At 31.5% G+C, this 67,770-nt stretch overlaps 4 protein-coding genes across 5 annotated transcripts; all 4 read left to right on the plus strand.

Annotated features, from left to right (window-relative positions):
- On the plus strand, positions 9,314–14,834 carry LOC109332191 (plant UBX domain-containing protein 8-like). 2 transcript variants are annotated; one of them, XM_019567081.1, is made up of 11 exons: positions 9,314–9,469; positions 11,136–11,206; positions 11,338–11,914; positions 11,994–12,077; positions 12,247–12,359; positions 12,483–12,711; positions 12,812–13,009; positions 13,099–13,230; positions 13,793–13,936; positions 14,021–14,077; positions 14,453–14,834. In XM_019567081.1, the coding sequence occupies exons 1-11, from the start codon at positions 9,383–9,385 to the stop codon at positions 14,558–14,560; spliced, it is 1,800 nt and encodes a 599-aa protein (XP_019422626.1). In that variant the 5' UTR covers positions 9,314–9,382; the 3' UTR covers positions 14,561–14,834. The 2 variants fall into 2 exon arrangements, with proteins under 2 accessions (XP_019422626.1, XP_019422627.1); XM_019567082.1 differs by having other exon boundaries at positions 12,504–12,711.
- Positions 16,316–23,397, plus strand: LOC109333178 (scarecrow-like protein 28). The gene is made up of 2 exons (XM_019568504.1): positions 16,316–16,408; positions 21,055–23,397. Exon 2 carries the CDS (start codon positions 21,089–21,091, stop codon positions 23,159–23,161), a length of 2,073 nt encoding a protein of 690 aa, XP_019424049.1. The 5' UTR covers positions 16,316–16,408; positions 21,055–21,088; the 3' UTR covers positions 23,162–23,397.
- On the plus strand, positions 16,405–18,699 carry LOC109333179 (scarecrow-like protein 28). The gene has a single exon (XM_019568505.1). The coding sequence runs from the start codon at positions 16,434–16,436 to the stop codon at positions 18,498–18,500; it is 2,067 nt and encodes a 688-aa protein (XP_019424050.1). The 5' UTR covers positions 16,405–16,433; the 3' UTR covers positions 18,501–18,699.
- LOC109332183 (F-box protein PP2-A12-like) lies at positions 42,050–45,941 on the plus strand. Its single transcript, XM_019567068.1, has 3 exons — positions 42,050–42,590; positions 42,888–43,006; positions 45,124–45,941. Exons 1-3 carry the CDS (start codon positions 42,267–42,269, stop codon positions 45,551–45,553), a joined length of 873 nt encoding a protein of 290 aa, XP_019422613.1. The 5' UTR covers positions 42,050–42,266; the 3' UTR covers positions 45,554–45,941.

Raw genomic sequence — 67,770 nt, forward strand, 5'->3', positions numbered from 1 at the left:
AGTAAGCTACCTTTCTTCAAGGCTAAGTAACCAAATTAAGCACATAGCATGCCCTAGTATAACTTGATTACTTTTAGCAATTCATTTTCAGCTTTTGTCTTGAATTTTGGCTTAAATTCTTATCCTTATTTGAATTTATTCTTTACTATTCAATTTCCTACAAAACTCAAAGAAAACTTGGACAAGAATTAATAAAGAACTAATTTATTCAATCATGCAAAATTCACCTAAAAAGTGTTAATTTAAGTTGGTTTTCTACAATTTGCATAGGATATGTGTCATAAAATGATGGTGAAAAGTGTATACTTTTTGCACTTATCACACACGATTGATGTGTACTACAAAAAGCATGGATTTCCTCCAAGCTACTCAACAAGTTCAAGCAATATCAACTGTTATTCAAGAACGGTTCCATCTGTCAATGAACCAGAAGACATTGTGTAGACAGATTTCAAGGAGGATAAAATTGAATCAGGGTCAATTTTCACACCTGCTCAACAGAATGCCTTAAAGAACCTGATTCTAGAATCATTAAACCAAGGCGCACAATACTTTACTTTTTCAATTTAATATACCAACTTGTTTTGAGAATTATTATGTTTCTTATGCTACACACTTAATCAATAGACAACCTACTATATTCTTGTCTAACAAATCTCCTTTTGAAGAATTGTATCACACATTGCCTGATATTAGCAATTTGAAGATTTTTGGTAATTTATGTTATGCATCCACTTTAGTGTCTCATAGGACAAAATTTGCCCCTAGATCCAAATAATGCATCTTCTTAGGTTATAGACAATGGACTAAAGGCTTCATTCTCTTATATCTTAAAACAAATGAAGTATTCATATCTAGAAATGTGTCCTTCTTTGAACACATATTTCCCTTTTATAACAACATTGCAACTGACTCAGATGCTAGTAACAACTCTGGACCTATACTTCTTGTCACCCAATCAGACATATTTTCTTATTACATACCTGAGATCATAGAATCACCACTTAACCATAACATTCATCCTGAGTCCAGCCAAACCATGACTTCATCACCAATTTTTCGACTAAGACAATCTCAAAGGACCAGAAACCCACCTACCTATTTGAAAAAAATATCATTGCTCTCTACTGCACCAAACCAATCAATTAGACTCTAAGACAAAATACCCTATTAGTAACTCCCTCTCATATGAGCATCTCTCTTCAAACTATAAACACTTTTCACTATCCATAACCATGACTCAAAATCCAACTAGTTAGTTTGAGGCCATCCAATATGAGTGTTGGAAATAGGCAATCAACACTAAACTACATGCCTTAGCCAAAAATAGCGCTTGGATTTTGACATGTCTGCCACCTAACAAGAAAGCCATATGGTGCAAGTGGATATTTAAAATCAAACATAATGCAGATGGCTCGATAGAGAGATACAAAGTAAGGCTAGTTGCTAAAGGCTTCACTCAAACTGAAGAAGTGGATTACATGGACACTTTCAGTCCTGTAGTGAAAATGACCACCATAAGGGTCATTCTATGCCTTGCTACTTTGAACAATTGGCATCTACAACAACTGGACATCAACACAACATTCCTTCATGGATATTTAAATGAAGTGGTCTACATGAAACCACCACTAGGGCTTAATAGTTCAGATCCAAGTCTTGTTTGCAAACTTCAAAAATCTATCTATGGATTGAAGCAAGCCAGTAGGAAATGGCATGACAAACTCACCAACATTCTAATCCAAATTGGTTTTTCTAAATCCTTCTCTAATTACTCACTTTTCATTAAGAACACTAACATTGGCTCTACAACCATATTGGTTTATGTTGATGACTTGATTTTAACAGGTAATAACCTAGATCAAATTACTCATACTAAATCTGTCTTGCACAACAAGTTCAACATAAAGGATCTTGGAGACTTAAAGTTATTCCTAGGAATGGAAGTGGAAAGATCAAAGCAAGTCATAGCTCTTTATCAGAGGAAATACACTCTGGAACTTCTTCAACAAACTGGATTTCTTGCAGCTAAGCCAACTTCCACACCAATGACTTACAACACAACCATTCATTCTCATACGGGAACCCCTCTCCAAGACATTACTTCATACAGAAGGCCGATGGGCAAGTTACTATATCTAACTCACACTCGACCAGGCATCTCATTCTCAATTTGTTGTCTAAACCAATTTTTGGCATCCCCAACTGATCATCACTACAAAGCTGCAACACACATTCTTTGATATCTCAAGTCAATTCCATGCCCAGTGCATTTTATTACCAAGCAACAACACCACAACTCTTCAAGGATACTCAAATTCAGATTAGACAACATGTTTGGATACAAGAAAGTCAGTAACTGGTTGGTGCTTCTTTCTAGGGATTGCCCTCATTTCATGGAAGAGCAAGAAACAAACCATTGTCTCTCATTCATCATTAGAAGCCGAATATATGGCCATGGACATGGCTGCATGCGGAGCATAGTGGCTGTTATTTCTGTTCCGAGACGTAGGCATTCCTCATCCCAAACCAGTAACCATTTTCTGTGACAACAATTCAACTTTACATATAGCTCAAATCCCATTTTTCCGAAAGAACCAAGCACATCGATGTTGACTGTCATGTGGTTCCAAAAGGTTAACAAACAAGACAATTCTTCTTCTTCCCATCCACACTTCACTCCAATTGGCTGACATCTTCACTAAATCCTTTGCACCTTCACCCTTTTGGCATATTGTCTCTAAACATGGCATTCTTGATATTCGCATGCCAAGTTTGAGGGAGTATATTGAGAATATTAAAGGCCTACATCAAAGCCCAAAAAACACAAATGATCCTACAAATTGTTCTACCAAGTGATTCTTGAATATTTCCTTTTTTAGAAGTTTTTCAAAATTCAGTTTTCTATTAAGTTTGTTTATTCTTTTTTTAGCATTCTTTGTTTTTCTTCTCTTCTTGGTTCTGTTATGCCAAGATTAGTTAGCTTAAATATTAGGTTCCTTATGTAATCATTTCATCCAATTAACAAAGAAAATCACAAGAGGTTATACATTGAAACTCAAGTTTTTTTCTTCATTCTTTTATGCAATTCATTGATACTGTTTGCACAACATTCCAATCTCTGGCCATGGTTCAACAATTTCATCACAACATGAATGTTGAAACCAAACATGATGAGGTCGTATAAATAGAGACATGTGATAGTACAAAATACAATTTTGTCACATTTGTAATTAATGTATTTGTCACTTTTATTCACAGTGAACTCATTCAAGACAACTAAATTATCAACTTTTTCATATCATAACTTAGGTGCTTGCTCATGTACATTTCTTCTTCCAATTCAATATTTAAAAAAAAGAAATTTTAACATCCATTTGGTGTAATACTAAATCATGTACGATAACAAGAGAAATCAATACCCTAATCAATGTTATTTTGGTGACTAGTGAAAAGGAGTAAAAAAAATCTACATTCTTTTTTTTTTTTGCATGAAACATGTTGATATAAGGCGGGCCTTATATTTATTAACTGATCCACCATGTTCCAATTTTATTTTCAAAATCCATTTATAACAAATAGGTTTGAAACTAGGAGATAAGTCTACTAAATATCAGGTCTTGTTAGATTCTATAGATTACATCTCATCATTTATGACTTATTACCATAATTCAGCATCCAATGATATCATTGCTTCTTAAAGGTTTGTTAAATTATCCTCTAATGTATAAGCCACATAATCAGACTCATACTCTTTAGTAGTTCTTGCTCTCTTACTTCTTATAGACTCTATTTCTATGTTTTCATTGTAATCACTATTTTTGATCATAAGAATGTGACTCGTTGAAGATAAAGCTAGAAAAGGAATCTGTTTTCATAAAAGTCAATATCATTAGACTCTATGATAAATTTTATTTCCAAGCCATAAAGCCTATACACTTTGTTGTTAACAATGTACCCAATGAATATACATTCATAGACTTTGCTTGTGAGTTTAACTCTTTTATGGTTTGAGATTCGAACACGGGTCACACATTCTCAAGTTTGCAAATAAGACAAATTTGGTTGTCTATTCTTCAATATCTCATATAAGGATGTTTTGCTCTTTGCTCTAGGAGCTCTATTTAGCACTTAACATATTATTAATAATATTTCATCCCCACCAAATATATGTAACACCATAACTTAACATATTAATAATATTTCATCCCACCAAGTATATGCAACATTATAACTTAACATATCATTATGATTCTTTGTACCTTATAAAATTCATTGAATTGACTAGAATAATACAAAGTGCCTCTGCCACTTCAGAGTTTCTTATTCTTTTTGTTAAATTGATTTTCAATTTTAGTCACATATATTTTAAGCATATCAAGTAATTCATTTCTATTTTTTAAAAGATAAACACATGTATAATAAAATAAACTATCAACAAATGTAATAAACTACGATTTTTATTTTTGGTCAACGTTCCTTGTAGTTCACATATGTCAAAGCATATAAAATTCAATGTCTCAGATTCTCTAATTACTGATTTATGATATTTCTTGGTAATTTTAGTTTGTCTATAAAAAAACATATTTTTCAAAATCATTCGTAGATAACTTTGAAATTAATCCTAAACTACTCATGTTGGTAACCATACAATTATTTATATGACATAGTCTAGTATGTTAAATATCAAAATCATACGACATGTAAAAAGAGATAAATTTTATTAATATAAATGTTTAATTTGAACATGACATCAATGATGTACTCTTTCCCTACCAATATCTCATTCCTAACAAGAGTATACAAGTCTTTTTATATAATCTGGGTGAACCCAACCTTGCTTAAAATAAAGCCATAAACTATATTCTTCCTCATATCTCGAGTGTGTATAACATTTTTAGAATCAAAGTTTTCCCAGAAATAAACTTCAACTCCACATCTGAAGTTCCAACAACATCAGTGACATGGGAGTCACCTTTATCTTCAAATGTTGTGTATGTTTTAAATATAGTACAATCATAATAGACATGACAGGATGTGCCAATGTCTACCTAACACCCTCACGATCCTCCAACATATTGACCTCAAATATCATAATCACGAATGACTCTTTAGGCATGTTGGCTTGTGAAGGAGCACTTCTCGGTTTGTTCATACATTTGCATGTCATATGACCTAACTTGTCACATTTATAATAGATGAATGGTTCACCAAGGATATTTCTCATAAGTGGTTGTTGTCTTATAGTATAGACCTTTGAGATTCCAATTCTTATTGCGGTTGGCGAAGTTTATAGTCGTATTACAGTTCTAGTTCTTGGAGTTTTTGTCATATGACTTCAGAACTACATCTGCAAATTTCTTTTTTAGTGTTGTTGTTTGATATAACCAACACTCAATGTCTCTCGTCGTTGTGTTTCTTCCTCGATGCTCAAACGTGTTATCAGATTTTCTAGAGATAATCCTTTAGACTTGAGAGTGAGAATGTTTTTAAAGTCCTTCAGAAAGGGGCAACTTGTCAATGATGATATGTACTTGAAATTGCTCATCCAAATACATTTCTTCAGATATTATTTCATGAACAATTTTCTTAGCTCGTGGGGTTAAACCTATACATACTTATTATCAATCATCTAATACTTATGGTAGTAGTTCATAACATATTTTTTATTACCAACTCCGTCACTATCATATTTCTTCTTGAGTGTATCTCATACTTCTTTAACAGTCTTACAAGCACTATAATCATCATAAAAATCGGCACAAAGACCATTCAAAATGAATATTTTGTACCAAAAAAAAAACATATTCCTTCTAAAGGGCTAATTCTATCCTTCACTTATTTCTTAGCTTCCTCATGCACCACAAGGATATCAATATGTAGAATATTGACTAATTTTTTCATAGTAATGAAAAAGATCATTTTCTCTTGTCAACGCTTGAAATGATATCCTTTAAATCGAAAAGGTTTGTTAATATTAAAAATGGTAGAACTAGAACCAATAATTTCTTCGATAGACATGCGAGAACAAAACATCTTAAAATTGTTACAAATGAATTAAAAAAGTTATGATACCAGAAAATTAATTGGTTGGATCGTAGGCTAAGTCGTTCTCTTTAAAATGTTTCATTGTATTATCAAAAATTGTGCAAGTTGACTATCAATCATGATATCCCAAGGGTAAAACAACACAAGTCATTATATCAGACATTCATTGCATCATGGTAACTATTCTAGAATTACATTAATAAATATAACGAATGCAACTCTATATGGCTACTATCATTCTACAGTATCACAATAAGAAAGAGGAAGAAAAATGTCGTAAATGCTTCGTCAAGAAATAGATAGAAAGAAAAGTCGAGGAACCATGTCTCCACTGGTGCAATTTGGTAAGAGCTCGAATGCTCTATATATAGGCTTGAAAAATCCAAACGACCATAAAAACAACAATCTACATCACTAAAGATACAAGCATGTATGAATGAGTAAGATTGTGTATGCAAGCATGTATCACATATATTTTGATGAAGATAAATGTTGATGAAAAACAGAGTTTAATAAGGACAAAGATTGACAACAAAGATTAATGATCAAAGAACAAGCTTGAAGGGATGAGCAAATCAACAAAACAACAAAGTCAAGACTCAAGTTCATACAAGGCAAAACATTCAATAAGATCTAGAGTCTAAGTATTTTATATCTTTATTAGGTCTTAAGATGTTTGCTTAGTAAGAGTCTAGGCTAGGATGAACCCCAATGAAAATCTCACAAACTAAAATCAATCATAACTAAAATGAGAGTTACATGCATACATATATGATCATATGTTTCGAATGCATTTAAAAAGAGTTTTTAAATCATATATCATTCAAATGCATGCATCATTCTTTTATAAATCATGTAAGAGGTTCATACATCATTGAAATATCATTTTGGAAAACCATTACTCGATTAAGAGATATTTTAATCAATTAAGTATTGAATTCTTGGGAACCCGTTAATCGATTAATTATGAGTTTAATTGATTAAGGTTTGTTATTGTTTCTATTTTATGGTATTTTCAAGAACCCATTAATCGTTTAAGGTTAAGATATAATCGATTAACTGCAGTTAAAAACAGAATGATATATTAACCCAAGTTTTTCATATTGCTCAAAAAGGATACATGAACATTGACTCATAGAGTTAAAACACAAATAGGAAAAACAAATTACACATTGTTCAAAAAATCTTAAGCTCTTTCACTTTCATATATTTAGAGAGATTTTCAAAAGTGTTCTTTTGAAAAAGAGAAACTGGTGAATCTTTACAAAGATACTCATTGAGCTTATGTTAAATCTTTTGCTAAAAAGAAACCTTGCATCTCACGTTTTATGTTATGTAATTGTGAGATCTTTAGAATGGGTCTTAGATTCTAAGAAGAATGGCTAAATCTGCACATTGAGGTGCACACATAACTTGAAAGAATTGTTAGACAAGGCCACACCATGTTCTCTTGGTGTGATTGTTATCGCTATTGATAAAGAATATGTTTGGGGAAAATCCTAGCTGTTGTTAGGTGTGTCTTCACGAGAAGCAAGATGTCTTGGTATTGAGCGATACCTAGCTGTGGACTAATCGCGAAAATATAGGAGATCTTAGCAAGCGAGAGAGAGAGGTCAAACTGAGGTTGTCAAGTTCATAGAGATCAAGCCGAGGTTGTCAAGTTCATAGAGATCAAGAAAGTAGCATCTCGAGTCTTGTATTGAAAGCTTGTTTGTAAGAATACATAAGATTCCATAGTGAAGAAAAATCTCCCAAGATCAGAAGGGGATGCCTCGATGTAGTTTGCAGTGGACCACAAATGAACCAAGATAAAAAGTCGTGTCTCATTCTTCTTATCCCTTATATTTTTATATTTTCGTATTACTTGATTTACTTAACTTGATATGCATATAATTATGTGCTAATTGCATATTCTATATTGTGCATTTAATGTTCTTAATCTTCTCTAATAAGTGCATATAAGTTTAGTTGAACCTTGATAATCTTGGAGATCGAAAGAAAACTATTTTCATTGAACAATAACTAAATAATCGACTAATGTGTTTAGTTAATCGATTAATAGTAGAACGAGTTCATCGATTATAGATGTGTTTAATCGATTAAATAGTGTATAATTTTGTGTATTCTGGTTGTTTATCGAGTAACATTAATTATATACTGTATTACCTATTCACTCCCTCTAGGTAAGTTATAGAGCCCTATGGAACCCCACAATCACATTCGTTATAAAAAATGAACCACGAGATAAACCGCAAATGGAGCAGACATTGGCATGAGCGGATCATGTGTCGTTGTGTGCAAGATGTATGTTGGCTTGTGCCTAACGTTCAAAAACGTGTGTGAGACACATGTTCATGTATCATGACTTGCTGATGTGAATTTATCTATTAAAAAATAAGTACAATAATAACTAATTTGACTAAAAATGTGATTTTTTTTTAGGTATTTCATCTACCAATGTGATACTTCTCTTTCTTTTTCCATACTATCAAAAACCAACACAAAGAAGGGCAACAACTTCAACTTATTTTTGAAAGAAGATTGTACTTCTGGATTAAAAGCTCACAAATACAAGGTTATACTTCATTCTTAAAAGCTGGTATATCATTTTAGTAAATTGTTTTAATTTAATAAACTATTTATACAACTATAAGTTTCTACCTTACGGTGAGTAAGTGATAAGAATGTGAGCATATCTATTGGTTCCATAAGTTATGTTATTTCATATGTCACTACTTATGATTGGTTGAAAAAAAATATATCTAAATTAAAAATTTAATAAATAACTTTTTTATAACTAATCATAAATAACACATTAAGAGTTGCATTCTTTGTGATAGAACATCACATAATCCTCCCTAACTAGTATTTTGCCCAAAAGACCCTTTTTTGTACTATCACCCTCACCTTTTTTGTTTTTTTGTTAAGAAACTAATCAATTTCTACATTCATATATGTCCCTTTCAACAATTGTGGTTCATACAAATTCTCAATTAACTCCCTTCTTGGTGCCTAATAGACCCTTTGCCCACGCAATACTATATACTTTTTCTTCTTTTATCTATAATTCTATATTCTATATTTATACTATATATAAAGCCAAAATTTGAAATAATTATTATTATGATTCTATTTTCCTAGTTTAATATTTTTTATTTCTAAAGTAAAATCATATAATAAATACAAAAATTATAATATGAAATAAGAATATTAGTCGGCAATGAAACTAGTTATTATATTATAATACATAATCAGGGATAAATTATAAAATGAACTAACACCTAATTTAGCAGCTAAGTTTCTGTTCTATAAACTTTATATAACTTTGATTTCAATGGCGACGAGGCTTAATCAGGAGGCAATTGAGACATTCATCAGCATCACTGGCGCATCTGAACAACTTGCACTGCAGAAACTCGAGGTTTTTACTTTATTTTTAATTTAATTTTATATCATAAGTTTCATTTAGAATCGAGTGAAATGGAATAAAGATAAATTAATTTGATCGTAGAATTAATTTCATTTAGAATCCATAAGTTTCATTTAGGGTTTTGTGCATTGTTTAGTAAGTTCAGTTACTGATATCAATTTTGAATGATCCATTGTTGTTTATTGACTGTTATGGATTCTCTAAAATCCATGTTACTGGATCATTAGTTACTAGTCATTTTTGTTGTTGTTGTCTATTCAATTTATGTTAATTGGATTAGTTTCTCTTCTTTTCAAAGATATCAAATCTATGTTTAGATTTCTCTCACTCACTATTATGTTCTTGAATGTGATAGTCTTTGCTAATAATAGGTTTTTGTATTTAGTAATGATATTGTTTGAAATCTTCTTTGGAGTAAATGCTTGTTCTGATAGATGAGCAATAAGGGCTAGTTTTAACAAGCTTTAAAGATTTGTCATATATCATGACTGAGTGCATATGATTCTCTATCATAGCTTAGCCTTTTTTACATCAGATGATTTAGCTTCTTCTATTACTGATCAGATACTTATATCGAGCTAGGTAACCTACTCTTGCTGCAATTTTAGATATGTGATCCCTCACTCTTCATATGTGAACTTTAGCTTCTAATGCCTCTAGACACCTATTCTGGTAATCTCGTAAAACTGGTCTGGTTGTCTTCATAGTTCATAGAACAAGTTCTGTTTGGATTTTGTGACTAAGAGCGTGTTTGGTTGAGGGAAAGGAAGGGGAAAGGTGCTTTTAATATTTTTTGTTTGGTTCAAGATGTTGAAGAGGAGGTGCCAAAAGCCCTCATGACTCAATTTTGGTTCCCCTCCAATTTGATGGATTTGGAGGAGAGAGAAGTTGCAACAACAACAACAACCAAGCCTTTATCCCAGTAGGTGGAGTCGGTTACATGGATTGAATGACGCCATAATGCTCTATCATAAATCATATTCACAAAACATCAAATTGACTAATATATCATTTATCATGTGATATATTTAGGAATCCAAAATACCCTCTTTGCATTTAAACCGTATCAAGCATGTTCCAGCTTCCTACACCTCCCCACTGTTGCTTCTTGTTCATTATATTTTATATAGTGCATAACATAAAATTCTCTTCAGTAGTTCACTTTAATCTGCATACTTTAACCTGGGATTTTTTATTTAAAGAAAATATGTAGTTTGGTTTGGTAAAGATCAAGAGAGCAAAGACTAGATAAATTATATGACGTGAGGAAAATAAGGAACATACTACTGTTGTCTATTACCTTTATCTCAAATAAATTCTACCACTATTTGTATTCCTGTATTATGTTCACAACATATTACAGGATTTGATATTTTGCAGACTTGTTGTCAACATGTTAGTGTTAAGGGTTACAAGGCTATAAAAGTAAATTAGCTTCACTTTACCTCCCCCTGAATTATTCCCCCTCCTTTCCTGCATTTGAACCAAACATAATATAATTAAAAATCCCCCCCTCCTCCTTTTCCTCCCTTGAAATTCCCCCCTCCCTCCCCCTCCTTTGAACCAAACACACCTTAAAAGTTTTAGACATTTATAGCGTTGTCAAGTAGTTTTTTATATCTATCCTCTTCATTTGTAAAATATTGTTTCATGGCAGGAGCATGGTGGTAATCTTAATGAAGCGATCAATGCTCATTTTAGTGAAGGAGACAGAACTTTGATGACCAGGTATACTCTTTTTCTGTGTAAGCAAGTGATCCTTCATAAGTTTACCTCGTTGAGCAGTATTACTTTTTGCATTCTGCACATTCTGTTCATTTTTGTGATATTAACATATCAGCTTACTATTTCATGGCCAGCACTCATGAAACCTCCACCCCTGTTCCTCAAGATGATTTCATGGATACGGATGATCAACTTGATGATGAAATTCACACACGACCACCACTTTTTGCCAGAAATCTTAATCCATTTTGTCCTGTTGATCCAACAATTGGGGGAAGTATATTTGGTACTCATCTTGGTTCGATAAACCGGGCACCATTTGTTACACATCCAAGAGAGGTAAGGGAAATTCCGATAGAGGTTAAGGATGGTAATCAATCCACTCCTCAAGCTGGCCATGTTCCAATCATTGAAGATGTCACCGGATATGTACTTGCCCATGGTCCAGATATTCATGGGACCGTCATTGTTAATGATGAAGATGATGATGGTACTTCACGTGCCCAGACAGCACATTGGGATGATCAAAGGCATAATAAGATCTTGGCTGACACTTCACTTGACAGCAGTGTTAGACCTAGTGCTCCTGAGTTTGAGAACTTGCCAGATCATAGCAATGACGTAGAAGAAGAGATGATTCGTGCAGCCATTGAGGCTTCTAAACGGGAGGCTGATGAAAATTACAGAAATCACCAACTTGGAAGACAATTGGTATGTGCATTTATTCATCGTTTTTTATGCTCCATTTTACTGAATGCTTGTGCTAGTATTTATTTTCCATCCGGTGCAGGTCTTAAGTGAATCTGGGCCTAAGCCAAAGCAATCTTATTTGGAGGATCCTGAGCTTGCCCATGCAGTTTCATTGTCCTTGAAGGTAGACCTTTAATTTGTATTCTCTTCTTATGTCACCACATCTTGAACTTGTCATCTTGAGATAATTCACAACTTTGTTGCCACCAAAATAGACTAGTGGTTTGGCTTTGATGATCCTTTAATATTGGAAATTTGGCACCTAGATTATTTCTAACAAGAAATGAGTCCAGGCAGCTGAGCAAGAGAAAGCACGGCATGTGCAAGGAGGAGATTTTGGAGCACCAACAAGCGGGTCATCTAAGTCTTCAGAGGTTGAACTAAGGAAAATGGCATCAAATAAAAAGTAGATTCTCTTTCTTTCAGTTTATTGTCGGCCTGTTGCTGTTGTGCTCTGTTGCATTGGCTGCACTGAACACGAGATTTTCCCTAAATGATATATTCTTGTGTGATTGTCAAAATCTGAAAGGCGCAATCGTGGTCATTCGAGATTCCAGGAAGGATGTTCTTCCTTTCAAGATGAAGCTGAAGATGTAGAGGAGCAGCCTCAGGTTAGGAACAAGACTAGACGTATTCCTCTGGGCTCTACAGGATTGGCCAGAGAGGATGAAGTTATTGAGGTCGACACTCTGCCAAGCATAGGACAGGAGAGCAGTTATCCTCCTCAGCATAATGAAAATTCCTTCCACACTGATGAGGTATATATAGTCCACGGATTTTAAAAAATGATTAAAACTGTTTTCTTGCCACATCATAACTTTCCACACTTCCTAATCTTAAACTAAAATGAAATTGAAGTGGGGTGGCATTTCTTCTGAGGAGCATGATGAAGCAGTGATGCTTGAGGCTGCAATTTTTGGTGGAATCCCAGAAGGGAGTTATCGCCATGCTTCTGCACCACATGAGTTCATGCAGGGTAGAGGTTTCAATCCTCGGCCCACATATCGCCCACCTTCACCATCATTGACAGCTCAGCGCTTGATAAAGGAACAGCAGGTGTGACTTATTTCTTGAATAAATTTGAATTGTAGGTCGTTGGGGATGGCCTAATTGTAGCTACTGATGTCTATGTCCACTTGATACAGGATGATGAATATCTTGCATCATTACAAGCAGACAGAGATAAAGAGTTGAAGGCCATCGAGGAAGCCGAGGCTGCTCGTGAAGAGGAAAGACGGAGAGCAGAAGAATCTCGCAGGAAATTAGAAGAAGAGCAGGTAATAATAATAGATATGTAACTAATTGCATACTTTTTTCATTGCCTAAACTCTTTTCTACACTGGTGAAGATGGGATTTGATTCCAACTCTTAGGATAGATAGACATTATTAGCGAGTTTGCTAACACCTACCCATTTAGTAAGTATTGCCAACTCGTTTGATGAGAGAATGCTATTTTTACGTTGTATCTAATTGAATGTATTTTTTCCAATTAGTGGAAATAAAGATTCATTAGTCATTTTTTGGAAAATTAAAATTTAACATGCATCTTAAAGTTGAATCATGTTCGTCAATAACAGCATTAGGCACTGCCCTTCATATTTTTCACAATAACAACCAAGTCTTTATACCACTATGTGGGGTCAGCTACATGGATCGAACAACGTCATAATGCTCTATCACAAATCATGTTCATTGACACCCTTCATATTTACCACACTGGATCCAATTTTTTTGTACTCTTTTAGTCTATTTACTGTCTTTTCTAGTATTTTTATTCATGATATAAGAACTCCCGTTTCCAAGTTGCTTATCTTGCATTTTTCTTAATTCTGTGCCAGGAATCAGAAACAAGGTTAGCAGCCAAAGAAGTCTCTCTACCACCTGAACCATCCTCAGATGATGATAAAGTTGTGACCTTGCTAGTAAGAATGCCAGATGGCAATCGTCGTGGACGGCGTTTCCGTAGATCTGATAACCTACAAGTAAGATGCCTTCTTTAAAGAATACTGTTTTTCTCCTTTCTTTTGGTGAATAGTTTTGCTAAACCTGCTTATGGAAATTTTCAGGCTCTTTTCGACTTCATAGATATTGGCCGTGTGGTGAAACCAGGCAGTTACAGATTGGTGAGGAACAACTTCATCTCAGTATTGAATGCGTTTTCATTTAAATATTTTTTATATTATTCGATAGATATATTTTTTTGGTACTACCAAGTGTCAAGTACCAAGAGTATCCTCTCACTCTATGGATAGGTAAGGAACTAATAATCCCTTTCAGAGTGTGACTGTTCCTCCCAACAAGTGTCACTTCTAGGAATTGAACCCTCGACCTTTTGGTCATTCTGGGATCTAGCTAACCTTACACCACTAGACCAACATCTTATTGGTTACTAAGTAGATATATGTTAGAAGGGTATAACAAACTCTTTAGGGATATGGTTAATTTGTACCATATACTTTTGTTGTAACTGTTTGTCTTTGATGCTGTTGTTGGGACAGGTAAGACCATATCCTAGGCGTGTTTTCAGTAATGGAGAAAGTGCCTCAACATTGGAAGAACTTGGCTTAATAAACAAGCAAGAAGCCTTGTTTTTGGAGATAATCTAATTCCCTGAAGCATATGTGAAAAACATTTTATTGAACTTTAGTTTATTAAATACGAATCTACAAACAGATGTGTTATTTTAATCAGGGTCTGTGATGTTTGGATGGTATTTATTATTTATGAATTTTCAGATGTACAAAATCATTAACATGAAGAAGTGTGATACCATCAGTTACGTGTGACTATTAAATTTAAAGGGAATGTTTTATATCTTATACCTTGTGATTGAAATAATTCATATTAATGAATTTAAAACTATGGTTTTTCATTCCCCTTCTCCCCTCCCTCCTTCCAAGATTTTTTTTTTGCTTTGTTTTAATTTGTTTTTCTCTTATTTTCCCTTTCCTCATACTTAACGGTAAATTTGTTTATCCTGTAACCTTGATGTGATAATTCAATTCCTGAAAACACTCATTTCGATAAGATTAGGTACATATATTTTCGCGGATCCTAGTAGATGTTAGCTATCATTTTCCTACATTATTTAGATTAGGTTTTTAAAATTAATTTTCTTTCTATTTATCTAGAAACTACTAGAGCAGTCAAATTAAATCATTATCCACTTTCAATTGAATGAAGAATCCAATTCTAAAAACATCTCTTGGGCCACTTGTCCTTGAGTGTTCTTTTAGAATGATTATATTTTTCTTATAGTTTGAGCTAACCAGTACTCTACACTGATTAAACTAAGAATTTTTTGTTGATGAAAAGTTAGAAGTTATATAGTTTCAAGTACTTCTTTTTATAATTAATTAACATGCATTAATTATTTAATTATACAAGGGCAACGGTCAAGTAAAAGATACCACTAGACAGCACGTGACATATCACGTGCACAATATCAGTTATCCACTCTTCCGTATAACACTAACTCCTATTCTCAACAACGGTCATATTTCACATGTTTCAACGGTCATATAATATCACTACTCACTAGTGTTGGAAAATCAAAACAAACTTGTAGGTCCATTCAGAAGAAGAAGAAGAAGATCAACAATGATGATGATGATGATGGAGACAGTGATGCAAGTGCAAGTGGTGGGGTTCTGAAGCAACATGCAAAAATGGTGGAAGGATATAATATCATCATATTATTATATAAAAGCACCATTCTTTTAAGGTTTGTGTTTTCTTTAAGGTAAGTAATCACTCCTTAAAAAGGGTTTCTAGTTTCTTCTACATTAATGCATGTCTTAAGTTGTATTATTCAAAGGTGGGTTTTTTTCTCTCTCTTTCTTTTTCTGGTTTTTGATTCAGAAGCTGCAATGATCATCATCATCATCATGTTCAATGTTATCAATGCTAATATGGGTTTCAAAAATATTATTTATCAGGACTTGTTCTACTTTAAATCCCAAGGTGCATGTTTCTTTTTCTCACCCCTTCATTTTCTCAAACAATAAGCAACATAGTACTAGTTTCTAATGGCAATTCATTAAGTTTTTTTGTGGAATCCGATGATCATTTTTCAGTGCTAGGCCCTTTTGTTTAATCTTTCCAATTCTTTCATTCTTTCTTGCATATAATCTAATTCATATTCTTTATTTGTTAAGTATTTAATTTACATATTTTCAATTCATATAGGAACACACTTTGAATTTATAAAGGAAAAAAATACACTTTGCTTGTTCTTTTGTATATTCATCGGATTCCTTTTGTTTTCATACACTCACATAGATCATTTCTCTGCATTTCTCTCATCTTCATAACATACACATACAAATTAAATTTTACATATTTTGAAAAGGAAAGAACAAAGAAAAAAGATACATTTTTTCCTCTATAGTTCACTAAGTTATAACTAGATAAAAGAAAGGGTGGAGAAAAAGAAGCATCATCAGCATTGGGAAGCCAGTGTTACGAAAACCGTAGACGATGTTGGCCGGGTGTTCTAGTGCAACATTGTTGTCACCAAGGCACAGATTGAGGACTGAAGTATCATCACCTGCACAGTTTCAACGCCAAGGCTGCAATCTTCAGCTACCTTCTTCCATGAACACACACGGATTGGATTTATCATCATCATGCAGCTTTCCGCGGAAAGACGCCTCGGGTTCACAACAACAATCCTTAAAGCCTATGGCAGTATCAGTGGAGAAACAGATGGAAGCCAAGACAAGATCTTGTTCTTTGAAGAAGCACAATATTCGACTTCCGCCTTTGGCAGCAGCAGCAGCAGCAACGAGCAATCAAACAATGGCATTTGCAGAACATGGAGAAGTTACTGATGAGTTTTGGGAAAAGGGTGGTAAGGGTTTGAAGAGGCTTGCCGAAGATGGTTCGATTGACGAATCCGTTGCCATCAGAGCCAAGAGGAAGAATTGTAGAATTGGTAATGGTAATTTTGGTGACATTCTTGAAGGAGGAGATAGTTTGAGTTTAGCACAAATGGGTGCTGGCAACTTTTGGTTTCAACACCCTTCACTTCCTTTGTCTCTGAATTGTTCAAGGGAAGAAGAAATGGTGTACTTTGTTCCTAGTGAAGTGGTTTCTGCACCTTTGCCATTATCCAACAATTATCCATGGGGGGGAATGGAGTCTGCTGTGAGTAAGATCACGAATTTCGGCGAGAAGAATGTTATTGAGGGTAGCCAACATGATGTGAAGGAAGGTTCAGTGTCCAATTGTTCATCGGAAAGCCGAAGCTTGAGTTTGAGGCTAAACGAGAATGCATCGCCAGAACATGAAGTTGGTAGTGGTTCAAGGGGTCCTTATCATCATGAAGACACAGAGGTGGAGACAGGTGAGGAGGATGACCAAGAGAATTATCGCGGGTTTGAGCTGGTTAATTTTCTAACAGCTTGTGTTGATTCTATTGGATCAAAGAATGTTGCTGCAATCAACCATTTCATTGCAAAGTTGGGTGATCTTGCATCTCCAAGAGGAACGACAATAAGCCGTATTTGTGCCTATTTTACAGAAGCCTTCGCTATAAGGGTTACCAGGCTTTGGCCTCAGATTTTTCGCATAACCATTTCGAAAGAGCTAGAAACAGTGGTGGAAGAGGAATCTGACAATGCACTAAGGCTTCTGAACCAGGTTACCCCAATTCCCAAGTTCTTGCATTTTACTTCCAATGAGATGTTGTTGAGGGCTTTTGAAGGGAAAGACAAGGTTCACATTATAGATTTTGACATAAAGCAAGGGCTTCAATGGCCTAGCTTGTTTCAAAGTTTAGCATCAAGGACCAACCCTCCAAGCCATGTTCGAATCACCGGCACAGGAGAGTCCAAGCAAGAGCTGAATGAAACTGGTGACAGGCTTGCTGGTTTTGCCGAGGTATTGAACCTTCCCTTTGAGTTTCATCCAGTTGTGGATAGACTTGAAGATGTGAGGCTTTGGATGCTTCATGTGAAGGAACAAGAAAGTGTGGCTGTGAACTTTGCTTTGCAGCTTCACAAGACCCTTTATGATGGAACTGGAGGAGCACTGAGGGATTTTTTAGGCCTAATTCATAGCACGAATCCTAGTGTCGTTGTTATGGCTGAGCAAGAAGCAGAACACAATGATCCCAGGTTGGAAACAAGAGTGTGCAATGCCTTGAGATATTACTCGGCTTTGTTTGATTCAATTGATCACTGTCTTCCGCAAGAGAGTCCTATGAGGATTAAGATAGAGGAGATGTATGCTAGGGAGATAAAGAACATCATTGCTTGTGAAGGAAGTCACAGACTGGAACGGCACGAGTGTTTCGAGAATTGGAGCAAGATAATGGTTGAACAAGGAGGATTCAAATGCATGGGAGTTACTGAGAGGGAAATGTTTCAGAGTCAGTTGCTGTTGAAGATGTACCCTTGTGAGAATTACAATGTGAAGAAGCAAGAGAAAGAAGGAGCAGCTGGAGTTACATTGAGTTGGCTACAACAACCTTTGTATACAGTTTCGGCATGGACACCGGTTGATGCTGCTGGAACCTCATCCTCTTTTTCTCAGCCAGCTTAATTTGCCACAGATTTTATTTTCTTTCATTCATACATTCTTTTAGAATTATACAGTAGAGTCAAAAGGGTAGGAAATTTGTCATTGCTATTCTTTCATTCTTTGTTGCAGATATAACATTAGGAGTGAATTTGTGATCATTATTTGATTCTTCATGTAAGCTGAAATTCATTATTGTGTATTAATTTCTTTTCTTTTTTCATACTGTAAGACATCTGATTGTAATATTTGATTATACATGTGAAATGAATTCTCTTTACAATTCTATCTACTACTGTATTCATAGAATCTGGTTTAATTGTGTCTTCTATCTAAGTCTTCCCAGGTTCACAACATCTAATTTTAGCACCTTCAGGAGTTGTCACATTTAACCAGCCACTACCATTCTTGTTCCTAAAAAACAAAATCAAAAATAAAAGGGTGTGTTTGGTTTGTTGACATTCTTCACACCACATTCTTTAGAGTATCCATCACTTATTTTCAAATTAAAGTTTTCATTTGTTTTCTTCTTCCAAAGATACACGCATTAAATCTTATTTTTGGTATAACCAAAAATATTATCTTATTCTTTGGGTAATGAACTCCATTTGGGATCCGTGATTGCTCCTCCAAACTCAAGAATCATACTTACGAACTCTTTATATGTATACACTGATAATATAAGTGTTTTTTACATTGTCAGCAAATCATTCATTCATATGTTAATCATCGTTGACTCTCAAACAGAAGTAATACAAATCAATGACAAATAATGTACTGATATTGTAAAAAAACTTTACACCATCGGTGCCTAGATTTTAAATTCTAAAACTTTACACCACTGTATCAATTGTTACTCACTGTTTAACTAATAATTATCCAAGGAAAAAAATGAATATACCTACCCTCTACTTTTCTCTGATTATTATTTTAGATAATACTAATGAATAATAGTAATAGAGAATCTAATTATATTAGTGTTCTTTCGAAACATAGTAACTAGAGCAGTGAATTGAAGTGGTGATGAATAGTCAACACCAATTATAGGTACTTGTCATCTGCCACGTGTCCTCATGAGTTGTTCCTCTTTTTATATGCAAATGAAAATCCAACGGTCAAGTGAACGGTTATAAGGGAACAATGCACGTGACAGAGTCACTCACTTTCAACGGTCATTTTTCATCACCTTCCTTCAACGGTCATATATTACCTTCCTTCACTTTCCTTGTTGGAAAAATCAAACAACTTCGTAGGCCCAGAAAAAAGAACAAGATGATGATGATCATGCAAGTGCAAGTGGTCGGGTGCTGAACATTGCAACATGCGTCACTCTTCTATGGTTTGTATTTTTTTCTCCGTAAGTTGTCGATGTTTTAAATTGTGGTTGTAATCGTGGTTAGGCCATTGCGATCGGATTATGACTGTTGCACTGTGATTTTTTTGCGATTTAAAAAGAAAATATTTTTGAATTTGATGTGATAGACAAAAAAGCTGCGATCTCATGTGATTGTGTTGCGTCCTGATGCAATCATATCAAATTTGCGATACAACTTAGTTGTGAAGGTCAACGAAACCGCATTATTACAGTTGCATCAGGTTATATGGTGCACAGTTTGAAACAATGGTAAGTACCACTAAGGTTTAAAATCTGATGTTAAGGTTTTATGCAGTCATATCATTGTTTGCACCACATTTGTGACATAAGGTGGTTGTGATAGTCGACAGTAATATTGCAGTTGCATTAAGTTATAAGGTCCGCATTTTGAAACAATGGTAACTACTACTAAGGTTTAAAATCCGATGTTAAGGTTTTCGAAGTCACCGAAACCGATTGCATCCTGTAATTGTGGCTGAATCAAACCTATATCCCTCCAGTTATCCTAAATGTGTTTTGGATATCAGGACAGCTATTCAAAACCATGAGTGTCATTACTATGAAAATGTTTCTACTTCTCATTCCTGCAAGATTAAAGTCTGATTTTTTTATCTTTCTGTTTTTTGATGCTGAAGCTGCAATGAAGAACAAGTTCAACGTTATCACTGTTAATATGGGTTTCAAAAGTATCATTATTATTTCTCAAGGTGCATGTTTCTTTTTCTGGTCCCTTATTCTTCCAAAACAATAAGCAACGTAGTACTAGTATTTTTCTAATGACCCATTAAGTGTTTCTGGAATCCGATGAGAGTGTTATGTTAGGCTAGGCCTTTTTGTTTAGTCTCACCAATTCTTTCATTCTTTCTTGCATATACTACAATTCATATTCTTTATTACAAACCCGATATTTAATTTACAGATTCAATTCATATAGGAACACTTAAGAGTTTGTAAAGGAAAAAAACTACACTTTGCTTTTTTCTTTTCTATATTCATCGGATTCCTTTTATTTGTTTGTGTTCTTATAATTCAATAGGATTTTCACACACTCACATAGATCATATCATAGCATTGAAATTAAAATTTAGATACTTAGAAGAGAGAAAAACAGCATATATTTCCTTTATACTTTATAAAGTCATTGCTAGATTATATAAAAATAAAGGGAAGAGAAAAAGAAGCATCTTCACTATTGGGGGGAAGGGTGAAATATTCAGTGTTACAAGAACAATAGACAATGTTGGCTGGGTGTTCTAGTTCTACATTGTTGTCACCAAGGCACAGATTGAGGAGTGGATTATCAACATCGGCGCAGTTTCAACGTCAAGCTTGCAATCTTCAGCTACCGTCTTCCATGAACACACACAGATTGGACTTATCGTCATCGTGCAGCTTCCCCCGGACGCAACAACAATCCCCGAAGCCAATGGGACTTTCGGTGGAGAAGCATATGGAGGCCAAGACCAGCACTTGTTCTTTGAGGAAGCACAATATTCGACTTCCGCCTTTGGCAGCAGCAGCAGCAACAACAAGTCAGGCCACAAGTAGCACTCAGACAATGGCGTTTGTTGAATGCAAGGTAGAGATCAATGATGAGTTTTGGGAAAAGCGTGGTAAGGATTTGAAGAGGCTTGCAGAAGAACATGATTCTGTTGATGAGTCCTTTGTTAACAGAGCTAAGAGGAAAAAGGGAAGCAGTGACAATGGGAATTTTGCTGACATTCTTGAAGGAGAAGATGGTTTAAGTTTAGCACAAATGGGTGCTGGAAACTTTTGGTTTCAGCACCCTTCACTTCCTTCGTCTCAGATTGGTTCAGGGGAAGAGGAAAGGGTGTGCTTTGTTCCGAGTGAAGTGGTTTCTGCACCTTTGCCATTATCCAACAATCACCCATGTGGGGAAATGGAATCGGCAATGACTAAGATTACCAATTTTGGTGATAAGAATGTTGTTGAGGCTAGCCAATCTTATGTGAAGGAAGCTTCAGAGTCTAATGCTTCATCAGAAAGCCAAAGCTTGAGTTTGAGGATAAATGAGAATGTACCATCAGAACATGAAATTGGTAATGGTTCCGGGAATCCTCATCATCATGAAGGCACAGAGGTGGAGACAGGCGAGGAGGATGACCAAGAGAAGAATCGTGGATTTGAGCTGGTTAGTTTTCTAACAGCTTGTGTTGATGCTATTGGATCAAGGAATGTTTTTGCAATCAACCATTTCATTGCAAAATTGGGTGATCTTGCATCTCCAAGAGGAACCACAATAAGCCGCATTTGTGCTTATTTTACGGAAGCCTTGGCCATAAGGGTCACCAGGCTTTGGCCTCAGATTTTTCACATTACCATTTCAAGGGATCTAGAAAGGGTGGTGGAAGATGAAACTGGTAATGCACTAAGGCTTCTGAACCAGGTTACCCCAATTCCCAAGTTCCTTCACTTTACTTCCAATGAGATGCTCTTAAGGGCTTTTGAAAGGAAGGACAAGGTTCACATTATAGATTTTGACATAAAGCAAGGGCTTCAATGGCCTAGCTTGTTTCAAAGTTTAGCATCAAGGACCAACCCTCCCAGCCATGTTAGAATCACGGGCATAGGAGAGTCCAAGCTAGAGCTGAATGAGACTGGTGACAGGCTTGCTGGTTTTGCTGAGGCATTGAACCTTCCCTTTGAGTTTCACGCAGTTGTGGATAGGCTCGAAGATGTCAGGCTTTGGATGCTTCACGTGAAGGAACACGAAAGTGTTGCTGTGAACTGTGCTTTGCAGCTCCACAAGACCCTTTATGACGGAACTGGAGGAGCACTGAGGGATTTCTTACGCCTAATTCGTAGCACGAATCCTACTGTCGTTGTTATGGCTGAGCAAGAAGCAGAACACAATGATCCCAGGTTGGAAACAAGAGTGTGCAATGCCTTGAGATATTACTCGGCTTTGTTTGATTCAATTGATCACTGTCTTCCGCAAGAGAGTCCTATGAGGGTTAAGATAGAGGAGATGTATGCTAGGGAGATAAGGAACATCATTGCTTGTGAAGGAAGTCACAGACTGGAGCGGCACGAGAGTTTCGAGAATTGGAGCAAGATAATGGTTGAACAAGGAGGATTCAAATGCATGGGAGTTACTGAGAGGGAAATGTTTCAGAGTCAGTTGCTGTTGAAGATGTACCCTTGTGAGAATTACAATGTGAAGAAGCAAGAGAAAGAAGGAGCAGCTGGTGTTACATTGAGTTGGCTACAACAACCTTTGTATACAGTTTCGGCATGGACACCGGTTGATGCTGCTGGAACCTCATCCTCTTTTTCTCAGCCAGCTTAATTTGCCACAGATTTTTTTCTTCTTCATTCATGAATTCTATCAGAAATATACTATAGAGCAAAAGAGGTATGAGAGAGTATTCTTCTTAGGTAGGAAATTTGTCACTATTATTCTATCATTCTTTGTTGCAGATAAGATTTAATTTGTGGACCATAAATTTTAGATACATTTGGAGTTAACTTGTGATCATTATTTGATTCTTTTATGTAAGCGTAAATTCTTTCTTAGTACATTCATTTATTATGTAAACAATGTGATTGGAAATTTTGATTATATATGAAATGAATTCAGTGATGTCTCATACCAATCTTTTGCAATTACTTTACTTTCAAATTCATTGCTCTCTGGCTTCTATCAAGCATTTCTTCACCTAGAAATTATTTTGTTACAGAAAGTAGCAATGTATGCACTTATTATGAGTTTATTTTCTTAGTAACATTGTTAACTGCTATCACAGGTTTTGTTGAAAATGTTTACTACATGTCCATTTGCGAGTTAGATTTTGGAGGCCATAAAATACAATTGTGAGATGGTTTTGAAACTTCATTTTCCTTTCGTTCCTCTCCAAAACTCAACTCGAAAACAGACTTTAATATAATCTCAACAGCACAACTTCAGACAAGTGCAGAAAGAGAAATACCAAATTCTAGAGATATTTTTTGTTTTGGGATGTGATGTGATGGTAGTTAACAATGTTTCAAAGCAAAATACACGGAAACAACCATAATTTCCCACAGATATTTTCATATAGAAATAGTGTGTAGTTACCACTAGAGTATTGCACAAATGTCAAAACAAAACATCAAAATGAGAGAACAATTTTTCTCATCCATTCACCCCAAGTTCACCTTACTTATTCGAAAGTCATGTATTGTATAAGTAACTTCTTTTTGATTGTCACGAGGTAAAAGATGTCATTTCGTCATGAGTCAAATGTATCATTCACCTGCTCCAACAAACTTCTATAGAAGGGGCGAGAAATAAATCTCATTTTTGTATCATAATCCTACGCATAGGCTTTATTTAAATAACTATTCTTCTCAATGAATTAGTTTTGATTTTTGAGATGAATGTTAATACATTTTTTTGGACTAAACTAAAATCTTGCATAGCTCTCAACAATATGAAGCAAAACAAATATCAATGTTGGAAATGCATAATACATCAACTATACAAAAAATTTCATCTATCTTTGAAGTAATAAACTGAGAGTGTCTACTCTAATTTGCTTACTATTAACACTTTTTTCTAATTAATTATAATTTGATTTTTATTCTTTTTATTAAATTGTGATAAATGAAAAGTGTGAAGTTTTAAAAAGTAATAAAATCAAACGATTACCTTGAAAATGGGCAAATAAAAAGTAGAAAAAAAGGTTGAGATTACCTTGAAAAGCAATAGCAACTCTTGGCCTTTTTACTATTTATAGAAGTATGTTACAATCCAAAAACTCAAGTTCGCATCAATTTGTGTACCTAATGAAAGATATTGGTCTTTGCTAACAATTTTCTTTGGTCCCAATCAATGTAATTTTCAACAATATAGTGCATCATTGTTGGACCTACATGAAAAGAAAATTATAAAAAAAAAATACAGAAACTTTAGGATTCAATCACTTCCAATGCATATGATTTGACTGAGTGCTCATTTGATGATACTAACCAACCTTCTTATCCTAAAAATATTTGTTTGATAGGTTTAAGTTATTTTTTTTGTACTAGTATTTTTTCACATTTTTTTTTTGGGAAGAAACTAATCATTTTTGAGGTGTGTGATTGTTTCTATCAATAAGTGTCGTTCTCAAGAATCGAATCATTGAGTTTTTGTTGTTGGAGAAATTCCTTCTCCATCCGAAATCCATAGAGTGAATGCGGAAGTCCTTATGACCATGGCTTTGTTCCCACAACCTAATGTGTATGCCCATACATACACCCGAATGGAACATCCATGGTCCAGACCGAAGAAACCCCAAATGAGTTCATGGTGAAGATGAAGAACATACATTGTTGAGCCATTTCCGGAATCTCGAAGGTATGAGGGTGCGATGATCTTCCAGATGATAGAGCGTCGAATGGTTTTCTTTTAGTTCTCTCTAGAGGGGAATGAGAGAGCTTTCTTGAGTGTGCCTTTTGGAGAGTGTTGCTTGCCTTAGCTCTTGATTATTCTTGGTTATGAGGAGAAACCTCATCCTTATACCTAATGATAATGTTATCCTATCCTGGATAACACTATTCTCATCCTACCTTATTCTCCTTAACCTTTACACCTGAAAACCTGTTGCTCTACAAATGGGACCATAACCCATAAAAGTAACCCCGTAGTGGTTACTACTTTAGTTGCAATAATTCTGATTCAGTCCCTTCATCAAATCAGAAATTGCCTAAAGGTATCTATACTTATTATTATTTCATGACACATATGCCCTTAGCCACCAAATTAATTACTTAAGATCATTTTATATTTTGGCTAATTACATAATGGACATAACACAATTATAGAATTATATTTGTGACCCATAAATTGTCAGAAATTCTAACATTTGTTCATCCTAAATTTAACAGAGTTTTATACCATTAAACTAACACCTTATTGATGTTTGACGTTGTTTATGTAAGCACAAACTTGGATGAGAAAATTGTTTTACGATAATAGGAAAGAAAATGTACCTAAACTAAATGTTAAGGCACTCGCCTTACATAATTGTATAAAAATGTCTGCTAACTAAATAAGTGAGTTTCAACTCAACGATAAGATTCTTTACCTTGTATATATCATTCCTCCACAAATTCCACCAGGTAGAGACCTTCTATACTGAGTGAACTTTTAATTATACACAAAACATACTTCATAAGAGTATGCTTGATTCCATTACAAAATAAGACAAACATGGTGCTTATTTAAAAATTAAAACTAAGTGTAGGGCAATGTCCCAAATAGAGGTGATAAAACCGGCAAGGACAATCAGAAAGACAAAAATAATTATAGTTAATTTGTATGAATGACAATGAAAATCGAATTCATATGTACTCGTCCAAACTGAATCCAAATCTAATGAGAAAAAAACAATGTGATGGTTCAGGTTTTACCGAGTTCAACTTTCGGGTTTGGTATAATTGATATCTCACTCCAAACTCACTCAAAACCCAATTAATATATATAAAGTTATAAAATTATCCATAAATACATATATAAAACATATATGTCCATAGAAATACATGTTGTGGGCGGGTTCCCGTCTGGTTCAGGTTATCCAAAACCCGACGGGTTCAAATATGGTAGCATTACTTCCAATTTCGCTTAATTTGGGTTTGGGTTTTGAATTTCGGGTTTAGGTGAGCACAAACCCAACTACCCGTTGTCATTCAATGACTAAAATAAAGTATGCAATATAGTGGAGAATAGATTTGGAAATAAGTGAGACTTTTCCTTAAAATAAAAATAAATGTTGAGTTTGACCTCAATCCTTTTACTTGAAACCTATTATGCTATAAAATTTTAAGTTCACTTAGAGACCTCCATTCAAATAGTTCAGCATGACTTCTTTTAAATAAATCTCTCAAACAATAACAATTAAGTTACATTTTTTATATCCAAACCTAACATATAATAAGTTTTAAGTGATATTAAAATATTTAATATAAATATATTATGGCATCTTTAGAGATGTAGTAAAGTTTAACTAGTATTATTTATATATTATTAATATAAAACTTTTATATACAATCACTATATATATTACTCACGGTTGATGTGTCATTTTTAAAAAAAAATCTTACAAATTGGGTAGATAGATTTTAGTGTGATATTCGTTTTAAAAAATCATATTTGCGAAGATGAGGTCATAGGGGATGGTAGCATTAGTTATATAGGTCATTTCCAGTTAAAATTTTTTTTACTCATTTTTTCATATCCAATATAGGACTTCACACTGGAATAAACTTAACCAATCTAACGTAAGATTTTTAATAAGTATATCAAGCCTAGCAAATGCTTCTTTTAGCTTAATATATTAGATTTCATGTTATCTAGCCTATTAAGCTAAACATGTATGCTACTTAAATTGTATTACAGAAATCTAAATATAAATAATGTAACTTAATTGTTATTGTTAAATAAGCCTATTTAAAATCAAGTATGTTAGTATGTTTAAAAGCCTAAAAAAATATGATTTGAATAAGCTTAGAGGTCAAACCATATTTTTAAAATCATATTCTTCTATAAGTAGGCTAAATAAAAGCTATTACATATAATATATATTGATATGATCTGTTTCCACCCTCATTAATAAGTTATTGAAAGTGGCCAAACATTACCTAGACACAAACAAATAAGTTTCAACCTTAGGGAAAAGAACAAAATCATCAAAATCTTGGGATGTGGTTATCTAAAACATTTAATGTGTGTTAGGGGAGAGAAGTGTATAGTTTAAGGGAGGCAATCCTATTCGAGCCGGGAACATCCACAAGTATGTAAGGTTAACTCTCCCAACAGATATTTTTTCCATCAACAAGATTCAAACCCGGGTTTTTGCTTAAGGGAAATCAAACATGTACCACTTGAACCAACGCCCGTTGGTAGTATGTAGTTTATTTAATCAGTTAAATAAACTTGTATATTTGTTTCGTGGACCAAAAGTAGCTTTTAAAATGAGAGTTTGTAACTTTTAATATTTATTTTTTAGTTTTTTATGTTAACCATTGATATTTTTTATCTTATAGATAAAAAACTAATTATTTTTAGTGTGTGATTAACCCTCTTACTAAGTGTCGTTAATATAAATTGAATGTATGTATTACTTCATACCTTGAAGTAGTTTTAAAAAATAATAATAGTTTGAGCAAATCATTTCTCAATTATCCTTTTATTTTTTAATAAATTAGGTTAATTGCCCATCCCTAAATATGTAATCAGTAAGCATAATTTTTAGTCATATTTTTTTCTGTATTATTTTTTTCAATACAAACACATTATTTTTTTCGCTATTTTTTGCACATAATTATTCCACCATAATTGATTATGTCATTACCTAATTATTTAATTAATTAGATAATAAACAAAGAAATAAATAACACGAGTGATATTTAATCATAATATACTTGATAATATATACATAGTCGATTCTAAACTCAAATAAAAAATGAATTTTGTGTTAGGTCGTTATGATATGGATGAATGATATAATAATATTAATCTTAGGCCTGCTTATAAGTAATCTTCTATAACATGTGAGGATAGTGTTAATTTGTTTTATCAATAAACATAAGTTACATAGAGTATTATGATATCACCTAATCTAGTTGATTTATCCTATTGAGGCTCATGATTGATTGTTGTTATTGTGTATTTAATCATAATATTTTACTAATATAACTTTATATGCCCCTTTTAGTCGTTTAATAAATAAACTAACTACACAATTATAAACATTTGACAACTAGCCAAACAAACCCTTAATATTTACTTGCAAAAATACCCCTCAACTTATGTAGGTCGGTCCATTACTCTAGGATTTGTTGTTAATGCATGCCTCAACCTATTTAAGGATAGTTATGAAAATCTATTGTATCAACTGGTTTAACCGGAAAGCTGGTCTGCATACTAGTACAGTATAATAATTATATTGGTCATGTAATCATATCAATCAAAATTGGTCATGATATACCGATCACGCAATTATACTGATTATTTAAAATTATGAAATTTCTATGAATTAGTGACATATTTTTACCAAAATGATATTGTGGAGAATCAAACACACAATCATCACATTTGTTTATACTTTTAAAACATGATATACCTATAAGTCACACATTTTGTTTTTACAAATGATCTAAATAAAATACTTATACAATTATTTATTAGTTTTATAACATTAATGTTAGTATGATATATGTATATATCTATTTTTATCAGTATGAGGTTAAACTAGTTAACAATTAGTCAAACCGGTGTACCACTAATTGAACATATCACCATATCAGTATCCTATAATCGGTTGGATGACAATATAATATTAGTAACACCCAGGAAAGGAGTTCCATTACTCGATATGTTAATTAAGATTTTTCCCCATATAAATGGATAGCGAAAAGTCTGAAAGACATTTTGTTCGGATGCATGTTGAAATATATTGTTGGGTTAGTTTTAGCACAAATTATTAGATTCTATTAGTAATAGAAATTAGTTAGTTTTTTCTTTTTCCTTTTATAAAAGGCTTTCATTGTAACTCTTTTCAACTCATTCAATAATCATTCAATGAATGATTTTCTCATTCTTTCTTTCTTGCTTTATCAAGATTCATGCATGACTCTACCATTTTAACATTGTATCAGAGCAATAATTATGCACTTCCACTTATCTCTTCCATCTTCTTTGTCTCCATCAACCTTTCTTTTCCTCACCTAATATGCTAGATCTTCTAATCCAATAGGTAGTGGTTCAGATTGAAAGAACATGAGTTCTTACCCCCAAAAGATTCAAGAAACGTACATGAAGATGTTGCTAAGCTGAGGAAGGTGACTCCCTTTTCTTTTGTCCTATACTCTTCATGAAAGGTCTTATCAGCTTCAATTGCATAAACCTCAAAGGGTATGTTCTGTTTTGGGTATTGTTTCTTCATCTGTAATCTTTCTTCCTCACATTCTTTCTTGAGGCGGTTAATTCCTTTTTCTTGGTTCTGGAAAGACCACTCTTTTAAATCATGTTTTTATATCTCAACAAGAGCAAAAATTGGATCCTTTATTTTATCAAACGATTTGTTCTTTGGCTTCATATTCTTGTTATCGAAGAAATGGTTCAACATGTGCCTGGGAAGAGTAGACATTGTTTTCTTTGTCCATGCATGTGGGGTTGAGGAACATGTCACATCATTTGGTTTCTTACATATGGTGAATGTTCTAGTTGTTCTCTCTTAAGCAAACAAAATAAACTGACAGAATTGGATGGTGCTACATGTCTTGCATATATAAAGGATGGTTATTTTTATTTTGCAATTCATTTTCACATGTCCCAACATCTCAGAACTGCATGATTTTTGTGATTAGCCGCACAAATGATGAAGAATTAGAGTTTCACATGCTTTTCAAGGGAAGTAACTAATGGTCTAAATGCCTTTAAGTGTTTTGGATTCTTTATCACCAGACCAAACATCACATTATATCAAGTCAGATTAGAATTATTTTTCAAGCTCTTCAAGAATGGAGTACCATGACCAATCTATCATATACAAGATTACATCTTTTTCTTATTCTTCAACATTTACCCCTATTTCTTATTCATCATTGAAGCATCTCATTAGGATCAAGATTTTGATCTGTTCTCTCTTTCATCATCAATGATTGATTTGCTTCTATCCATGATGGTTAAGCTCAGATATAACTTCTGTCATGGATGGTTAAGCATTGGATGGGTAGCTTCTGTCCATAGTGGTTAAGCAAAGATATAACTTTTGCTATGGATGGTTAAGCGTTTGATGATATAGCTTCTGCCATGAGTGATTAAGCATTGTTATTACTTCAAATCAAGCTTCAAATCAATTCCAAGCTGGAGAGTGAAAATTTTCACTCACCAACTTGAGAGTGAATATTAAAGATATATTAGAGGATATTTTTGGAAGATGACAGTTGGTTAGGAAGTTAGGAATTTGTTAGTTAGTTTTGTGTTAGTTACTTGCTTTACAAGCTTTCTTTTCTTCATTTCTCTTGTATAAATAAGTCATATTGTCTCACTTCTTAAAGACATCATGTTGCTACTAAGAGTATGAGTTTATTTTTGGATTTTACAAAACTTCCCTAGGATCATTTCTTACCCCTATCACACACAACATCATTATAGTGTGTTTTCACATTATTGAAGCTGCATATTAGGATCGATATTCCGACCCATTTTTTTCTTCTCTATTTCATCATCAATGGTTGGTTCGCTTCTGTCCATGATGGTTAAGCTCAGATATAACTTCTGTCATGGATGGTTAAGCATTGGATGGTTAGTTTTTATTCATGGTGGTTAAGCAAAGATATAACTTCTGTCATGAATGGTTAAGCGTTTGATGATATAGCTTCTACCATTGGTGGTTAAGCGTTATTATTGCTTCAAATCAATTCCAAGCTGGGAGTTCAGAACTTTCACTCTCCAGCTTGAGGGGGCTCTTGAAATATAATGTTGGATTGGTTTTAGCACAAATTATTAGTTTCTAAGAGTAATAGAGATTAGTTAGTTTTTTCTTTTTCCTTTTATAAAAAGGCTTTCATTGTAACTCATTCAATCAATTCAACAACCGTTCAATGGATGATTTTCTCATTCTTTTTTCTTGCTTTATCAAGATTCATGGTTCTATCATTTTAATAATGCATGCTAAGAATTGTTGACAAGGACTACTTTAGTTTGCAGCAAAATGAACTGATGCTATAGTTTTGTGACTATTACATTGTTGGAAAATGAGTTTGAAAAAGTTGAGAATCTCATAATGATAAGGAACAGAGAATTTGAAGTTTATGTAAATGAAAAAGACTTGGAGTTGTAGATTTACACTTTTAATCTCTTTAAAAAAAATTGTGTTAAAACGTCCCATTAAGTTCATTTATCTAACTCATTAACAATAAATTTCTCAATATCTTAGCCTCTCTCAATCATAACATAAATTGAATATAAATTTAATTAAATCTACATGCAATTGAAAAGTGATTTGATGTAACCAGGCAGGGTTAAGCATAAGTTGGATAGAGACTTGTCCCTTGCAGATTCTACATGTTAGTTGGATCATTTTTTAAATTCGAATCTGACCTTAAATTTGAATTTAATTCGACCTTAAATACTGATCGAGTCAGATTTTGATCCAAACCCGATCTTAGACTCGATTAAATATAATGAATACTTATTTTTGATAAAATTTTTAATATTAATTATTATTACAGATGTATAATTTGAATTATAATTTAATATATGTATATATATCGTTGATCATGTATATTTATGAAAAACTTAGAGAATCATTGATACTTTCGACCAAATAGGTGTCATTACTTTGTACTCAATTGAATAGAGGCCGATAAGAACATGAAGAGTAATTGTCCATGAGACAGGTCGGGATGAGTCATACTTATCTTCTATCCAGCTCTAAATATTGTATAGATCTAATTTTTGAACCCAAACCTAAATTCAATGAGACCCAATCCTATTTAAATTCAATCATGACCGAGCCATACTGAGTGAGCAAATAAACAAATGACCGTAGAAATAGTGGTTAATTAATAAGTTCAATTAATAAAACATTTTGGTCTGACTTCAAATTTTGGTTTTATCCTCTCCCCATGAATATGAATATGTTGTGTTGACATGTCTCATCAGTCCATTGAAAATGGCAAGAGTTGTGAAATAATTTAATATATATCCATCATTAATATAAACAATGATACATATTATTATTATTCTGTACACAACCATCATTTATTTATATATATTATTTATATTTAAAAGTTAATTATATTTAAATATGAATAATAAATAATGTAACTAACTGTAACAAAATATTTATATTATCACTGCATATATTCTTTCTTTTGATAATTATACTTTGTTTAATCATTAATTCAAATGGAATTAAAAATGTATATTGGTTAATCAATTGTTTAATGTCACACCAACCTGCATTATCTACCACCACACATAATCTATAATGCTTCTTTTCATTTAAACAATTTAGCAAAAGGTTATTAGTTGATCTTCATTAAGTTCTATAATAATTTAATAATTGCTCTCTAAAGATAAGAATATTAATCAGTGTAATTATCTTAAATGAAATATCATGTTGGACATTTATAATATTAAAAATTATATTGTCAATATTAAAAAATAGAAAAGTGGGTTAAGAAATATAAGAGTACTTTTTTTAGTATTATCAAGGGTATTCCCTTACCTTTTTGGGTAAAGAATAAATCATTTTCATAGTTCGTGACTACCCCTCTCAACAAGCTCTTAGGAATTGAACTCTCGACCTTGAGGATCCAATGAGGCCCAACGTCTTGTTCGTAAATACAAGAGTATTTGTCAATAATAGTTTATAATAATGAGCCAAAAATGTTAATAATTTTAATTTTTTGATTAACCATATTTTTGACCCAAAGAATGACACCTAATAAAGGTCCCTTCCATTTGCATTTGGCATTAGGATAATCTTGGATTGTGATTCTAATATTCTATGAGCATGTGCAAATTCAAACCAGCTAACATGTTGTCGAGGTGACTCATAACCTCATAACTTATTATGCTGGATTTGCACTACTTTTGTGTTCTGGGATTTTTTAATACTATTTGAAACTTTAATTTTAAATTAAAATGATATTTTTGTATACACTTATCTGCTAATCATGTTTCTATGGACTCAAATTTGATGTTATTAATTGGCTTAATTAACTTTCCATTTAAGTATAGTCCTTACTGGGTGATATAGTTTACAAAATTCTTTGTAAATCTAGATAGATAATAAAATTTCTCATTAAACGAAAATAAATTATTTCTTCTCACCACCAAAATCAAGATATGTGTATTTTTTAAAAGTTTTTTAGAAATATTTTTGTAAAAAATAATGAAATATGACATGTCATAATTTTAGTAGTGGAATATAATAAAATATTTTATCTATTAATATGAGAAGATATTTTATTATCATCTATAAACATGATTGTATATTAAATCTATAATTTCTAATTATATATTGTCGCGCCCCGATTTTTGATTGCATGCCTTTGTTTAGAGTCGTCACTACATTTTATAGTTAAAAAATGTATTTTAAGCCCAATTACCTTGGGCTTTTGGATTTTTGATATCCAAGTTCGGGAGTCGGTTACAAGGTAGGGAAGGTATTAGCACCCTACCTGCCTGCCTTAAGCGGTACCCTTCATTAAAATATATGACTTTATCATTATTATTATTATTATTATTATTATTATTATTATTTTATTAAATTATTTGATTAATTATTTATTTAGTATGAATAAAAAATTATTTATTTTTATTATTGTGCCTGACAATATTGACTTTGGTCCTACGTACCCCTATTAAGTGAATCAAAGCTTACGTAGTTCTTTAAGTAGAAAACAATTTATTGGTTGAGTGTATTTTAATTAAAGAAAATATAGTTTTAGTCAAACATATATATTTTGTAAGTGTTGTTTATTATTGAAAAAAAGTTTTTATTTGGTTATTTAAGAAATGGAATAAATTGATTTTGAGATTTAATCGATTGAAAAGAAGCGGCGTAGCGCGACCTTACGAATATGATATGAGAAGAAAGAGGCCTCCAAGGCGACCTTTTAAACGTTTATTAAATTAAAGTAATTTGCTTTACATTTTAAACGTTTATTAAATTATTTTTTATTAACAATTGCTAGATAATTACAGAGAAATAAAAATAATCAGTTATTAAGAAATAAAAAACAGATTACTAATTACTCATACAAATAGTAAGATTTTATTTATTTTATGTTCAACCATTATCCTAAAATATTCCTATTTTTATGTACAATAGGTTTTCATATTTCACATGATAATTAGTAAATTAATAGTGAATTGTTAATATAAAAATTTATTTCCCCCATATTAATGTTTAGATCAAACATAAGATTACGTATTAGATCAAAGTATGAAAAGAGCAAAATTTATACCTGATTGTGCCGAAGGATATATTTATTTCTTCACTACAAGAGCCTGAATCACGTGTAGCTGTTTAGATTATGTAGTGACACGTGTCGGACATTGATTGGAGGAGACAGTGGAATTACTGCGCCTAGGCACGTGGCGCGTGACGAATGGCATCTCTGGAAGGTGCACGAAATTCTACGGTACGCCCACCCGTAGCAGATCCTGTGTTCTCCACGGGTGATGATCCAGTGCGACACGTTAGAGTGAGACCGCGACGCGTTTTCGCCTTGTGATTGGGCGAATCCTCTGGTCAACACGATGAAGCAATGGTATGCATATCCAACGGTTAGAAAGGCAAGGCACGACGAGCTCACGACACTGTGATGGTAACGGCTGTACTGGATCGCTTATGCCAACAGTGTTTTCTCTCTCGCACAGAACCCTTTTGCTTATAGTTTTCTTCCTAAAATATTTTTTTGAACCCCTTTTAATCCCTCACAACCCACCTATATATAATGAAATTAATTAACCCTAGTCCCTTAAATTTTGTTAACTGAAACCTAGTATCGTTGACCCATTAACACTATTTTTATGGGATTTAAACCACCCACCAAGTCAGATTTGACTTGATATTTATCTATTATTTTATTCTTATTTTTATATCTTTTCTAAAAAAACATTTTAAATTGATTTATGCATTTATTTTTTATCTATCCGAATTAATTCAAAAAATAAAATATAAAAATATCTTTGGTTATGATTAAATTATTTTAAAATTATATTTTCGAAAAATTAAAATAATAAACCATTTTATTAATTATTTGGTATTTAAAAGAAATATCTATAATATGTCACCTATACTATTTATTGTAAATTCGAATAAAAATTTTATTTATAAAATTCGAAAAGCAAAATAATAATAATAAAAATTTAGTTTCCTTCTTTTTCTTAGGAAAATGATTATATGCCTTTTTAGGACCCGTTTTAATTTAATTCTTTTTTATTACTTTTGTTGTTTTGGATTTTAGGATCACTTAGATATAGGAACTTTGTCAACATAAATTTAATATTATCATTCATTATATTTCCTTCATAACATGGTTTTAATTATTTTTATTTATTGAAATTAAGTAAAAATGTTCTATTATTTTCAATTTAAACGTTTTGGGCTTTTTCCGGACCGGACAAAAATTGAGTGTTCACATATATAATTTTTTATTTATAGAAAATCGTTATTGACATAATATTCTGCCAAACATATCAACCACTAATATGTTTTGAAAGTAAGAGGAAGTGTACTGTAATCTTTTTTAGGAACTGAAACATAATTATCCCAATTTGCAAAGATGTTGCCTAGTCTAACAAAAAGTACATACATCAATAAAGTGTTGGAATTGTTCAACATACAAGATTTATAGAAAGAGTCGTTGCCTTTGTCACATGTCATAAAGCTTTCGAAGGCTTAGTCTAATTCCAATAAGGAAGAAAGAGATGGTATGAGTAAGATTCCCTATGCCCCGACAATTGGATCTATCATGTATGTCATGTTATATACTCGACAAGATGCCTCTTATGCATTAAACATGTCGAGTAGATATCATTTTATCCATGTGAAGGTCATTGGACTATCGTCAAGAACATCCTTAAGTACATGAGAATGAGTTAGGACTAATTCTTGCTAGGGAAGACGAACTAAGTATAATAGGTTATACTAATGCTAGATTCCAAACTAATTAAGATGACTCACAATCTCCATTGAGTTACATGTTTTTTTAATAGTAGCATTTGTGAACTAGAAGAGTTCAAATTAAAAATCAATTGTTGATTATACAACATAGGCTGAGTAAGTTGTTACTTTAAATGCATCAAACAAAGCCATCTGGATCAAGAAATTCATTATGAAACTTGGTATTGTTCATTGCATTGTGGATCCAACATGTTTTTATTGTGACAACAATAGAGCCATTGGATAAGCTAAGAAACCTATATCCATTAGAGATCCAAGCATATACTTAGATGATTCCATCTCATATGAGAGATAATAGACAAATGATATATAAAAACATGTAAAGTGCATATGTATGATAGTATTATTCATCCCTTGACCAAGCCTCTATAATGATAGAATCATAATAGTCATGTAGAGCAATAAGCATTAAGCATATGCCATTTAAGCTCTTATACTAGTGGGAGATTATAGGTTTATACTCTTAGAACAAATATATCTTTGTATCACCTTGTTAATATTAGTAAAGACATTTCTATTTAATATTTCTACTATATATATATATATATATGTGTGTTGGACATTAAGTAGTGAGTTTGATAGTGAGATCCTTTAAAATTGTATTCTTTAATTGTGTTATAGTTGAGTATTAATATTTGGGCAACATTAAAACTAGTGTATAAGTGGTAGATCACGGACATGACATGCCAAATCTTCATATGGGTACACATTAAGGGTAATTATTGCTAGACTGATCCACCATGAGAACATTGTATGGATAGTCACATGAATGACATAAATTATTCTCATTATGGTATTGTTATATGCAGTCCTTTGACCCAAAGTCGCTACGATTTCTATAATAATAGTTTTATATTTTAGCCTCACGAAACATTACATGTCCCGAGGTGATTATAAAGGCAATGATTGAATATAATGTGAATTAAGTGGAGGAATGTGAGTGATGTAGATAAGATATGTCCTTCTTATTATGTAAGGAGTAAATATCTATAGGTTACTTGATATAGTAAAACTTTGAAATGCATAATTATGCTCAAAAGTGAAAATATGAGAGGTTTTTATTCTTGAAAGTTTTATCGAGTATCTAGGAACATAAAATTGAATATATAAGGATGACATGTCCATGCCTTAAGTTCAATTAGGTATATGGAAAATGTACCAATCATATTAAATATAATTATCACATAATATGTTATGTTGAAATAAAGGCATTCTTAATATTTATGTCTTAATGTATTGTTCGATATTGCTCTCTATATGTGATATTATATGTAATTTTACTAAGCTTAAGTACAAATTGGAGATTGCTACTAACATTTTAATATTATATATTTGATTATTACAAAAGCAAAACGAGAAAGGGGTTGACTTGTTTTTGCCATCTGTCACCTAAAATTGAAACTTTTTATAGGTTAAAAATTCATTAAAATAATAGTTCGGAAATTCAAACAATTGACTTGTATGTTTTTTTAGGATAATAGTTATTTAGACAATTAACTTGTCTTAATAAAAACTTGATCAAAAAGATACTTTAGAAAACTCATAGTGTTACAATGCAAAACTCCTCATGTTAGAATTTTTTTTTTATAAAAACTTTAATTATTTGAGTTAAGAGATATAAGGTTGACACAAAGTTTATACAAATTCACATTTTATCATAGGTTACATCCAGCTTTTTGGTAGCACAAAATGAATCCAATTTAAGTATATTATTTTCACACACAACCTCTACACACTCAACAACTCGAGTATTTGCCTTGTGTTAAAAAATATTTACAACTCTATATGTCTTTCAGTCACACTCATAGAATGGAATAAATATGAAAGTGAAAGACTAGAAATTTAATAACAAAACATTGTACACACATGTCCAATTTAACATAATTTTATTAATATAATTGTTGGATAGAATATTCCAAATAAATAAGATTCCAGATTATTTTCTTTTATTGTCTGGTATTATATTTTGTTCTTCAATTCTATTGTTATTTGTAGATGACACAATTATTGTAACCATTACTATGATATTTGAAGTTTTGTTGGAACTTGTTCTTAAAATTAATTTCCATTGAGACTTGTCTTCTTTTCAAATTGGTTTTCTCTTATACTTTCACAAAGACATTAATGCTTCATAGTCGTTTTGTGTTGAGCATTTAATCTTTCATAGTGATTGAAGAATTCTAATGGAATAGAGAATATTTATTAGATGTAGTAGTCTCATAAAGTGGGACTAACATGCTTTTTTGCTCTTGTAGTATGAACTTTCCTTTTGTAGCAATAATTTGTTTTTTTTTTTACTTTATGCAAAATCAGATGGATCATACGAGCTTTCCTCATTTGGACTAACATACTAAAGGATTAATACTTAGAAGATGGCGAAGATATATGAGTTGTTAAAAAAACTAACATACTAGATATTGGTAATATAATTATGAGAGAAACTCCAATAAGCAATAATATAAATGAACATTCATTTGGACTGTTCCATATGTTAGCACAATGAGCAACAATGGTTCCTTGATTCCTTTTGTTCGTTTTCTCTTTATACTTTGAAATATGGTTTTAGAACTCCTTCCTCTTATAAAATACTTCCCTATTGTAACACCTTAATGGGAGAAAGAACTTGTTTGTTGTTTTATATGGGCATCTATATATTCTCATAATTATGAAGGGAATTAGCCTCATATTACTCTTAGTAAGAATTTATATTTTCATTTTATAAAATATTTCAATCACATCTCTAAAATTGAAACTATTATTATTAGTGATAATAGATTATATGTACATATGTTATTTTTAAATTTAAGTCCATATTTATAAAAAAAATATTTATGCCAATATTAATTTATAATAATAGATTTATTGAATTAAAAAAATTAATTTTAATAGGCATGACAATATTTATCAAAACATTAATAGGATAAATCACCCCGTGCCAAAGTGAATGAGGTTGAGTCATTTCAGAATCAGGCATTTTTGGTCTCTATATACAAGCAGAAATTATTTTCTTACTCTCAAAGCTTTAAAAATTGAATTTAATATTTATGCACCAATAATATAAGAGTTTTTATGTTATTATCATACTATCCACCATTTATGTATTAATTATTATTGAATTTTAAACAGTAATACATATGAATAATGTATAATAAATATTGACAGTTTATATGTACATATTTTGTTTTTAAAATTTAAAACCATATTTATATAACTTTTATTTATATCAGTAAATAAAAAAATACGGTTTCATAACAATAGTATTTATAAAACGTTAGTCTTTAATAGGACAAATCCTCCTATATGCCAAAATGAATAGGTTTAGTCAATTCAAATTCTAGCATTTCTCGACTATACAAGCAGAAATTCATGCTTTAAAAATTGAATTTAATATTTATGTATTAGTAATATAGGAATTTCTTAAATTATTATCATTTTTTCACCATTTATATATTAAATTATTATTGACTATAAATAAAAATAATACACATAAATGAAGTATGTGTATCACATTATAATTTTTTACAATAACAATACATATTTATTAAACTATTAAAAATGTTGCAAATTATTAAATAAAATGAAGTTATTGTATGCATAAAAAGTAAAATGTTTTTTTTTGGAAATAATTTCATTTATTATATAAAAAATTCATTTTCACTCATTGATTTTTTTTGGTACATACAATTGATAATGATTTAAATAAAAGAGTGTAATATTTATGTATTGATAGTATAAAGATTTATACACAATTAGTATATTATTTATCATTCATTTGTATTAATTTTACTTAAAAGACAATGGTAGTTTTAAATGAATAGTGCATGATGCACTAAATGTGTAACAAAATTCTTACCTTGGTCATAATTTTTAAAACCAATGATACTTTTTTAAAAGTTTGAAATTAATCATTGTGAATATTATAAGAGTATAATATACATTGTGAGAGAAGAATTAATATATATTTAGTACATCATCCACCATTTATCATTTGGATTATTTTTATTTATGAGTCATTTAACAATTGTGTAAAAAACTATTATACTATCAGTATATACGTCTTTTTAACATATTATAATTATTAAAAAAGTTTAATATTGATGAATTGAAATAATAATCAACTTTTATAATGTTAGTCTGTTATTCATTTTTCATATGTTAACTAAGATCCACTCTTATGTAAAAAATAATACATATGAATACTAGTATAATATAGAAAACTTTAGATTCAGTGCATGAATATTAAATAATATTAAATTCTTATTAAAATTTGTTACATTAAGTCAAAACCGTAATTCAATATAGCACATATAAGCCTTTACACTCCAATTATTTATAACTGAGTCCCTCGTCATAGGACTCTTATATTTTTTTGGACTATCATTGATATTTATTTACCTTTTAGATAATTTAACTAATTATTTTAGGGGCGCATGACTATCTCTCTATAAGTATCGTTATTAGGAATCAAATTCTTGACATTCTGATTATTCTAAGTATTTAGTAGGACCTTATACTACTAGACCAATACTTTGTTGATATATATTTTAAAAACATGTATTAGATGTCTTGCTGGAGGAAAAATATAGTTTAGAGATAAAATAAGAAATCTTAAAAACATTTTAATATAAAAAGTCATGAGCTGTTCCTAATCTTTTAATAATATGTTCAAATAAAAAATGTGGATAATGTTATTTTTACAACTTATTCACTTTAATCGTTTAGAGGCTGCAAAGCTAGTTCAAATTAATTTTAAGTGTCACAACTGAAAAAACAAAACCCGCATAAAAGGTAACAAGGTAACATATTACATAATAACTACCCAGTTTTCACTTAAAAGTTTTTCCAGACCAATTTATCATTTAAAAATAAATGATACTTAACCCATAAGTAATATATTATTAAAAAGAGAATAAAGTATATTCTTATACAATGAGATAATTTATCTCCTTAAATTCATTCAGTATTTGATATGTGTTTTATTTATCTTCTTTCAAAAACTTTTCATAAAAAATATATTATAAAAAGAATACATGTTAAACACTTAGTAAATTTAAATATATAAATTATCTTATGATATGATGAGATATTTTATTCTCTGTTAACAAATATCTTGTTTTTAAGAACTAATAGTTATTTTTGTCCTTATAAATTTTCTTATGTATCAATTTGATCAAAGAAAAAACTAAACTAGTGCTTAGAAAACACAAATATACATATATTGGAAGTTATAAGGAATACTAAAAATCCAATTAAATATACTTTTAATATTTATAGACATCATTTTGAGTTTTTAATTTTCTAGAATCAAATTGATACACAATTTTAATTATATGGAGACACCTTTTTGCCACTCATTTTTCATTTATCTAAAAAATAAATTAAATAATTAAAATAAAAATTACATAAAGATACACCTTTTCATACAAAAAGATATGATATCCTTCATAATTATACAAGAGAAACATAGTGATGTGGATGATATGAGTCATCCTTAGCTTTCCGTCCAAATCCCATTCCTTATTCTATTTGGTTTGCTTTGTCAGAAAACAAACAAATTTAACCTACGACACCTTTATCTTACAACACTTTACAACATCATTCAACAACAACTGTTTTAAATTAAATCAACCTTCACCTTCTTCTCTCTAATTCTATTACAATTCAACATTCTCTCTCTCTCTCTCTTCTTTTTCTCCAACCTTCTTCTACTATACTCTCTTCATGGGTCTCCATTTTTCTTCTTCTTTCAACTCTACCCCAAAACCTTCTTCAATGGTTCCTTCCAAACCCACCTTAGGGGAATTACCTGAAAGCTGTGTTGCCCTTATTATGGGGTACATGGACCCTCCTCAAATTTGCATGCTAGCTACGTTGAATCGCACTTTTCGTGGTGCTTCTTCGGCTGATTTTGTTTGGGAATCGAAGCTTCCTTCTAATTATGATGTTCTTGTTCGTAAAATATTTGATGATTTTCCTAGTGATTTGGGTATGAGAGGGATTTATGCAAGGCTTTGCAGGGTTAATAGTTTTGATGGTGGCACCAAGGTAAATATGAAAAGGGTTCTTTTTTATGATACCCTTTGGGGGAAAGATTAGTTTTTTGGAAATCAAAGTTGAAGAAATGTTTTCAATTTTGTTGTTTTAATTAGGGATAGGATAAGAAGATAGGAGTTGATAATGAAACCCTTGTTTAATCAATTGTAATTTTATAAAATAAAATTTAAATACTGCTAGGTTAATGATTAGTAGTGCTGGTACATTTATAGTTGATAATTTTGATGAATTGAGGGTCCCTTTTGATGGGTTTGAAAATATGTTTATGTTGTTTTGTTTCTGTTGCAGAAAGTTTGGATGGACAGAACTTTGGGTAAGATTTGTATGTCAATATCAGCCAAGGCACTATCGATAACTGGGATTGATGATCGGAGGTATTGGAATCATATCCCTACTGAAGAATCTAGGTGAGAGATTCTTCTTCATGGTTATCTTCTTAGCTTGTAGAAATTTTATGATAATGTGAAGTTCAGAAGAGTTTTATTTGTTAGTATCATGTAGCGTAGATGTTTATGAAAGCTTTCGAATGTTGCTGAGGATATTTTTCTGGAAATTATCAAAAGTAGCTTTCAAATGTCTTATGCATTCTAATCTTGTTTTGAAGTGTCAGCTATTGATTCTATGCCTTCGTTTTGAAATTATATTGTACTGTTTGAGGGAGAGATAAAAACATCGGGTGATGTATAGATAAGAAGAGGGGGAGAGTTAGAATGTGGAGGGAGAAAAGGAAGTTTAGGAACAAACAATTTCAATTCTCGATTCAATTATTCAAATAAGGGATTTGCTTAATACCAATACTTGAGTCTCTATTGAGTGATTTTCATCTATCCACCCCCCTTGACTTGGAATCGTATGAGCAATTACTTAATCCCAACAAAATCAATGATCTGTTTGGTTGAGAAATGTGGAAAATGTTGGAATGAAAAGCAGTAAGAACTTGGAAATTGTGAAATGCGAATGACTTTATACTTGCTTCGTGTTGCAAGAATATGAGTAAATGGAAAACAAATTGAAACTCCTTTTCAATTTAAGTTACAATTTTGGTTGAAAATCATTTCCAACTTCCCATCTCTACCTACTGAACCAAGCAAACTCTAATTCTCCGGAGCTCACGTCATGGTAATCCATAGGCAAACCCAGCTAACCCTAAAATAATGAAAAAATTCCAACATTAGAATAGATTCCCAGTATATGTTATTCTATCCTATAACCCTAATAACAAAGAGACCCTAAGAACCGTAATATTCATATTCTAGACCCTGTTATTGTATCTTATATCCTATCCTCTGTGCTAATCTTTTCTCTGCTAACTTAGTAGTTTGTAATTATTATTTTTTGTTATAGGAAAGATCAGCAAAAAGGATGGGACATGGGGTAGAATATGTTCAAAAAATGGGACTTATGTAATTAAAAGTTCTTTTCATCAAAAGATAATTTCTATTCTTCAATTTTTTATTTAACTTTTTGGGGGATGGGGGGAGTACTATCCTAGTATCCTCTTTATGTCTGTCTATGTTTTTCAAGAAGGGTAGTCATTGAGATGAGAAATCATGTCAATCATAATATGGATGAAATGGCGGAATGCTTTAGGTGTTGTATGTGATAAAAATGTATCACTCAAACTCAAGGGGAAGTTTTATCCACAATTATAAGAACTGCAATGTTATATGAGACTAAATGTTGGGTGGTAAAATATCAACAAGAGACTAAACTCCATATAGCAGAGATGAGAGTGTTACGTTGGGTGAGCAGATACACACAGGACAATATAGGATTAGAAATGAATGCATTAGGGAAGAAAGTTAGAGTAAAGTAGCTTCTATTGTAAAAAATATGGTAGAATCACACCTTCGGTGGGGCATGTCGGAGGAGACTAGTAGAAGCCTCCCGTAAGAAGAGCAGATCAAATGGAGGTTAGTCCAATTCCTAGAGGAAAAGGGAGACCAAGAAAAACCATAGGTGATTAAGAACGACTTAGAGATCAATGCTTTGTCAATGAATATGAATTATGATAGAGCATTATGACATCATTCTGTCCTTGCAGCTTCACCTAGTAGGATTAAGGCATGGTTGTTGTTGTTAATGAATTGATCCTTATCAATAAAAGTTTTTGATGAATGAAGTTAATGGGGCTAGTTGGGAAGTGACAATTCTGGAATTTGTGCTATGGTGCATAATGACTTCGGAAATTTGGTGGTTATTTGCATTTTCCCCATGTTTTATAATGTTTTTGGCTGTACTGAAAATCAATGTTATGTTCTAAATTGTCCTATCATGTCAAACTTGTAGCTTTTGGGGATGTTCTGTATTGGCTGGATTGTATTCTAGACTCTATGCTGTTGCAAAGTAAATTGTGTAGATATTGATCAAGATCACATTTCTTTTTCTATTGTTACTCTTGTTGATGATCCAAGTTGTGAAGCTCATAGTCATGTAGTTTATTTGCCAAAACAATAAGTTCAGTTTAAATGTTGAACCACTCGAACCGAGCTTTGAACTAATGCCCCATCTTCATCATTTGCAGATTCAGAAGTGTTGCATACCTCCAGCAAATCTGGTGGTTTGAAGTGGATGGTGAAGTTGAGTTCCCATTTCCACCTGGGACATATAGCTTATACTTCAGAATACATCTCGGGCAAGCCTCAAAGAGATTCGGACGACGCATCTGCAGCACCGAGCATGTTCATGGTTGGGACATAAAGCCGGTAAGGTTCCAACTATGGACTTCGGATGGGCAGCATGTTGCATCTCAGTGTTTTCTTAAAGGACCAGGCAAATGGTACTATTACCATGCAGGGGATTTTGTGGTTGAAGATGGAAATGCATCAACAAAAGTTAAATTCTCCATGACTCAAATTGATTGCACACACACTAAAGGTGGTCTTTGTTTAGATTCTGTGCTCATATATCCAAGTGAATTCATTAAGGTTAAATCATTTTTAAATCACTCTTAACCTTTTGTAATAAATGTATATGTAGAGTTTAGGGCTGCTCAGGTTGGAGAAATTATTACATCGTCTATGGACCAATGGTCTTAACCAAATCCTCAGCATCGAGAATGCATTAATGATTTAAAATTGAACGAGTTTATTGAATTGGCGTTGGACCATGTAATAATTTCTCTTCGGAGCAGTAATAGAGAATCGAGTTTTTGGCATGGTTCTTTCATGTTTAGAATTTTGTAGGAGTCAGGAGGGTTGTATATAAGTATTAATTTATATGTTGAGTATAGTTTGGAACTTTTTATCCTAAGTTTGTATGATGAAGAATATTATATGCTTTTTGGTAGATGGGATAAATATGACATTTTGATAACAATGAAATTTGGATCAAGTTGAGAGGAAAAGATTAAAGTGGACCACTTGCCTAATTTTTTTAGTTATGGGATAAAGTTGATTACTTTATTAGTAGCTAACTTGGTATAGGAATATGATTTGTGCTTTTCACAATTTGCATCATTCCTATCTGTGAATTGTTAATGACCAAAACATTGATGCGTGATTTGTAAACTAATATATTTGACAACTGTGATGTTGGATTCACTTTAAAAACCTTGTCGATATTCATTTTATGTTTAAACAAACCAGTCCTTTTCATCAATAGATATATTTATGGAATAATGTGAATATTCCCTAACTTTTGGTCATTTGCAAATTTATAATTGTATCGATAGATCTTTTCATCCAACATGTCTATGTGTTATTAACAAAAAAAGATGTAGACATATTCACGTCTAACTATAAGACTTAATAATCATACTGATTTCATATGTCCTCCACTCTACCATTTCAGCAATAATCACAATAGATTGACTAGTAAGTTGTTATCTCCTTGAATCTAAGCAGAAGTATTGTTGTTTCAATGATCAAATTTTGTTTTTTTGTTGGAAATACGGAAAACCTTCACATTTAAGATAATCAAGATATTTACATTTAATGTGACCACAATTATGATCACGATATGGTTTCAACGACTCCCTAAACATCGACATATTGGTATTGTAAAACTTTTCTTTTTGGGCAGCCTTTACACACTACTAGTCTTGATTCTAAGTTGTCTCAAATCAAACTCGAAAGATGCAGCAACTTTACATGAATGACATTTTCAATCATATTCAATTCTACTACCTATTACTTATAGTTTGCTGATATTGATGTTAGATTTCATGCACAAAGTGATAAGGGCAGAAAGGGCCAAATGAAATAGGGATCACAAGAACTCTTGTTTCGCCATTGCCATAACAAAAATATGTAACACCCTAAATTACAATTCCAAACGAAAAAAAATTGTAAATCCATAAACAACTAATTCAAATTTGTAATTATATCATGGTGTTGAACAAGTTTAAGACCTAGAGTCTCCTCAACTTTCTTCATAACCATATTCTATTATAAAAAATTTGGGGAGTACCCTCCTAACATATCTGCTACGAAAATGAAAGCTATCAATATTTACTATAGTTTGCATGATTTGAGTCGTAGGCAAAAATATAGCACAAGGAGGCTTACTCAAACAAGGTCTTGCATTCAATGAAAATACATGTACTTACCTCTCCATTAATAAAGAAGATTCTTGTTCATAATGCAAAACTTTCTCCATTAGATACACAATCCATCGGGTCAATAATCATGGAATCACCAATTTGTCATTTCTCTAAGTCTATCATATCCCTAGTTTTTGTTTGATATGTTTGCGAGTTGAATTTTGATAAGGAATAAAGATAAATGAAATGTTTCAAAACCTGAATTATACTTGCGAATTCAAAATTCAATTTGCTCGTAGATTCTTAATGATTTATTTATTCTTACGCAAAATAATTATAAACAAAAATGTTAGGAATTAATTATAATGCTTGGAGTGTGGGACATTTGTGTGCTGTGAGATTGATAGACAAGACAATGATAGTATTTTCAGAAACGAGGACTTTGATTCGAAGGGACTTAAATATAGACAAAAACATGTGAACTCTAATGTATGATAGCGTAATACTATTCAGCCTTCAACCCAGTACATGTTGTTTTGTTCTCATCTTGTCCACAAATGATGTCTGCTTTGTTGGTGGCCAGAAAGTAAGGGCAATTTTTCTGAGATATTATTCGTATATAGGCATAGCTTATAAACACTCAAATCAACTGTTGATATGTGCAATGGTGTGTGGGATAGGTTAAAAATGAATTCAGATTATTCTAAAGAGTCCAATATTAAATGATTAAGACACATGACCTAAATTAAATTCTAATGGATATGATTTGAAATTATTTTAAAAATAAATTCAAATAAAGAAATTTACCCCTATTATTTTAGTATTGGAGAGAATCTGAACTCCATAAGAATACACTTTATTTACAAAGAAAGAATGCCTCAACAGATGGGAATGGTTGATTTGACTGCTTACGTAGGCAATGTCGTCCTCGTAACATTTCATGGTTATTAGCATCTTTGTATTAAACAGTAAAAGAGTAGAGATAAAAAAATAACACAAAAATATTGGTAATAAAATTCTATCAATTGTGCCTATGTTCCTATGTTGCCAGGAGCTATGAGAGACTATCACTATGTATCAGACAATTTTAAGATTTGTGTGTTAGCCATTGTTCTCCTTATTACATTATGTTTACATAACATAAATATATAATCCTCTATACTAACTTCTTTAGATCAGTCCAAACTCATAATGTGTATCGTTGTTATCATATAGTATGATTCGTCCCGCAACAATATTAATTTAAAATCTAACAATTTTCATTTTATTACCATACTTTGTGCATGTTTGGTATGAACCATAGTGTATAGTTTTTGCTTATTTTAAAATAAAAAAAATTAAAGTTGTATCATAACTATGTTTAGTAACCTATCTAGATTATAAACTTGTTCTTTCACTGTGGATTGTTTATTTTAAAGTTGACTTAGTTTTTCTGTTGAAATGTTACTTCTCATTTTATCCTTACTTTCAAAGTTACTTCATCTATATATATATATAAACAGTTTAGCTAGTGTTGTAATGTTACTTCTCATTTTAACCAATTTTTTTTTTTATAAATGTGAATTATTATATTTACCAAAAAAAATGAGAATTATTATTAGTCAGGTTACTTCATCTATATATATAAACAGTTCAGCTAGTGTTGTACTGTTTTTAGTGGTGTGCAAAATAACATGAAGTTATATCATAAGGTGAGATCATCATTCATGAATCATTTCATCAGACATCTTAAGCTGAGGGATGTCTAATGTATGAGTATACTTACTTTGTTTTGAGATCCAACTTTATTATAAAGAACATGGCAGCTAAGATCCAAGTTGTTATTTTATTAATAACTTCATAATTAAAGCTTGGTATTAATTCATAACTTATGTTTATAGTGAAAAGTATATAAATGAGGTACTCTATATATCTTACACTTCAAATGGTAATGATGTTTATATCTTGAGCTAGTTGGACCTCAAGATTTCTCACTTGTGCCCATGTTGAAGAAAGGAAGAGATGGTGAAGAAAAGTAATAAAGTCTCATGGGAGAGGATAGTAAAAGGACATATGGGGTTCTTAATGATTCTGTATTTTAGTTTAAACAAAAATTATTATATTAGTAAAAAATTATGCTTAAACAAAAATTTAGCTTTTGAATCATTTGTTTACTCACACTCCACATCAACTAATAATAATTATGCTTAAACAAAAATTAAATCATATGATCAATCAGAAATGAATATGGATAGGCAAATTAGAGTGCAGTTAGCCTCGGGTTTTAGTTTAACAAATCAAGTTAAAGACATCTTTTCTAAGTGTGACAAATTGTTATATTAGTTATATACAATTACTACTATATTATAACAATCAATCTGCTACCCACATTAAATTTAATCCAATTTTTCATGAAAGGATAATCATACAGAGATGAATATTTTAATGACTTGATCATGCTCATTCTTATTTCTTCTCAACTCGAACTTGTTGATGCTTTAATCAAACCATTGAGTGCTAAAGTTATACTTCAATTCATCTCAAGTTGACACTCCTAAATATTGGAGCCCTAACTTGTGGGGGGTCTTGGGAACTGAAGTTGAAAATGAATCAGGATCAATGAATTTGGCCAAGGCAAGACCAATTGGTACTGTCATAAGGCCACTGACACGAGATAGTAGGCATAAGGATAATGCCAATGACACGGGTTGGTACAACACAATTGGTAAGGAAACAATGTCAATGGCACGAGCACATGCATAAATGACATGGTCATTGACACATGCGTAAATGGTATGACCACTAGCATTGGCAAGAATGGCTAGGCCACTAGCATAGACATCGACATAGGCAAGAAAGGCTCCATAATTGGAACGACCGTCACAAGGTCACTCGAACAAAACAACTCAGCCACGACACAAGCAAGACCAAAAGTTCCTAATCATAATAGATTAGTTGCTGTTGTTAGAAATTTCCTGATGATTGGTGAAATATCAATCCTATGATCTTGAATCTCATGATTCTCACACATAATATAAAAGAATGATACAAAGTCATACCTGAATCTATGTTCTCTGATATACTCATTTAATATACATTTTGAGAGAGTTTTGGTATGATGGTCTTACTCAACCAAATCTTTAATTCATTTTGGGACATTCGTTTTCTCTCTAATTGGGAGAGGTGAAAACTATTTGTGATTTGGTGTATTGGGGACCATAACCAATCCTTATGCGTTAACTTATAGGGTTCTCATTATCCCCTATAGGCCAACCGTTTGGGTATCCACTCATTAAGTTCATATCCGTTATTAGTTTCACAAGTCTTTTAGGTTGTCAATAATTTGATCACTTCTTTTGTAACCCCTAGAATAAATAATCGATATTATTGTATTAAATATATGATTTCCACCTTAATCATAAATTATGAATTTCTAACAATCTCCCTTTTGGGCTTCATATTTTTATGAACAATTATATCACGTATTCTTTAGGCACTCATCCATATGTTATTTATATTTAGACTTTTCTTTAAGACAATCTGGTCCATCTCATATATCAAGTATAGAACCACCGCGACTTTCATCACATTCAAGCGTAACTCGACCACAATGATCACCATATTAATATACTTAATGACATAGATCAAATATAGATGAGTGACATGGAAATTTCATGCAATGTGATCTCAAACATGTCTATTTCTAACTACTCCTTCTTTATTCTTTAGTGAGATCAATTCAAAGTCTTTAGTTGCAACACAATAGTTAAAATACACAAGTTCAAAATAAAACAATAAACTATCAACTTTATTATTTATAAAACTATATATGACGTCCAAAGTAAATAATAAAACATATAGACTCTCACTGAACTAAGATACCCTAATGAGCAATATGCTCATGAAAGACTTTAGGTACCAAACCCTTAGTCAGCGGATCAGCTAGCATAAAATTTGTCCTTATTATATTTATGAAAATTTGTCTATTTTGAACAATTTCTTTAACAACCAGAAACTTGATGTCAATAAATTGTGACTTTGTAGAACTCATATTATTGTTGGAGTAAAGAACCACGGACTTGTTGTCACAATAAATTCTCAGTGGTCTTTCAATACCATCGACCACAAGGAAGCTAGTGACAAAATTCCGCAACCATGGTTGAAGGAACTATTATCGTCTATTTAGAAGACTTCCAAAAGATAATACCTCCAACCAACATAAATATATATCCAGATGTGGAGTGTCTACTAGCTAGACATCCAATAAAATCGAAGTCAGAATATCCAATAATCTCTAAATTCTCAGACCTCCGATAAGTGATCATGTACTCTATTGTTCTCTTTAAATAATGCATAACATGTTTGACTTCCTTCCAGTGATGCATTACAGGATTGCTCAAATATCTTCCTAAAACTCTCACGACAAACACTATGTCGGGACATGTGTAAACTTGAGCATACATTAGACTTCCTAATGCAATTGCATAAGGAATATTTTTCATCTCCTATCTTTCAAGATCATTTTTAGGGCATTGTTCGAAACTAAACTTGTCTACCTTAACTATAGGGGTATCCCTGGTTTAATTTCTTTCATGTCAAATCTATCTAGGACTTTATCTATATAGCTTTCTTGTGACAACCTAAGGATACATTGAGAGTGATATCTTAGTATTTGAATACCTAATACAAAAGAAGCTTTCCCAAGATCTTTCATTTCGAAATTCTTCATTAGAAATCTCTTGATATGCAATAGTCTCATATCACTACTAGCAAGCAGTATATCATCAATATATAATACCATGAATATAAATTTAATCATACTGAACTTGTAATACACACAATCATCAACTTTATTTGCCTCAAAACCATACGAGGTAATAACTTGATGAAACTTGTGATTTCATTGACGAGAAGCTTGGATTTCTTTAATTTGCTTACCATAGACTTTGAGCCAATTGATACAAAGTTTTCTAGTTGCACCACATGGATCGTTTCTTTACTGTCACTATTTAGAAACGCAGTCTTAACATCCATCTGATGTAGCTCTAAATCAAAATGAGCTACTAGTGCTAATATTATTCTAAAAGAATCCTTCGAAGATATTGGAGAGAAAGTTTATTTATAATCAATGTCTTTTTTCTGTGTGTAGTCTTTAGTAACTAGACGAGCCTTATATATGTCAATATTACCTTTCGAATCCCTATTGGTTTTAAATATTTATTTGCAACCAATAGGATTCGCACCTTCAGGTAATTCGACAAGATCCCAAACGTCATTATCATGCATAGACTTCATCTCATTTTTCATGGCATCAATCCACTTTTGAGAGTTAGAACTTTTCATGACTTGAAAGAAGTTTAATGGATCATCCTTTGTTAACCCGATGTTATCCTCATGTTCTTGAAGAAATACAATATAATCATCAGGAATTGCACTTCCTCTCTCTCTAGTGGATCTCCTTAATGACACTTCTACTTCTTGAGGTTGTTGAATTTGTTCTATTGGTATTTGAGGGAGGACCTCATTGTTGTCTTGTTCTAGTATATTGTCAGAAACACCATTTTGAACATTCTCTTCTATTACCGAAGTTGTTCCTTGAATGGCAATAGGCACAAGAACTTGTTCACTATTAGTGACAAGTTCTTCCTCAAAGACAACATTTCTTATGTTCTTTTCCTTTCTAAAATCAACTTCCTCAAGAAATCTTGCATTTCCAGTCTAAAAAAAAGTCTTGAAGTGAGATCATAAAATTTATAGCCCCGCGAGCGTTCAACATTGCCAACAAAATAGTAGCTAATTGTTCTTGAGTCTAGTTTCCTATCATGCAGCCTATAAGGCCACACCTCATTTGGACAACCCCAAGTGTGTAAGTATTTTAAGCTTGGTCTTTTATTAGTCCAATGCTCATATGAAGTTTTGTTAACTGCTTTACTTGGTACTCTATTAAGAGCGTAAGTTATTGTCTTTAAAGCTTCACCCAAAGAGACTCTGGTAAGGAAGAATGACTAATCATATTGCTCACCATATCCTTAAGAGTTCGGTTTCATTGCTCAACAAAACCCTTCATGCTAGGCTTTCGTAGCATAGTGTATTGCATAACAATTCCACATTCTGTGAGGAAAAACACAAATAGCCCTTTCACAACATCTTTATTGTTCTTTATTTTCTTATTCTGAGAGGTCATAGTCAAAAAAGCACTTTCAGTCTTCTCTTTGCGTTCTCTCTTTCTCTAGCTCATAGTGGAATATAAACTCATTGAGAGACCATTTGTCCTTCTAAGTATTATAGCTCACTTTGAATGGCCCAAAGTATGCAAGAAGCGAGATCAAAACCAAGTGCACGAGCAAGTCATCACCAAGCTCTAACTTGAGTGACTCGAGTTTTGATGCGAGATTAGACATCTCTATAATGTACTCTCTTATGCTCCATTTGTCTTTATACTTAATGAGGATGAGTTTAGACAAAAAGCTACTCGTCTCCGCATTTTCATTTTTGGCAAAAAATGGTTTTATTTCTTCGAGTAACTTCCTTGCACTCTGACCTCAGAAATAGAGTCTTGAAACGCTTCTAGAATAGAGTGTTCCGATATCTCAATTTTAACCTCATCGAGGATTTCTGGAGTAGAAATGGATTTCTCTATCTAAAGTGTCAGATCTAAATCCATACAACCGAGAACAATTCCTACGACTTCCTTATAGACCTTAAAGTTTGTTTCATTCAATAATGAGATGTTCTTAATTTGAGTAGAAATATTTGCAGCACTAGTAAAAGAACAAAACAAATTGCAATAATTCTTGCAATTAAACTCACATTCAACTTTAATACTTAAATTCAAATAATGATGGGGCATATCACGAGTTATCTAGCACAATATTAATATTCAGTCTTTGGACAAAAATATTAATTTGATAGTGATACACTCAATATAGCAAACAAATATTGATAATCAGTCATATCAAACAATAAGCCTTTGTTTAGACCGACTTACTATTCATATGGAAAACCATATGATTATCACATATTTATTGCTACAATATGTTTGTAATTTGGGCCAAATAATAATATTCATTTGGGTCGATCACTATTCGCATAAAATGCAAACATACAATTGGCTTGATATTTCATATCAATAGCTAATGATTCTCTTGCTTGTAATGATCAAACATTGATCATAATGCATGTCAAATAATAAATCATTCTTTGGATTGATTTATCATTCACATATGCAACTTTATAACAGTCACATGTTTATCATCACATGTGTGTATATAATCCGGCCAAATAATAATCTTCCTTTGGTCGATTAATACTCGCATGGATGCATATATGCACTAGCATTTGATATTTATTATGAACAATTCACAAAAAATGTGTCACTTTGGCGACTTCTTGTTTAATAGGTTCACTTAAAATGTTAAACAATTTTATCTTCCAAAATAGAAAAACCATTTAGTTGAGTTTGATTCAACACTTAATCCAAAATATATATTATTTATATCCACATATATATATACTCATTATAACTTATTGGTAGCATTGCATCATTCTCATCACAAGGATCTACTTTTCGAATTCCACTAATGGTCCTTTTGAATTTTCCATTAAAAATATATTATCATTTTATATATGACTAAACATGGTAGGACACACTGTCCAAATGGAAACAGTGATTCAACAATAACAACCCCTTAATAATGCAATTAACTACCAACCAATGCAACAAATCATTTAAATAAACAAGTCAGATAATATATATAAAACAAAACATGTTTACATAATAGACTCATCACAAGATGCTTAGTACAACATCAATTTCTAGTCTTTAATTTGGTTAGAGAAATTAATTTGTAAGTGGTACTCTGAATGTAATGATCAAATATTAACAATTGGTTCTGTCAAACAAAAGCTTTTCTTTGGACGGACTATTATTCACATGAAAAAACATTATAATTGTTACATATTTATCATCACATGTATGTTATTATTTGGCCAAATTGGGAATTCCTTTGGGCCGAATACAATTCACATAAATAATCTCATACTCATCTGTGTAATTTAATCAATTTCCACAATTTTGATCACTTTTGCAACATATTGTATCGATTAATTTAAAAATAATTACTAGATAAAAAGAAAACAATATGGATCCATTATAAAAAAAATTATGATCTATTATAACAAATCTACTCCAATAATATAATTCCAAATCAAAAAATATATATTACATATATACAATGCATAAAAATGGATGCAATCTTACTCAAATACAAAATAGATCCAGAGTGAAAAACATAAAAATATATATGCAAATCATTATCAAAAAATCTAAATCGAATATGATCCTGCATATCTTAAAACATATATGTAACACTATATATATATATACTTTCACACACTAACATAGTAAATGTATATAATTTTAAACATTAACTCTAACCATTATATACATTTACTATGTTAGTGTGTGAAAGTATATATATATATAGTGTTACATATATGTTTTAAGATATGCAGGATCATATTCGATTTAGATTTTTTGATAATGATTTGCATATATATTTTTATGTTTTTCACTCTGGATCTATTTTGTATTTGAGTAAGATTGCATCCATTTTTATGCATTGTATATATGTAATATATATTTTTTGATTTGGAATTATATTATTGGAGTAGATTTGTTATAATAGATCATAATTTTTTTTATAATGGATCCATATTGTTTTCTTTTTATCTAGTAATTATTTTTAAATTAATCGATACAATATGTTGCAAAAGTGATCAAAATTGTGGAAATTGATTAAATTACACAGATGAGTATGAGATTATTTATGTGAATTGTATTCGGCCCAAAGGAATTCCCAATTTGGCCAAATAATAACATACATGTGATGATAAATATGTAACAATTATAATGTTTTTTCATGTGAATAATAGTCCGTCCAAAGAAAAGCTTTTGTTTGACAGAACCAATTGTTAATATTTGATCATTACATTCAGAGTACCACTTACAAATTAATTTCTCTAACCAAATTAAAGACTAGAAATTGATGTTGTACTAAGCATCTTGTGATGAGTCTATTATGTAAACATGTTTTGTTTTATATATATTATCTGACTTGTTTATTTAAATGATTTGTTGCATTGGTTGGTAGTTAATTGCATTATTAAGGGGTTGTTATTGTTGAATCACTGTTTCCATTTGGACAGTGTGTCCTACCATGTTTAGTCATATATAAAATGATAATATATTTTTAATGGAAAATTCAAAAGGACCATTAGTGGAATTCGAAAAGTAGATCCTTGTGATGAGAATGATGCAATGCTACCAATAAGTTATAATGAGTATATATATATGTGGATATAAATAATATATATTTTGGATTAAGTGTTGAATCAAACTCAACTAAATGGTTTTTCTATTTTGGAAGATAAAATTGTTTAACATTTTAAGTGAACCTATTAAACAAGAAGTCGCCAAAGTGACACATTTTTTGTGAATTGTTCATAATAAATATCAAATGCTAGTGCATATATGCATCCATGCGAGTATTAATCGACCAAAGGAAGATTATTATTTGGCCGGATTATATACACACATGTGATGATAAACATGTGACTGTTATAAAGTTGCATATGTGAATGATAAATCAATCCAAAGAATGATTTATTATTTGACATGCATTATGATCAATGTTTGATCATTACAAGCAAGAGAATCATTAGCTATTGATATGAAATATCAAGCCAATTGTATGTTTGCATTTTATGCGAATAGTGATCGACCCAAATGAATATTATTATTTGGCCCAAATTACAAACATATTGTAGCAATAAATATGTGATAATCATATGGTTTTCCATATGAATAGTAAGTCGGTCTAAACAAAGGCTTATTGTTTGATATGACTGATTATCAATATTTGTTTGCTATATTGAGTGTATCACTATCAAATTAATATTTTTGTCCAAAGACTGAATATTAATATTGTGCTAGATAACTCGTGATATGCCCCATCATTATTTGAATTTAAGTATTAAAGTTGAATGTGAGTTTAATTGCAAGAATTATTGCAATTTGTTTTGTTCTTTTACTAGTGCTGCAAATATTTCTACTCAAATTAAGAACATCTCATTATTGAATGAAACAAACTTTAAGGTCTATAAGGAAGTCGTAGGAATTGTTCTCGGTTGTATGGATTTAGATCTGACACTTTAGATAGAGAAATCCATTTCTACTCCAGAAATCCTCGATGAGGTTAAAATTGAGATATCGGAACACTCTATTCTAGAAGCGTTTCAAGACTCTATTTCTGAGGTCAGAGTGCAAGGAAGTTACTCGAAGAAATAAAACCATTTTTTGCCAAAAATGAAAATGCGGAGACGAGTAGCTTTTTGTCTAAACTCATCCTCATTAAGTATAAAGACAAATGGAGCATAAGAGAGTACATTATAGAGATGTCTAATCTCGCATCAAAACTCGAGTCACTCAAGTTAGAGCTTGGTGATGACTTGCTCGTGCACTTGGTTTTGATCTCGCTTCTTGCATACTTTGGGCCATTCAAAGTGAGCTATAATACTTAGAAGGACAAATGGTCTCTCAATGAGTTTATATTCCACTATGAGCTAGAGAAAGAGAGAACGCAAAGAGAAGACTGAAAGTGCTTTTTTGACTATGACCTCTCAGAATAAGAAAATAAAGAACAATAAAGATGTTGTGAAAGGGCTATTTGTGTTTTTCCTCACAGAATGTGGAATTGTTATGCAATACACTATGCTACGAAAGCCTAGCATGAAGGGTTTTGTTGAGCAATGAAACCGAACTCTTAAGGATATGGTGAGCAATATGATTAGTCATTCTTCCTTACCAGAGTCTCTTTGGGTGAAGCTTTAAAGACAATAACTTACGCTCTTAATAGAGTACCAAGTAAAGCAGTTAACAAAACTTCATATGAGCATTGGACTAATAAAAGACCAAGCTTAAAATACTTACACACTTGGGGTTGTCCAAATGAGGTGTGGCCTTATAGGCTGCATGATAGGAAACTAGACTCAAGAACAATTAGCTACTATTTTGTTGGCAATGTTGAACGCTCGCGGGGCTATAAATTTTATGATCTCACTTCAAGACTTTTTTTTAGACTGGAAATGCAAGATTTCTTGAGGAAGTTGATTTTAGAAAGGAAAAGAACATAAGAAATGTTGTCTTTGAGGAAGAACTTGTCACTAATAGTGAACAAGTTCTTGTGCCTATTGCCATTCAAGGAACAACTTCGGTAATAGAAGAGAATGTTCAAAATGGTGTTTCTGACAATATACTAGAACAAGACAACAATGAGGTCCTCCCTCAAATACCAATAGAACAAATTCAACAACCTCAAGAAGTAGAAGTGTCATTAAGGAGATCCACTAGAGAGAGAGGAAGTGCAATTCCTGATGATTATATTGTATTTCTTCAAGAACATGAGGATAACATCGGGTTAACAAAGGATGATCCATTAAACTTCTTTCAAGTCATGAAAAGTTCTAACTCTCAAAAGTGGATTGATGCCATGAAAAATGAGATGAAGTCTATGCATGATAATGACGTTTGGGATCTTGTCGAATTACCTGAAGGTGCGAATCCTATTGGTTGCAAATAAATATTTAAAACCAATAGGGATTCGAAAGGTAATATTGACATATATAAGGCTCGTCTAGTTACTAAAGACTACACACAGAAAAAAGACATTGATTATAAATAAACTTTCTCTCCAATATCTTCGAAGGATTCTTTTAGAATAATATTAGCACTAGTAGCTCATTTTGATTTAGAGCTACATCAGATGGATGTTAAGACTGCGTTTCTAAATAGTGACAGTAAAGAAACGATCCATGTGGTGCAACTAGAAAACTTTGTATCAATTGGCTCAAAGTCTATGGTAAGCAAATTAAAGAAATCCAAGCTTCTCGTCAATGAAATCACAAGTTTCATCAAGTTATTACCTCGTATGGTTTTGAGGCAAATAAAGTTGATGATTGTGTGTATTACAAGTTCAGTATGATTAAATTTATATTCATGGTATTATATATTGATGATATACTGCTTGCTAGTAGTGATATGAGACTATTGCATATCAAGAGATTTCTAATGAAGAATTTCGAAATGAAAGATCTTGGGAAAGCTTCTTTTGTATTAGGTATTCAAATACTAAGATATCACTCTCAATGTATCCTTAGGTTGTCACAAGAAAGCTATATAGATAAAGTCCTAGATAGATTTGACATGAAAGAAATTAAACCAGGGATACCCCTATAGTTAAGGTAGACAAGTTTAGTTTCGAACAATGCCCTAAAAATGATCTTGAAAGATAGGAGATGAAAAATATTCCTTATGCAATTGCATTAGGAAGTCTAATGTATGCTCAAGTTTACACATGTCCCGACATAGTGTTTGTCGTGAGAGTTTTAGGAAGATATTTGAGCAATCCTGTAATGCATCACTGGAAGGAAGTCAAACATGTTATGCATTATTTAAAGAGAACAATAGAGTACATGATCACTTATCGGAGGTCTGAGAATTTAGAGATTATTGGATATTCTGACTTCGATTTTATTGGATGTCTAGCTAGTAGACACTCCACATCTGGATATATATTTATGTTGGTTGGAGGTATTATCTTTTGGAAGTCTTCTAAATAGACGATAATAGTTCCTTCAACCATGGTTGCGGAATTTTGTCACTAGCTTCCTTGTGGTCGATGGTATTGAAAGACCACTGAGAATTTATTGTGACAACAAGTCCGTGGTTCTTTACTCCAACAATAATATGAGTTCTACAAAGTCACAATTTATTGACATCAAGTTTCTGGTTGTTAAAGAAATTGTTCAAAATAGACAAATTTTCATAAATATAATAAGGACAAATTTTATGCTAGCTGATCCGCTGACTAAGGGTTTGGTACCTAAAGTCTTTCATGAGCATATTGCTCATTAGGGTATCTTAGTTCAGTGAGAGTCTATATGTTTTATTATTTACTTTGGACGTCATATATAGTTTTATAAATAATAAAGTTGATAGTTTATTGTTTTATTTTGAACTTGTGTATTTTAACTATTGTGTTGCAACTAAAGACTTTGAATTGATCTCACTAAAGAATAAAGAAGGAGTAGTTAGAAATAGACATGTTTGAGATCACATTGCATGAAATTTCCATGTCACTCATCTATATTTGATCTATGTCATTAAGTATATTAATATGGTGATCATTGTGGTCTTTTAGAATCAAATTGAGTTATTATCCATTTATTCACATTTAAATTGCAATGAATGAAATCAAATTTTTCCTTATGTTGAAGAAGAATGAATGAGATGAGAGACTTTCAACAATTTGAGATGCAACTGATAAGAATGAGGACAGAGGAGTTTAGAAGAATCAATGAAATCAGATTATGCTCATAAATATAACATTAATATTGACCTATCATTACACAACTATTATTAAAATTATTTTAAGTTTTAACTAAAATATAATCATATAAAATTATTATTATTATTACAATAAGAAGACAAATGGAAAGCATAAGATTAAATTATGGGATAAAACACAGTGAATGAATAAGAAAGGGGATGAACAAATTTAAAGTCACATTCCTATTGTTCAATACAAAATGATCCTAATTATTATTATTATTACAATAAGAAGACAAATGGAAAGCATAAAATTAAATTATGGGATAAAACACAGTGAATGAATAAGAAAGGGAATGAACAAATTTAAAGTCGATTATTATTTTTTGTCACAAATTTTAAATGTTGCATTAATCTTCACTTATAATTTTTTTAGAATCAAATTGAGTTATTATCCATTTATTCACATTTAAATTGCAATGAATGAAATCAAATTTTGCCTTATGTTTAAGAAGAATGAATGAGATGAGAGACTTTCAGCAATTTGAGATACACCTGATAAGAATGAGGACATAGGGGTTAAGAAGAATCAATGAAATCAGATTATGCTCATAAATATGACATTAATGTTGACCTATCATTACATAATTATTATCAAAATTATTTTAAGTTTTAACTGAAATATAATCATAGCATTTAAGTCTTTAATCAATTAAAATTATTATCAATTATAAGACAACAAATGACAAACATAAGATTAAATTATAGAATAAAAGAGTGCACATGTTACCGGTGCATTTGCATAGTTAAAAATGTAGGTGAACATATTTACAGAGTTAAGTGTGAAAAATAAACAAAACGATCTCAATTATTTTTTCTTTGTTCCAAATCTTAACTCATATATTAACAATCACTTGCAACTTTCTTCGAATCAAATTAAGTTATTGTACATTTATTCACATTTAAATTGGATGAATGAAATCGAATTTTGCTAATAAATATTACCTTAATAATCATGTATCATTACACAATTATTAACAAAATTATTTGAATTTTAACTAAAAGATAATCATATCAAATTATTATTATTATTATTATTACAATAAGAAGAAAAATGGAAAGCATAAGATTAAATTATGGGATAAAACACAGTGAATGAATAAGGAAGAGAATGAACAAATGTAAAGTCTCATTCCTATTGTTCAATACAAAATGATCCTAATTATTATTATTTTTCACAAATTTTAAATGTTGCATTAATCTTCACTTATAATTTTTTTAGAATCAAATTGAGTTATTATCCATTTATTCACATTTAAATTGCAATAAATGAAATCAAATTTTGCTCATAAATATTACATTAATGCTCAATATCGTTATACAATTATTATCAAAATTATTTTAAATATTAACTGAAATATAATCATTTTAACTAAAAGATAACAATATCATTCAAGTCCATAATCAATTGAATTATTATCATTAAATTATGTAATGAAACACAATGAAAGAATAAGAAAAGGAATGAACGGATGTATAACCACATTCCTATTGTTCAACATAAAATGATCCTAATTACTTTTTAATTGTTCCAAATCTTCAATGATGCATTAAATTACACTTGCAAATTTCTTATAATCAAATTAATTTAATGTTCATTTATTCATATTTAAATTACAATGAATGAAATCAAATTTTGCTCATAAATATTACATTAATATCAATATATTATGACACAATTATCATCAAAATTATTTCAAATATTAAGTTAAATATAATCATAGCATTTAAGTTCATAATCAACCAAATTATTATCAATATTACTAGAAGACGACAAATGACAAACGTAAGAGATATAGAAGAACTAACCTGGAATTATGCTTCAAGAGATAATAACAAATGTTATGGTGGGGTGAGGTGTACTGGAGGTAGTAGAATTCTTTGAGTGAGAAAACTTTTGTTGTGAGTATGACATGTGACAATTCAAGGAGGTGATGACACATGTATGTGAGGGAAGTTTTTTTGTTAAATAGTAAAATCATCGATGCCCTTGTCATTAGAGACATCTCACTCCTCTAGTTATCCAACAATAGTAACATATCTACAAAATAAACAAAAAAAGATTTCAATGCAACATCTTCAAAGAAAAAAAATCAATGAATAGATCTACATGCATCAAATCATTTTAAAATAAAAAATTTTGAAATGAAAGAATGATATAAACCAAGAAGAGAGAAAAATTGTTTGAAGAAAATGAGAGTAATGAAATGAATGAGTGAAAGAGAGAGAGAGAGAAATTATGGAAGAAAGAAGAAGAATAAAGGATAAAGAGATGTATCAAGAGATAATAACAAATGTTATGATGGGGTGTATTGGAGGTGGTAGAATTCTTTGAGTGAGAAAAACTTTTGTTGTGAGTGTGACATGTGGTCATTCAAGGAGGTGATGACACATGTATGTGAGATGTTTTTTTTGTTAAATAGTAAATAGAATAGAAGTGTTATTTATTGAATATATAAGAATAAAAGTATATATTATCTAAATGCTGAATAGAGATCTGTTATCTGAAATTTTCTCTCATATATTATTTGTGTCATGACAATATGTCATGTCAATTAAAAAGTTTAAACCTTTATTATTATCATGATATTTTTACTTCATTATTATTTGATAAGATAATGTATGAGATTATATTTGGGATTATGTTCCTAAATGTTAGTGTAGGTTATCTGTTTCTTTACCGTTTGCTTTTTTTTTTTTTTTGCCTTGAATACTTCAAATCTTTTAACGGCTTCATATTATTACTATTAGGCTGTAATTTATTTCCAGAAGATAGTTCTAACCAAAGGGTATTTCTTGTTTCATTTTCTTATTTGCCTTTTATATTGAAGAAAAATCCTACATTCTAGCAAAAAATTTAGTAGAATTTTAATTAATGTGAAACTAATACTCTTTTTTTTTATGTTTCTAACATATTAAATACATCTATTTATTTTTATTAAAGTTGTGAGTTATCAAAAATTATTTAGTGAATATAACAAAACTCGTGGAAAACGGTAATGGATATGCAGAGTTTAGATTAAAGTTGTAATTTATTTGAACATGAACTAGTGTGATAGGTGATCTCTATACGGGGATGTGAATATAGAAGAAAAATCAAAATCTATTGTTAGAATAAATTAATTAAAACAAAGTATATATGAATTTATTTATATATAATTAGTTATAAATGAGATAGAGATAATTATGAAAGAATAATAATAAATAAATCCATAATTTAAAATACATAACAAACTAGTAAGTAGTAATATTGGGATGACTTGTTAATACTCTAACACGTCCCCACAAGATGGTGGTGCATGAAACAACACCAATCTTGGATATGAGAAAACTATGTCAAGATGGAGGAAGAGATTTGGTTAGAAGATCAACAAGTTGATGATTCGAGGGTATGTGATGAACAAGTAGGTCATTGTTTGACATCGGGTCTAGCACAAAATGATAATGAATAGCAAGGTGCTTCATGCATGAGTGAATACTGGATTAGTACATAGATATGTGGCTCCAATATTGTGAGAGTAAATGATAGATTATGATTGAAAGGGAGGTTGTAGCTCTGTGAAGAGTTCTCTAAACCAAAGAAGCTTGCCAGTCGTTAATCTAATAGTCATGTATTTAGCCTTGGTAGTGGATTTTGATATGGTGTGTTGCTTTTTCCACAACCAAGAGATAACATTTAGACCATAATAAATAGTAAAGGTTTTAGTGGATTTCATGTCTAATGAATCAGTAGCCCAATCATAATCAGAAAAAGCTTGCAAGTGAAGGTCATGTGAGAGACGAAGTTGTAGACCGTAATCCAAGGTTCCTTTAAGGAATCACAATGCAAGCTTGGCGGCTTGTAAGTGAAGGCTAGTGGAAGCATGCATGTACTGAGAAATTTTGTTAACAGTAAATGCCATATTAGGACAGTGAGAGATATATATTGCAAGGAACTCACAATTTGGCGAAATGCATGCTAATCAATGCAGATGCATCTATGGTGTTTTCTAAGTTGATAATAGTGGACATAGGTGTTGAAGTTGGTTTAGCATCATATATGTTGGCTTTATGGAGTAAGTCATGAATATAGTGATGATGATGAAAAGGCAAATAGTCAAAGGATGTCATCATGGCTGACCTACGAAGTTTTGATGAAGAGAATGAGTTATATGGAAGCTTGAAGGCTTGGACATCACAACAAACAACATACCGAAAACTCAAGGTCAACGTCATAGAACTTAGGATTGTTTTTATATTCTAGAGTCCTAAGATGTTTGCCTAGTATTGAGTTTAGGTTAGGTAAACCCAAGATGGAAGTCTCAATAAAGTCTAAAGTGAAAATCATATAGGTTGAGGCATCACATCTTATATATATATGATAAGTAAGATTCATGCATTTGCATTAGGCATACATTGTTTTGTGCATAAAGGAATCAATCATTTCAAAAATCATGTTGCATGCTCTTTCATCATATAGGGTGTTTACCATATAGTTAGGAAAAACCATTTTCACACATATTAATCGATTAATTCATTTGATAATCAATTAAGTCTTGTTGAAATTCGTTAATCGATTAATTCATTTTCACGAATCAAGTTAGGATAGTAAAGATCAAAACTCATCACTTTTTTCAACGCAAGAAAATTCTGTTTTTCAAAGAACCAACAATCAGTTTAATCGATTAACGGGCTAATCATAATCGATTAAACCAACTATCATTAATCGATTAACCCTAATAATCAATTAACTGTAGCAGTTTGTATTCTGCCAAAAAATCAGAAAAGCGGGATTAGTGATCCGCTACACCTATTCACCCCCTCTAGGTGTGTTCTTACCTCACTGGTTCCCAACAGATGAGTCAAAAACATGCCATCTACGATCGGAACAAATTCAATGCTAAGAAAATGAATTGGGGAGCCTAGATACTTTAGAGAAAATTTTGCGACAAGAGAATTTGTGAAACAAGTCAAAAACTTCAAATCATTGCCTATAAGGAGAATATCATCAACATAAATCAAGACATATGATAGAGTTTTACCATGGTTGTAAATGAACAATGAAGTGTCTGACTTGGAGTTGGTGAACCCATATTGCTTCAGTAAGGTATTTAGAGCATGATATCAAGCACAAGATGCATGTTTTAGGCCATAAAGAGATTTTCTCAACTTGCAAACATGATTAGGGAATTTATGATGAATAAGCTAGGAGGTTGGACATATAAATCTCTCAATGATGGTGTCATGTAGAAAAATGTTGTTTACATCCATATGATTCAGAAACCATCCTTTAGATAGTCCCACACATAAGATAAGTTTGATCTTCTCAGGTTCGATGACAAGAATAAACGTGTTATTGTAATCAATATCAAGACGCTAGTGAAAGCCTTTAGCAATCAATCTCGCCTTATAGCGAGTAATGGAGTCATCAATGATGCATTTGATTCTATAAACCTATTTGTTGCCAATAACGTTGAAGTAATCTTGTTTTGGTTCAAGAGTCCATGTGCCATTAGTAAGCAAGACATTAACTTCTTTAGACATAGTAGTTTTCCATAGGTTGTTTTAGTGCTTGTGTGAGGCAAGAATGCTCTACAAGATCACGTAATGGAAACATTGTTGACACCTTTAAGAAAAGGCCTATCATCCATCAACATAAATGCAACTTGCTCCACTAATGGATAAAGAAGAAGATTGAAGTTGCAACAGATTCATCTTCATATTGTACATCATTGAAAGAAAGAAGAATGAAGTTTTAGCATATTCATCTCCATATGGTACATCATTGAAAGAAAGAAGAATGAAGTTGATGGATAAAGAATACATCATGGAAAGCATAATTATATTACTTTGATAACATATTAGAAATCGAAGAGTAAAAAAAGAATGTGTATCCTCACTAATTGAATGATCTCAATGAATAGAATGAATTGAATAAAAAAGTTGAATAGAAAAGTTATAACAAATGTCTTATATAAAATGAATGAAAACTAACCTAATAACCAAAACTAATTAATAAACTAAAATAGTAGGCGAGTTTAAACTAATTATTAGTGCAATATAATATTAACTCAAAATACCAAATATATTTCAACAAAAACTCATATCCCCATTGAAACCACTTGTAGACCATAATAAGTCACATAATAGCATAAGGAGGTGAAGCTAGCCTGGTTTGTGTCACTAGTTTTGCAAAGAAGTGAAATACCAATTCTTTCATTTTGTGTATTTGCAATAAGAGTATTCCCTTGAGAAATCCTCATATGTATCAAATCCAAAAGTAATCGTTTAAAAAACAAGTATTTTTTTAACTTTAAATTTATTTTGCAATATTCTACAAATGTGTGACTTTTAAAGTTTTACATATAAAGTTTTTAACAATTACTTAAAGAGTATAATATCTATGCACTATCAGTATAAAAATTAATATATAATTACTACATCATTCATCATTCATTTGGATTATTTTATTTGAAAAGTGAATGATGGATAAATATAAATGATAGATAATGCAGCGACAATATATATATGTTAGCGCTTAGGAATAAAATTTTAATATTAATGACATACACATGTCATATAATTAATATCAATATAATAAAATATTAATACCGACATGGATGGATTTGCTTGAATTTAATATTTCTTAAATATTAAATGAAATTAAAAAGTAAAGAATGTCATCTTTTTTGTTTTTTTATATGGATTGAGTATCCATTCAAATAGATATCAATTGGATATAATATATGAATTTGAATTCATCCATTATCAATACTATTTATTGAATTTTATCAATTTAAATTCATTAATTTTAATGAATGAATTTAATTTGAATAGATTTAAATGGATTATAAATAATTTAACTACATCTAATGAAAGAGATATCAGGTGGTTGCTCCATCAAGAGTGAAGGTGGAGAACATAGATATAGCAGCGAAAGAGAAAAGGTTAGTTTGACAGTAAGGTTTTGATTAACTAAAACAAAATAAGTTGGTTAGTTGGTGTGATATCCAAATTGATTGTATAAAAATTGTAATGACAATTAATTTGGACTATACAATTATACAATTATATATAGATGATTAAAATTAAAAGTTAGTTACTAATCACTCGATCACATAAAAAATTATGTATATTTATATTTTAATTTTAACCATTTAAATAAGATATAATAATTCATATTAATCATTTTCATTTTTTCCACAATAATGACTCACTCCAACTTAAGTCAAACACTCTTGGACTCATTAGATTTTATGAACTGGTTCACTATATATATATAT

The sequence above is a fragment of the Lupinus angustifolius genome, chromosome LG18 (genome assembly GCF_001865875.1).
Source record: "Lupinus angustifolius cultivar Tanjil chromosome LG18, LupAngTanjil_v1.0, whole genome shotgun sequence".
Taxonomy (NCBI): Eukaryota; Viridiplantae; Streptophyta; class Magnoliopsida; order Fabales; family Fabaceae; genus Lupinus; species Lupinus angustifolius.

What these genes read in the sequence shown, in the direction of transcription:
- LOC109332183 (XM_019567068.1), top strand. Translation starts at nt 42,267, where the DNA reads ATGGGTCTCCATTTTTCTTCTTCTTTCAACTCTACCCCAAAACCTTCT. An exon ending in GTTTTGATGGTGGCACCAAG is followed by an intron (nt 42,591 to 42,887) that starts GTAAATATGAAA and finishes TTTCTGTTGCAG; the next exon opens with AAAGTTTGGATGGACAGAAC. An exon ending in ATCCCTACTGAAGAATCTAG is followed by an intron (nt 43,007 to 45,123) that starts GTGAGAGATTCT and finishes CATCATTTGCAG; the next exon opens with ATTCAGAAGTGTTGCATACC.
- LOC109332191 (XM_019567081.1), top strand. Translation starts at nt 9,383, where the DNA reads ATGGCGACGAGGCTTAATCAGGAGGCAATTGAGACATTCATCAGCATC. An exon ending in CAGTTTCATTGTCCTTGAAG is followed by an intron (nt 12,078 to 12,246) that starts GTAGACCTTTAA and finishes AAATGAGTCCAG; the next exon opens with GCAGCTGAGCAAGAGAAAGC. An exon ending in AACCAGGCAGTTACAGATTG is followed by an intron (nt 14,078 to 14,452) that starts GTGAGGAACAAC and finishes TTGTTGGGACAG; the next exon opens with GTAAGACCATATCCTAGGCG.
- LOC109333178 (XM_019568504.1), top strand. Translation starts at nt 21,089, where the DNA reads ATGTTGGCTGGGTGTTCTAGTTCTACATTGTTGTCACCAAGGCACAGA.
- LOC109333179 (XM_019568505.1), top strand. Translation starts at nt 16,434, where the DNA reads ATGTTGGCCGGGTGTTCTAGTGCAACATTGTTGTCACCAAGGCACAGA.